General features: G+C 49.0%; 2 protein-coding genes across 3 annotated transcripts in view; both read right to left on the bottom strand.

The window, feature by feature from the left end:
• Window positions 1-679, bottom strand: part of LOC142466357 (1-phosphatidylinositol 4,5-bisphosphate phosphodiesterase gamma-1-like) — a 65,914-nt gene extending 65,235 nt beyond the window's left edge. Inside the window, 1 exon segment of the mRNA XM_075571208.1 lies at window positions 158-679. Coding sequence (XP_075427323.1) covers window positions 158-385 — 228 coding nt within the window. The 5' untranslated portion in view covers window positions 386-679.
• Window positions 680-25,686: 25,007 nt separating this feature from the next.
• On the bottom strand, window positions 25,687-66,516 carry TOP1 (DNA topoisomerase I). 2 transcript variants are annotated; one of them, XM_075571888.1, is made up of 21 exons: window positions 66,369-66,516; window positions 65,599-65,623; window positions 45,151-45,238; window positions 43,979-44,369; window positions 43,779-43,831; window positions 41,871-41,966; window positions 41,356-41,428; window positions 40,926-41,023; window positions 40,592-40,707; window positions 40,345-40,466; window positions 40,035-40,157; window positions 39,489-39,697; window positions 38,289-38,433; window positions 37,840-37,983; window positions 37,284-37,469; window positions 32,167-32,235; window positions 31,208-31,322; window positions 30,199-30,326; window positions 29,836-29,930; window positions 28,615-28,764; window positions 25,687-27,727 (listed from the first exon to the last, which is right to left on the bottom strand). In XM_075571888.1, the coding sequence occupies exons 1-21, from the start codon at window positions 66,399-66,401 to the stop codon at window positions 27,625-27,627; spliced, it is 2,562 nt and encodes an 853-aa protein (XP_075428003.1). In that variant the 5' UTR covers window positions 66,402-66,516; the 3' UTR covers window positions 25,687-27,624. The 2 variants fall into 2 exon arrangements, with proteins under 2 accessions (XP_075428003.1, XP_075428004.1); XM_075571889.1 differs by having other exon boundaries at window positions 39,510-39,697; window positions 66,369-66,515.
• Between the last annotated feature and the right edge of the window lie 804 nt (window positions 66,517-67,320).

Raw genomic sequence — 67,320 nt, 5'->3', positions numbered from 1 at the left:
CATATACCCCCATAACAAATGCACCCCCTATAATAACACATATACCCCCATAACAAATGCACCACCTATAATAACACATATACCCCCATACCAAATGCACCCCCCATAACAAATATACCACCTATAATAAACACACACAACATCAATAATAAAATACACGAAAGACATTACCTGCTCCTTCTACCTTGTCCGCCCCCCGGCTCCAGGTGACCTGCCTGGTCTCCAGCTTCACCTGGAAGGTCCTCCTCTCCGGCTTCTGGGACTTCTTGGTGTAGAACAGGGTCATCACTGTGCCCACTTCCAGGCTCCGGCACAGATGGGTGAGCTCGGGCTCGCTCTGCCCAGGGGGCGCAAAGCCATTGAGTAGGCCTCCTGTGTCCACCATCCTGTCCGGATCCAAGTGTGGTCTTCCAAAGGAGGGTCTGGGATCCCTCACCCCAAAGCCCTAAACCAGACAGGAGGGTCAGTCTACCATGCCATCCCAAACTCCAGCGGCTGCCCCCACCATTGGCTCCAACCCAAGCAGGAGTGCTCCAGCACCACTGGACTGGTTCTGAGTGCAGCCACCAAGCAAATGTGATCCAGAGAACTGCTGGGAAGAGGGGGGGGGGGGGTTTGCTCAAAGATTTCCAGCCCCCTCTATTGTTGCATACTGAGGCTGGGATATGAGATCCCTCCACTCCTCCTCCACCACCTCCACTCCTCCTCCACCACCTCCACTCCTCCTCCACCTTCACTCCTCCTCCTGTACAGATCACAGTGAGATAATCTGCATAGAACATGCTCAGGAAGTCTGCAAACCCTACCGCTCATCTGCAAACTTCCAGTCTGCTGCAGAAGACTGCATATTATATATATATAATATATATTTGTATTTATATATACACAGAGAGAGGTGCATGTATAATAGGATCTGTAGGGTGCAATAAAGATATACCCACCTTGTTGCCAACTCCTCTTACCCTGACTCCATAGAGGAAACCCTATGGATTTTAGTGGGATTACAAGCAGAGAGCAATGCATGGCTTTATTCAGCAGCACCCCCCCCCCCCTCCCCCTGTGTGTGGGCTGGGACTGCCCTTTAAAGCGACACCAGGCTGCAGTCCTAGCTGGCTGCACAGGAGGAGCTGCAGGGATATATCCTGGGCTTGTGCAAAGCTGGGTCTGCTGCAAGCCTCTGCACCCAAGGGTGCTGGGCTCAGGACGCAGCAGAGACCTGTAGATAGGTGGACTGAGCAGGATGTCGGTCTGCTGACTCCTGCAATGGTGCCCAGACACTCCACCACAGAGGTGGCTGCATGCAAGACTCTGCTATTGCACGGGGGTTGGGATATGTAGATACCGTGTGGATGTGTAGTAGTGTGTGGGTGCTCGTACTCTGAAATGAATTTGATGTGGTCGACGAGACTTGAAATATTTCTCTTGGTGTGATGGCAGGGAGATCACGCCGTTTCGGGGGTCGCGGTGGTGGCTGCATCCTGCCGGAGAACGAGCCGCCAGTACTTCCTGGCATTTAAATTCCCTGCATCCGCTTACGAGGGGGTTGGAGGGAGTGGGGGATCTAAACTGCCATTTTGTTTCCCCGGGAGGGGATGCTGCCTGGTATGTATCTCAGGAACCCGGCGCAAAGGTGGGCAACTCCAGTCCTCAAGGGTCACCAGGATCAGGTTTTCAGGATATCCCTGCTTCAGCACAGGTGGCTTAGTCCTTGGCCAACTCCAGGCCTCAAGGCTCCACCAACAAGCCATGGATTAGGGTTATGCGAGCTACTGATTGAGCCACCTGTGCTGAAGCGGGATATCCTGAAAACCTGATCTGTTGGGTGGACCTTGACAACTGCAGTTAGCCAATGACTGAGTCACCTGTGCTGAAGCAGGGATATCCCTAATAACTAGCCTGTTGGTGGCCCTTGGGGACTGGAGTTGTCCGCCCCTGGGCTAGTGGTTAGATTGTTGCTGGTGGCACGTTGGGAAACCACATCTAGAAGGTTCCCCAACACCATGGAACCATCAACACACGCAATGGTCCTTCTAGTCTTGGGACACTCCGTAAAACGTCGTCTCTTAGAAATCTGTGGGGGTTAAAGGTGCGACGTCCACATAGTCGGACAGTTGAATTTCTTGGGGTGGCCTCAGAATGGGGGGGGGCGTGTTTGTCAATCAAGTGTTTTCTTTCCCCTTATCCCCCCCATCCCCCCGTCCTTATCAGGGAGCCAATGAAGGGGAGGTGGAGACTCTGGCAGTACAAGCGCTCGACTGATCGCACAGTGACATCACCACACAGTGACATCACACATCGGGGTTACTCTGACCGACGGTGTGGGGCGCCTTTGCCCCTGTCCCCATCGCGTCGTACGCTTCGCCTGGTAATCCTCATACGGCGATAACCCAGGGGGAGGCGCAGTTCTACGCCTGGCTTCTTCAGTCGGAGCCGTGCGGCCCCCTCCCCCCCCCCCCGTTTGCGTCTCCCAATAAGATGTTGCTAGGATCCGCTATTGGACGCTCAGTCGCCGGCCACTTCGCCAAGGTAGGTTAATTTAGCGGTTAGGGGGTTAAGGATCGGTCTAGGACTTTTGGCCGTGACCAAACCGCCACCAAGCATGTCGCCATCGAGACACCTCGCTGCCGCTCCGATGTCCCGCACCCATCCCTTCCATCTTTAAATGCCCCCGCACACCCAGCCCTTCCATCTTTAAATGCCCCCGCACACCCAGCCCTTCCATCTTTAAATGCCCCCGCACACCCAGCCCTTCCATCTTTAAATGCCCCCGCACACCCAGCCCTTCCATCTTTACATGCCCCCGCACACCCAGCCCTTCCATCTTTAAATGCCCCCGCACACCCAGCCCTTCCATCTTTAAATGCCCCCGCACATCCAGCCCTTCCATCTTTAAATGCCCCCGCACCCATGTCCCGCACACCCAGCCATTCCATCTTTAAATGCCCCCGCACACCCAGCCCTTCCATCTTTAAATGCCCCCGCACACCCAGCCCTTCCATCTTTAAATGCCCCCACACACCCAGCCCTTCCATCTTTAAATGCCCCTGCACGCCCAGCCCTTCCATCTTTAAATGCCCCTGCACACCCAGCCCTTCGATCTTTAAATGGCCCCCGCACACCCAGCCCTTCCATCTTTAAATGCCCCCACTCCCATGCCTGGCTGAGGCCCGCCGAGGCTTCTTCCGCTGACACCGCTTCTTCCGTCGCCGCAGCCTTTAGTTAGGCATGGGAGGCGGGGCGGGGGGTTATTTGATGACTGAGGGAGATGATGAAGGGTGCTGAGGGAGATGATGAAGGGTGCTGAGGGAGATGATGAAGGGTGCTGGGGGAGATGAAGGGTGCTGAGGGAGATGATGAAGGGTGCTGGGGGAGATGATGAAGGGTGCTGGGGGAGATGATGAAGGGTGCTGGGGGAGATGATGAAGGGTGCTGGGGGAGATGATGAAGGGTGCTGGGGGAGATGATGAAGGGTGCTGGGGGAGATATGTTGTTTTGTGCATTTTTTTGAATGTCTGCGGTCTCACCAAATAAACCCCATTTTATTCAACAACTAGCTTTTGTACCCGGCTTCGCCCGGGGAATGTAATATTGAATACATGTCCCCGCCCCCCCCACCTCCCCAACACTGGCGGCACATCTCTCCCCCCCCCCCCCCCCTGCTGCTGGATGTAGTGCGCGGTGAGATTTGTCTCTGTCTGTCTGTCTCCCCCTGCTGCCGGAACATGTCCCTGTCCCCCCTCCCCCCCTACTGGCGGCACATCTCCCCTCGCTGCTGTGGCATGTCCCCTCACTGCCATTGCCTAGTATATTGACCCAAGAAGGTGTTAAAAGTGCTGGCTTTCAAAAAAAGAAATGTATCATTTTCTACATAATTCTGTTTGAAATTAGACCATTGCGAAAATATTAATTATTATTATCATGTCCGACTGTTTCCTATTTCCTATTCCAAACAATAACTACAATGTAATTCTGTTTCAAGTAAACATGGTAAATAAATGTATAATTGTGAATAATAAATGCTGTTTTACCCGTGCGGCCCGAATCTGTTTTCCTTGGAGCATTTCGTCCCGCCTCACTTTACAAGTCGTGCCGCCCTGAATTAGAGGAGCATAGCTCCGTATCGGTGCTCAGAAGTGCGCGTACAGCATCATAAAGCATCATAAAGCATATCACGTCTCCAAGTCCACGCTGATAACAGGCGCCTTGCAAATAAGGTCTTGCTTGTAACTCTAATCATATAATGCTCCGATTAGGGGGGAGGACCTGGGCAGAAGGCGATCAGGGGGGGCTGTCCTAGCTGCACAAAGTGAGTGGACCGCTGGACCTCAGCATACAGACTTTGTGTGTAAGGCCCGTAATGTAGTGGGCGCGCTTGCTGCGACGTGCGCGCGCTCGGCGCTTATAGTTGGCTGCGGTTAGCCAGACGTCCTATACTAGGGCCGCGCGCGCGCACGGCAGTGAGCGGGGAGCCGGGCGATCGGGGGGGGGGGGGGGGGGGGGGAAGAGTGTGAAAAGTACGTTTTCGTGCCGCTACCGCTCAGCCTGCAATGTGTGTGTAAGTGTGTGTATATATGTGTGTGTAAGTGTGTGTATATATGTGTGTGTAAGTGTGTGTATATATGTGTGTATATGCGTGTGTGTATATATGTGTATGTGTAAGTGTGTGTATATATGTGTGTGTGTGTGTATATATATGTGAGTGTGTATGCGTGTGTGTGTGTATATGTGCGTGCGTATGTGTATGCGTGTGTGTGTATGTGTGTGTGTGTATATGTGTGTATGTGTATATATGTGAGTGTGTATGCGTGTGTGTGTGTGTGTGTATGTGTATGTGTTTGCGTGTGTGTGTATGTGTGTGTGTATATGTGTGTGTGTGTGTGTGTGTGTGTGTGTGTGTGTGTGTGTGTGTGTGTGTGTGTATGCGTAAGTGTGTGTATGTGTATGTATGTGTGTGTGTGTGTGTATGTGTGTGTGTGTGTAAGTGTGTGTATATATGTGTGTGTGTGTATATATGTGAGTGTGTATGCGTGTGTGTGTATATGTGTGTGTGTGTGTGTGTATGAGTGTGTGTGTATGTGTGAGTGTGTATGCGTGTGTGTGTGTGTATATATGTGAGTGTGTATGTGTATATGTGTGTGTGTGTGTGTGTGTGTATGTGTGTGTGTGTGTGTGTATATATGTGTGTGTGTGTGTGTGTGTGTGTATGTGTGTGTGTGTGTGTGTATATATTTATCAAAGTTGCACAGTATTAATAAATAATTTATTCTCACGTCTTTTTTTTTAATTTTTTTAATATATAATACACACACACACACACACACACACACACACACACACACACACACACACACACACACACACACACACACACACACACACACACACACACACACACACACACACACCTTCCCCAGTGACACACAAACCACTTCAGTGACACACAGTTACCCAGTGACAGACACACACACACACACACACACACACACACACACACAGTGACTGCTTCCCAGTGACAAACACAGAGAGACAACTACCCAGCGACACACACACACACACACACACACACACTCAGTACTTTCCAAGCCTGTCGCTCATAGCAGCACGGACCGTACACACAAAAAGTGTGCGTCACGTGCACGCGCGCCCACCACATTACGGGATCACTCCCCTGGGGCTGGGCTCGGTGCGCTGCAGAGCACTGGAGATAAACCATCCAACATCTGAGAGTGCTCCCCCTTGTCGGAGTGCTCCCCCTTGTCGGAGTGTCCCTGTGGCCTGCGCGCTCCCTGTGGTCTGCGCGCTCCCTGTGCTCTGCGCGCTCCCTGTGCTCTGCGCGCTCCCTGTGCTCTGCGCGCTTCCTGTGGCCTGCGCGCTCCCAGTGCTCTGCGCGCTCCCTGTGCTCTGCGCGCTCCCTGTGCTCTGCGCGCTTCCTGTGCTCTGCGCGCTTCCTGTGCTCTGCGCGCTCCCTGTGCTCTGCGCGCTTCCTGTGCTCTGCGCGCTCCCTGTGGCCTGCGCGCTCCCTGTGCTCTGCGCGCTCCCTGTGGCCTGCGTGCTCCCAGTGCTCTGCGCGCTCCCTGTGCTCTGCGCGCTTCCTGTGCTCTGCGCGCTCCCTGTGCTCTGCGCGCTCCCTGTGGCCTGCGCGCTCCCTGTGCTCTGCGTGCTTCCTGTGGCCTGCGCGCTCCCTGTGCTCTGCGCGCTCCCTGTGGCCTGCGCGCTCCCTGTGCTCTGCGCGCTTCCTGTGGCCTGCGCGCTCCCTGTGCTCTGCGCGCTCCCTGTGGCCTGCGCGCTCCCTGTGCTCTGCGCGCTCCCTGTGGCCTGCGCGCTCCCTGTGCTCTGCGCGCTCCCTGTGCTCTGCGCGCTCCCTGTGGCCTGCGCGCTCCCTGTGCTCTGCGCGCTCCCTGTGGTCTGCACGCTCCCTGTGCTCTGCGCGCTTCCTGTGCTCTGCGCGCTCCCTGTGCACTGCGCGCTCCCTGTGCTCTGCGCGCTCCCTGTGCTCTGCGCGCTCCCTGTGGCCTGCGCGCTCCCTGTGCTCTGCGCGCTTCCTGTGGCCTGCGCGCTTCCTGTGGCCTGCGCGCTCCCTGTGCTCTGCGCGCTTCCTGTGGCCTGCGCGCTCCCTGTGCTCTGCGCGCTCCCTGTGCTCTGCGCGCTCCCTTATCCCTGCGCGCTCCCTGTGCTCTGCGCGCTTCCTGTGGCCTGCGCGCTTCCTGTGCTCTGCGCGCTCCCTGTGGCCTGCGCGCTCCCTGTGCTCTGCGCGCTCCCTGTGCTCTGCGCGCTCCCTGTGGCGTGCGCGCTTCCTGTGGCCTGCGCGCTCCCTGTGCTCTGCGCGCTTCCTGTGGCCTGCGCGCTCCCTGTGCTCTGCGCGCTTCCTGTGGCCTGCGCGCTCCCTGTGCTCTGCGCGCTCCCTGTGCTCTGCGTGCTCCCTGTGGCCTGCGCGCTCCCTGTGCTCTGCGCGCTCCCTGTGCTCTGCGCGCTCCCTGTGGCGTGCGCGCTCCCTGTGGCCTGCGCGCTCCCTGTGGCCTGCGCGCTCCGTGCTCTGCGCGCTCCCTGCGGCCTGCGTGCTCCCTGCGGCCTGCGCGCTGCTGCAGCGTAGAGTCTGAGAAGCAGTGTCCTGGGCGGAGACGCGCCGGCCGCGCACAGCTCGTGGAGCCGAGGGAAAAGGACGCGGCCGGACCAAGATCTCAATACAAATACATTTCTGTTATTGGGTCTTCCAATCAACTCGCTCACATAGGACTGCGAGAGGAACGCTGACGCGTTTTCGGCTTCCTGTCCTTTGTCAAAGAGGACATTGTACCCCTGCTTCAGCACAGGTGACTGAGCCTCCGATTGAGCCACCTGTGCTGAAGCAGAGACTGATTGAGCCACCTGTGCTGAAGCAGAGACTGATTGAGCCACCTGTGCTGAAGCACAGACTGATTGAGCCACCTGTGCTGAAGCTGGGACTGATTGACAGCTACCTCTGCTGAAGCAGGGACTGATTGAGCCACGTGTGCTGAAGCAGGAGTATTATGTAACCCTGACCTGTTGAGGGGGAGGGATCTTGGGGACGGGTGCACGTGGCGCTCGTGCACACACGCGATCGGCGCTTAGGTAAACAAAAAACTATACTTACCGTGCGCTCAACTACCCGCAACGCTCTCCAAGCATGACCGCGCTCAGCGCCAGCGGGGCTCAGCCTAAGGCCGTGCCTATAGTGCCGCCGATGACGACGGCGACATGACGGGTGACGTCACCTGTCGCCGTCGGCCCCGGCGAAAGTTATGTTTCGCCGGGCGGTGGCATCGCGGGATTCCGGTAATTTGATTTGTTCAACGGCCGCCACGTGACGCGACAGCGCTTGAAAAATTGAATTTTGCCGGCTTACAGTTTTCGCGACGGCGGCAATGTATGTTTTCGGGCGACGTTGCGTCGCCGGCACTACAAGCGCAGCCTACCTCAGAGACACAGACACACACACACTAACTCAGAGACACAGACACACACACTAACTCAGAGACACAGACACACACACACTAACTCAGAGACACAGACACACACACTAACTCAGAGACACAGACACACACACACTAACTCAGAGACACAGACACACACACACTAACTCAGAGACACAGACACACACACACTAACTCAGAGACACAGACACACACACTAACTCAGAGACACAGAAACACACACACTAACTCAGAGACACAGACACACACACTAACTCAGAGACACAGAAACACACACACTAACTCAGAGACACAGACACACACACACACACTAACTCAGAGACACAGAAACACACACACTAACTCAGAGACACAGACACACACACACTAACTCAGAGACACAGAAACACACACACTAACTCAGAGACACAGACACACACACACTAACTCAGAGACACAGACACACACACACACACACACACTAACTCAGAGACACAGACACACACACTAACTCAGAGACACAGACACACACTAACTCAGAGACACAGAAACACACACACTAACTCAGAGACACAGAAACACACACACTAACTCAGAGACACAGAAACACACACACTAACTCAGAGACACAGAAACACACACACTAACTCAGAGACACAGAAACACACACACTAACTCAGAGACACAGAAACACACACACACTAACTCAGAGACACAGAAACACACACACTAACTCAGAGACACAGAAACACACACACTAACTCAGAGACACAGAAACACACACACTAACTCAGAGACACAGAAACACACACACACACACACACACACACACACACACACTAACTCAGAGACACAGAAACACACACACTAACTCAGAGACACAGAAACACACACACTAACTCAGAGACACAGAAACACACACACTAACTCAGAGACACAGAAACACACACACTAACTCAGAGACACAGACACACACTAACTCAGAGACACAGAAACACACACTAACTCAGAGACACAGAAACACACACACACACACACACTAACTCAGACACAGAAACACACACACTAACTCAGAGACACAGAAACACACACACTAACTCAGACACAGAAACACACACACTAACTCAGAGACACAGAAACACACACTAACTCAGAGACACAGACACACACACACACACTAACTCAGAGACACAGAAACACACACACTAACTCAGAGACACAGAAACACACACACTAACTCAGAGACACAGACACACACACACTAACTCAGAGACACAGAAACACACACACTAACTGAGGGGACACAGAAACACACACACTAACTCAGAGACACAGAAACACACACACACACACACTAACTCAGAGACACAGAAACACACACACTAACTCAGAGACACAGAAACACACACTAACTCAGAGACACAGAAACACACACACTAACTCAGAGACACAGAAACACACACTAACTCAGAGACACAGAAACACACACTAACTCAGAGACACAGACACACACACACTAACTCAGAGACACAGAAACACACACTAACTCAGAGACACAAACACACACACACACTAACTCAGAGACACAGAAACACACACACTAACTCAGAGACACAGAAACACACACACTAACTCAGAGACACAGAAACACACACACTAACTCAGAGACACAGAAACACACACACTAACTCAGAGACACAGAAACACACACACACTAACTCAGAGACACAGAAACACACACACTAACTCAGAGACACAGAAACACACACACTAACTCAGAGACACAGAAACACACACACTAACTCAGAGACACAGAAACACACACACACACACACACACACACACACACTAACTCAGAGACACAGAAACACACACACTAACTCAGAGACACAGAAACACACACACTAACTCAGAGACACAGAAACACACACACTAACTCAGAGACACAGAAACACACACACTAACTCAGAGACACAGACACACACTAACTCAGAGACACAGAAACACACACTAACTCAGAGACACAGAAACACACACACACACACACACTAACTCAGACACAGAAACACACACACTAACTCAGAGACACAGAAACACACACACTAACTCAGACACAGAAACACACACACTAACTCAGAGACACAGAAACACACACTAACTCAGAGACACAGACACACACACACACACTAACTCAGAGACACAGAAACACACACACTAACTCAGAGACACAGAAACACACACACTAACTCAGAGACACAGACACACACACACTAACTCAGAGACACAGAAACACACACACTAACTGAGGGGACACAGAAACACACACACTAACTCAGAGACACAGAAACACACACACACACACACACTAACTCAGAGACACAGAAACACACACACTAACTCAGAGACACAGAAACACACACTAACTCAGAGACACAGAAACACACACACTAACTCAGAGACACAGAAACACACACTAACTCAGAGACACAGAAACACACACTAACTCAGAGACACAGACACACACACACACTAACTCAGAGACACAGAAACACACACACTAACTGAGGGGACACAGAAACACACACACTAACTCAGAGACACAGAAACACACACACTAACTCAGAGACACAGAAACACACACACACACACTAACTCAGAGACACAGAAACACACACACTAACTCAGAGACACAGAAACACACACTAACTCAGAGACACAGAAACACACACTAACTCAGAGACACAGACACACACACACTAACTCAGAGACACAGAAACACACACTAACTGAGGGGACACAGAAACACACACACTAACACACACTAACTCAGAGACACAGACACACAGCAGACTAACTAGGACACACACATCTCAGATACACACAAACCTAACTCAAATACATACACAAACATAACACTGACACATGCACAACCAGACTGACTGAGAAAGACACACCCCTGACTCAGATACACACAGAACACAACACTGACACACAGACAGCAGACTGACTCACACAGCATGGAACACACACCAGACTAACCAACACTGACACACACACACACACAACTGACTCCAATACATACACGGCACACAGAACACAACACGACTTAGGCCTCGGCCATGTTCCCTGCTTGCTGGCGGAGGCGCGCTCCCGCTCAGCACTGAGCCCCTACAGCCGCAATTAGAGCGGCTTTAGTAGGGGCTCACCTGCGCTTCCCGCAAACGCTTGCGGAAGCGCAGGTCTTAGGGGAATTTAAAATTCCCCCGCTTGCCGGAGCGCAGGGCCGGTTACGTGAGCGGTTCGCCCAATGAGGGCGAACCAGCTCCGTGACGTCACTGGCCCACCCCCGGCCAGTGACGCGCCCGCCCCCGGCCAGTGACGCGCCCGCCCCCGGCCAGTGACGCGCCCGCCCCCGGCCCGCCCCCTGAAGGTCTGTCCCCCCTTCTGCCCCGATCCATGTCTCGTGTGTGTGTGTATGTGTATGCATGTGTGTGTGTGTATGCATGTGTGTGTGTGTGTGTATGCATGTGTGTGTGTTTATGCATGTGTGTGTGTGTGTGTGTGTGTTTATGCATGTGTGTATGCGTGTGTGTGTTTATGCATGTGTGTATGCGTGTGTGTGTATGCGTGTGTGTGTATGCATGTGTGTGTGTGTGTGTGTGTGTGTGTGTGTGTGTGTTTATGCATGTGTGTATGCGTGTGTGTGTATGCATGTGTGTGTGTGTGTGTGTGTGTGTGTGTGTGTGTGTATGCATGTGTGTGTGTGTGTATGCATGTGTGTGTGTTTATGCATGTGTGTGTGTGTGTGTGTGTGTATGCATGTGTGTGTGTGTGTGTGTGTTTATGCATGTGTGTATGCGTGTGTGTGTATGCATGTGTGTGTGTGTGTGTGTATGTGTATGCATGTGTGTGTGTGTGTGTATGTATATATGTGTGTGTGCATGTGTGTGTGCATGTGTGTGTGCCTTTGTGTGTGTGTGTATGTATGTGTGCGTGCGTGAATATATTTATCAAAGTTGCACAATGTTAATAAATAATTTATACACACACACACACTGACAGCTACCAAGTGACACACACACACAGTGATACCCGCCTCCCAAGCGCTTGCTGTCTCCTCTGTAAGGACAGCAAAAAGCTCCTGGTAGAGCGAGCGGCAGCAAGCGCCAAACATGGCCAAGGCCTAACTCAGACACACACACAGAACACAACACTGTGGTCTCTGCTCACTGCACGGGATGCTGCATGGACCGGAGCAGTCTCGGAGCTCCCTCCTGTGGCCAGCGCTAGTTATTACATCCAGCACATGGAGGTGCGGAGCAAAGAACTCCACTTCACGAGGTTCCTGCAGCGCGAGGTTCCTGCAGCGCGAGGTTCCTGCAGCACGAGGTTCCTGCAGCACGAGGTTCCTGCAGCACGAGGTTCCTGCAGCACGAGGTTCCTGCAGCACGAGGTTCCTGCAGCACGAGGTTCCTGCAGCACGAGGTTCCTGCAGCACGAGGTTCCTGCAGCACACGGCTTCTGCAGCAAGAGGCTTCTGCAGCACGAGGCTCCTGTTATAGGCAGGGTTGTCACCACTCCGGGTTTGACCCGGAGACTACGGCTTTTGGGCACACACCTCCGGGCTTAGCCTGTTAATCTCCGGGTGGCGGCGGGGTCTCCGGCATCTCCCCCTGCAACTCCTGGGAACATAGCTGCGTTACGCTATGTGATATCGCAGCGTGAAGCCCGTTGCCATGACATGAACCCCTCAAGGATCAACTGGCTGCTCAGGAAAGACCTACTAATTTAGAGGATCTCATTGCGGTATGTATCCGTGTCGACTAGCGTCTCCAGGAGAGGAAGGTCGAACGCTCTTACTCTCTGCCTCTTCCGGCCAGACCCTCTACCCCCAATCTTGTTCCTATAGCTCCTTCTATTTCTGACAATCCTGAACCTATGCAACTGGGAAGCTATTCTGAAAGCCAGGGGTCATGTGTAAGATGATTTAGCCCAGATAGTGTCAACTCGGCCCTCTTTTCCAAGCACAACAAGTTCTGTTTCTTTTCTTTACTTTATTTGGGGAAAGTAGCATAAAATACAGTCACTTGTGAAGAGATGTTGATGTATGAATAGTGTCTCTCTGTGGGTGCCTTGGTAGTTAAGAGCAGGTGAAAAGATAATCCTACCATACAGGAGTATACAGCAGTGCTCACTCGTCCAGAGGTAATGGTGAAAAGGGAAGTGAGGGGCAAGGGTCACACTAAAATGGAGTGAGACTGCACTACTGTCAGCAAAAAGACAGGGGAGAAAATGGGAAAGTCCATTAACTGGAGGACTGGAGATGTTGCCAGAGCAACCAGGGGTATGACAGACTGGAAGGAAAAAGAGATACATAATGTATCCATTCCATCTGTACTGAGAGAGAACTGCAAGGAAAGTGACATCCTAGTGCAGCTAGCAGGGGGAACTGCCAAGGGAAGGGGGGCTGAAACAGAAAAGGCAGACAGGGGTATTTCTGTTCCATGACACTCCCCGTCTGGTATCTGGAGATACCACTATTTAAGGTATATGTGGAACATATGTGCAATATAACATAACATAGCAACTTCATGTCCACATAACGATGGGATACCGGCCGGTACCACCAGCTTGACGTCCTTTGCCATCTCGGTAAGGTAGGTGGATGCACAGCTCTAGGTCAGCTTGATGCACCACAATGTCTCTCGGAGTCCATAGAACTGGTACTCAGGTCTTGCCTATCATAGTCCGATTTGGGCATTAGGAGGATAGTCTCTTGTTTGTCTTTCAACAGAACCACATCTCCTACTTGGATATCTGGTTTAATCGTTTGCCATTTAAGGCGTTCTTGGAGAGTCACCATATACTCGCGTCTCCAGCGATCCCAAAATGTGTTGGCCAAGCGCTGCACCCGTCTCCACTGTTGTTTGTACATATCCTTAAGAGTGGAAGCCTTCGACTGGGGTGGGGATGTTCCCTACTTTCTGGGTTAGCAGCATTGCTGGTGTCAAAATACTTGGCGATTCTGGATCTGTTGACACTGGAATCAAAGGCCTAGCATTGATTATCGCTGATATTTCAGCCATGAATGTGGTTAACACTTCGTGAGTGAGTCGAGTTAAATCAGTTTTCAGCATTATAGAGTCCAAGATACGCCGGACTACCCCGATCATGCTCCGCCCATGTGAGAGGAGTGAGGAGGGTTGCACGTCCACGTACACTCTTGGTCACGCAGGTATCTCTGGATACTGTTGTCTCTATTATCTTTAGTGTTTATTTGTAATTCCTTACATGCTCCAACGAAATTGGTGCCACAATCGGAGCGTATTTGTTTAACTGGTCCCTTGCACTGTTTTCCTTCAACTTTGTGAGAAAACAGTCCCTTTGACAGAGTGCATCGCCTCGTGGGAGTGCCAGTTGTGGTAGTTAGTCATCCTATCACCTGGTGTTTGGCTGAAGGAGATGGTCTTTGGCTCCTTGCGGAGGCGGATCAACACCCCTGGAAGATTGGTTGTCAGATCTAGTCCAGTGAGTAGTGCCCCGTTTGGAGAAGCTTCCTGGTGCTGAGCATTGGAGTTGAACGTTATCCAGACCTGGCTGGGTTTCTGACGGTGGTGGACACCAGATGATGGGAGGTGCCGGCATTTTTTACCTTCCCTCAGTGAAGGCGCTGGTTCTGCGTGTCCGCTAAGGAATCTCTTCCGCGTGAAGACCACAATTGGATTCTTGGTCTCCGGCTCCCTTTGTGGATTGCGGCGGAGCGAAGTGAGCCTAGGGATGGCAGGTTCTCTATTGTTCGGGAGGCGTCCTTTTGGTGAATGGAATGGTAGCGGAGTCACCCAACTGCTTAGTCCGTCTTTAGAGAGCTCCTTGACTGTTAACTTCGGGAATCCTCTATCTTCCCTTGATGGTGTTTGCTTGTCATCGTTCCTTGTTGTCTGGAACGCTGTGCACCGTAGGTCATTGGTGCATTCCCTCTTGCACGAGAACATCTCCCCGTAGTTTGGTGAAACGCTTTTGTGTCTCTTTGTTAACTGCCATCAGGAGGTTGTTCTCTCCCTGGACGTAACGAAGAACAGTCTCTTTTGCCCTAGTAAGTCCCTTTATGAAATGTCTCTGTGGCTGTCTCTTTTTAGACGTGTGAGAGGACAGTCTTTTTGACACTGTGGCTTCACCTGTAGGGCGCAATCTTTTGCGGCTGTGCCAGCGGTGACAGCTGGCTGCTTTATCGCTGGGTACTCTGTGGAGAGGAACGACTGTACGTCCTAGCCGTGCCATTGCTCGCGAGAGGATCGTCCGATTGTTTATTGTCTTTTGGATGACCCCTTTGTCGGTCACCTTTGGGAGGTTACTTTCTTCCTTCAGTGGAGTCGACTCGTCATCCTTGGTTATCTGAACCGCTAAGCATCCTAGGCCATTGTCACATCCCCCCGATGTGAGGATGTTTTTGTTGACCTCAGGGCTATGACCTTGTCTTTTCTCTTCACTTGGTCCTTCGGTCGCTTGGAGATGGCCAAGACATGGTTCAGGGAGAGATGTGTGTCCACATTCTGTTACTACCGTTCTGCGGGCGTCAACATAGTCTTGCCCGTGTTCTTTGTCGGTGCACGCGTTGCCCACTATCACCCATCCTAGGTCAAGTCTTTGGGCGTATGGCGCGTTGTGGGGTCCGTTATGCTGTTTACGGACTTTATGTACCCTCATGATGTCCCTGCCGAGCAGCAGGAAGATCTTGGTGCCTTGCTCTACCGGCAGGATGTAGTTGGCTATTCCCTTGAGGTGCGGGTAATGGCGTGCCATGTCTGGTGTGGGAATCTCGTCCCTGTTTGTGGCCATGTGGCTGCACTCGATGAGTGTGGGAAGGGGCATATTCACTTTGCCGTCTATCGAGCATATGGTGTAGCCATTCACTCTTCTCCCTGTGGTCTCCATTCGCCCTGCACACGTTCTGAGAGTGTAAGGAGAAGCACCGTCTTGTATGTTAAACATGTCGAAGAACTCTGACCTGACCAGTGATCGGTAGCTCTGGTCGTCGAGGATTGCGTACATCCGAATAGCCTTCTCAGGTTGTCCCTGGGGGTGTACTGCGACAAGGCATATTTTGGAGCAGGATATTTTGTCACCTTCTTTTCTGCAAACCTCAGTGCGCTGAGATGTGACGGATGTTGACTCTCCTTCTTCTTTCTCCCCGCCATGCTCCGCTACGGAGGATGGGTTCTTGAGTTGGTGGAGTGTCAGCGCCTCTGGGTGTAACGATGTCACGTGCTTGTCACTTTCGCACACTGTGCATTTGATCTCTTCTTTACAGTCCCTGGCTAGGTGAGTCGTCGAACCGCAGCACCTGAAGCAAACTCTGAATTCTCCAAGTAACCTCTTGCGTTCCTCTAGGGACTTCATCCTGAACCCAAAGCACTTGTTGAGTGGGTGTGGCTTCTTGTGTATGGGACATTCCCTGTTTGGGTCCCTTGGTTCCTTACCTCCGGTGACCGACTGATCAGGAGTAGTTTGGGTCGTGGGAGGCACGTCCGTCCTGCGGACCGAGATGGGTGTTTGGGTGTTACCATATCTCGTCACTGGTCTCTCGTTCCTCAGGCTGCTTGCACTGTATGTGGTTTGCGCACCTAAGATGAAACTGGGATCGTTCCTTGTCCTTGCCGCTTCGCGGATGAAGCTCAAGAAGAATGAGAATGGGGGGTAGACGACTTGCTTCTCCCTCTTGTATTTGGAACCTTGTGAAATCCACCTTTCTTGGAGGTTGAAGGGTAGCTTCTCCAGGATGGGTCTCACTCCACGAGCTGAGTCTAGGACGTTGAGACCTATTAAGGAATGGTCTTTCCTTGTGAACTCCAGTTCTTGCAGCAGGTCCCCGAGCTCTCGTAACTTCGAGTAGTCTTTGGTTGTGATCTTGGGGAAGCTGTCGACTCTTTTGAAGAGCGAATCCTCGATTGCTTCGGGGCTGCCGTAGCACTCTTTTAACCTTTCCCACACTAGTTCAAGACCTACTTGGGGTTGGTGCGCGTTTGCCGCCCGCAGTCTATTCGCGTGCTCTCTGGATTCGTTCCCCAGGAACTTGAATAGCAGGTTGAGCTCTTCTCTTGCTGAGAAGTCCAAGCTGTTGATTGCATCTTTGAACGTGAACTTCCACGTCCGGTAGTTCTCAGGGCGGTCGTCGAAGCTGGTGAGTCCTGCTTGCACCAGGTCACGCCGGATCATGTACTTGACTATGTCTGTCAGGCCTGAGGCATCGGCGTGTTTGTCCCGTTCTGAGGTAGTTGCTGGGAGGGTCTGTGCGGTCGCCTCTTCCTTGGCGTGGACGCGTGACGACTGCTGATCGGTGTGAGGGGCTGTGTTTTCCCGTGTGGGTTGCGAGCCCGTTGTAGTGCATCCGTGTGCGTGCTGGCGTGTGGATCACTGTTGCGGCTGTGGCTATCCCAGGCAGCATGTACCATTGAAGGAACAGCGTCTTCTCCACGTGGACCTAGCAAGTCTTCGGTGTCTGTGGTATCGCTCACGTCGTGTTGAGATGGTGCGCTGGTGTTTACACTGAAGAGGCTCCTTACGTAATCTTCAGTGCGTTGGACTGGATCCTCTGAGGCAATCCGTCTGTACGGTTGCTCCCCGCCATCCTGTTGCGCGGCTGCTTCTAGGACTTCAGCTTGGGCTATGGCGGCGGCGGCTTCCTTCTCTTGATTTAGGGCCTCTAGGTTGACGTCCACCTCTGCCCTTTTTAGTTTCATGACTGCCTCTTTCTGAGCGTATGCGGCCCTGGCGCGTGCGGCCTCTGCGGTGGCTCGCGCCTTGGTGGTGTTTGCACTTGCGCTAGACACGTGAGATTGCGCTGATCTTGCTGACCTTGATGAGTGTCTGGATGTGCTTGAGCGCTGTGACGCGGTCTCCAGGAGGAGCCCTTTTCTCTCGCTTTGGGCGTCTGCGATGGCAGTTCGCACGCGGCTGTCAAGTGCCAAGTCAACATTGTGCTGCAAGTCCCTTTCTTGCAGGCTTTCGCTGGTATTAGCCCTGGCCAGGTAAGTGACGTATGCCTCTGACAGCTCTTGGTGGCATAAGTGGTCTATCTTTAATTGAGTTATTGCCTGCTCGAGCTGTTGTACGGAATTGCCAGCGGCGGCGACATTGCGTATCCCAAGTGTGGTAGTGTTCCAGGCCAACTCTAATTTAGCGCGGTGCGCTTCAATGTCAGTCTTGTATTTTTCACGGGCCTTTTGTGTCAGTGTGACTGTCCGTTTGGGCCTTGTGCCTGCCTGCGCCTGTTGCAGTTGCGCAGCGGTCTCTGTGTCTGAGAGATCGCTTTCCTGCGTGATGTCTGGTGAGGCTCTGAGTTCTGCCATGCTGTAGGTGTGTGTAGGCCTTTAGCCAGTGCATGTGGCGTGCGGTCTGTTACCTGTGTCAACGATGGGCGACTGTCTCAGATGATGCCGAGCGGTGTCCTGCAGCGTTCAGCGTTGGGGTAGCTGTACTCACAGGTGTCCGATGGCTCTGACCCGTGTCCTGGCGGGTGTCCGGTAGCGTGGCCCTTGATGGCGCTAGCCGTGGGGACGTGCGCAGGGGTAGGTGAGATGGTGGCTCCTCACTATGTAGCTGTGCAGAGGGTGAACTCAGACAGAGAAAGGCAATTAGGTTTTGTGTAAGAAGCACTGTTTGTTCGCAAAGCTGCTGTGCAGTGTAAGCTGCTGCTTGTCTGTTAAGGCTGCAGGCTGTGTGCAGTTTGAGCTACTTGGTGCTTCTTTGTCTGCAGAGACTGCTCTGTTTTATCATGGAGTCTGGAGTATTCCATTCCATCTGCACTGAGAGAGAGCTGCAAGGAAAGTGACATCCTAGTGCAGCTAGCAGGGGGAACTGCCAAAGGAAGGGGGGCTGAAACAGAAAAGGCAGACAGGGGTATTTCTGTTCCATGACAGAAGCCACGACTATCTTTCACTGAGAAACAGCGCCGGCGGGACAGCGGTCTGTGTCACTATTGCGGTCATCCTGGCCATCAACTATCTCGCTGCCCACTCACACCGGGAAACGCCAAAGCTCAATGAGGTATAAGGGGATCACATCGGGCACCATCTCTCCTTGCCCCTTCTTCCCAGGAAACTCTGCCGAGCCGGATCCTGATCCCCGTTCTCCTCAACGGTGACAAGTTCCAGGTGTCTACATCCGCCTTCGTTGACTCCGGGTTCAGGAGGTAATTTTATTGACTAAGACTTTGCTTTAAGGAACAGGATTCCGCGTCTCCATAAATCTGTGCCTGTCGGGTTGGAAGCCATCGACGGACGTCCCCTCGAGCCAGCCTTCATCTCTCTGAAGACTTGCGAACTTTCCCTCATCGCTAAAGACGGCCATAAGGAGGAGATCGTTCTGGACGTAATTCATACACCATCTGTTGAGGTAATCCGAGGCCTTCCCTGGCTTCAACGACACAACCCACAGCTGGATTGGACCAACAAAGGACCCATACAGTGGAGCCCTCAATGTCCAAGTCAACAAATCTGTGGTCTAAAGGTCCCTAAAGAAGACAAACCTACTCTTCCTGAAGTTTATGCTGAGTTCAAAGAGGTCTTCGACAAGGTACGCTCCGAGGTTCTTCCCCCACATCGGCCTTTTGATTGCCCGATTGATCTTTTGCCAGGCTCTGTTCTTCCCAAAGCCAGATCTTACCCTCTTTCTCTTCCTGAGACCAAAGCTATGTCTGAATATATTCAAGAGAACCTGAAGAGGGGATTTTATTCGGAATTCTTCGTCCCCAGCTGGGGCTGGCTTTTTGCCAAAAAGAAAGACGGGTTTCTCCGCCCTTGTATTGACTACAGGGGGCTCAATAAGATCACTGTGAAGAACCGCTAGCCCCTACCGCTCATCTCTGAGATTTTTGATCACTTACAAGGGTCCACTATCTTTTCCAAATTGGATCTTCGAGGAGCATATCATCTTGTCCGTATACGCCAAGGCGATGAATGGAAGACGGCCTTCAACACTGGTGATGGGCATTACGAATATTTAGTCGTGCCCTTTGGTCTTTGTAATGCTCGTGCAGTATTCCAAGAATTTGTAAATGAGATTTTTCGAGATCTTCTCAATCTTTTTGTCGTAGTCTATCTTGACGACATTCTCATCTTCTCTAAATCTTTCCCAGAACGCATCCATCACACTATGCTGGTCCTGTCTCGCCTTCGGGAGAATCTCCTACAAGCAACTCGCAGACAAAAAGTTCAAGCGGACCGTAATCGGCGCCAGGTGCCCAACTTCAAACCAGGAGACAGGGTGTGGCTCTCTTCCAAAAATATCAGGCTGAAGACACCGACTCCCAAATTGGCTCCCAGGTTCCTGGGCCCTTTTTTCATTTTGGAGCAAATCCGGTCGTGTACCGTTTACAACCGCCTCCTTCTATGAAAATACCTTCTGTCTTTCATGTCTCTCTTCTTAAGCCTGTGTTTCTAAGTTCGCAATTTCCTAACACTTCTACTCCTAAGCCGGTGATCGTACAAGTTCAAGAGGAGTACGAGATACAGTCCATTATCGACTCTAGAAGATCAAGGGGATCAGTCCAGCACTTGGTCCACTGGAAAGGGGTTGGACCTGAAGGGAGGTCCTGGTTACCTCACCACCAAGAACATGCTCCCAGTTTGGTGAGGCGCTTCCACGCCAGGTACCCCCGCAAGCCATATTGGAGTCGACCTGGGGCCGCTCCTCAAGGGGGGAGGGGTGGTACTGTAAGGAATCGGGGAACACGTCCCCTGCGACGTGTTCCCTCCTTACCTCTTGCTGCACAGCATCCCGTTGCAAGTGATCCGGGAGCACGTCCCCTTTGGCGTGCTTCCTCCTTGCCCCCTGCTGTAAAGTCTCAGATCTTACATGAAGCGTTTCAATATCCTGGACTCTTGGCGACTGTCCCACACCCACAGATCACTGCTACCAACCACCGTAGCCAAGCACTGCCATCTACTGCACCTACCCACCATCAAGGCCAAGCACTGCCATCTACTGCACCTACCCACCATCCAGGCCAGGCATTGCTATGCACTGCGCTTACACACCATGAAGGTCAGTCACTGCCATCTACTGCCCCTACCCACAATCAAGGCCAGGCACTACCATCTACTGCACGCATCCACCTGCCAGGCACTGCCATCTACTGCACCTACCCACCATCAAGGCCAGGCACTGTCATCTACTACCCGTACCCACTGTCAAGGCGAGGCACTGCCATCTACTGAACTTACCAACCATCAAGGCCAGGCACTGCCATCTACTACACTTACCCACCATCAAGGCCTGCTACTGCCATCTACTGCATTTACTCACCATCAAGACCAGGCACTGCCACCTACTACCCGTACCCACTGTCAAGGCCAGGCACTGCCATTTACTGCACTTACCCACCATCAAGACCAGGCACTGCCATCTACTACACTTACCCACCATCAAGACCAGGCGGCACTGCCATCTACTACACTTACCATCAAGGCCATGCACTGCCATCTACTGCACTTACCCACCAAGGCCAGACACTGCCATCTTCTGCACTTACCCACCATCAAGGCCAGACACTGCCATCTACTGCACTTACCCACCATCAAGGCCAGACACTGCCATCTACTACCCGTACCCACTGTCAAGGCGAGGCACTGCCATCTACTGAACTTACCAACCATCAAGGCCAGACACTGCCATCTACTGAACTTACCAACCATCAAGGCCAGACACTGCCATCTACTGAACTTACCAACCATCAAGGCCAGACACTGCCATCTACTGAACTTACCAACCATCAAGGCCAGGCACTCCCATCTACTACCCGTACCCACCATCAAGACCAGGCACTGACATATACTGTACCTACCCACCATCAAGACCAGACACCGCCATCTACTGCACTTACCCACCATCAAGGCCAGGCTTTACCATCTACTGCACTTACCCACCGTCAAGGCCAGGCACTGCCATCTACTGTATTTATTCCCTCACCTGCTGGCTCTGTAAATCTCCTAACATACCACTTAGATCATAAGCTCTGCGGGGCAGGGATTTCCTATAACCCGGTTGAGTGGTTTTTTTTTTGGGGGGGGGGGCTCTTAGTATTCTAATTCCCTGTAGAGCACCGAGTACCCAGTGGGTGCTATCTAAATACGGACCAGACGACTTCCACCGACGCTCGGAGACGTAGCTGGCGGCAACACGAAGGCACACAGGACGGCGGTCCTAAAGCGTCTTGTCTCTAATTTACGAGGAGAGGCTAGCTAAATTATATTTATTTACATTAGAAAAGAGGCATCTAAGAGGGGATATGATAGATAACTATATCCAAATACATTTGGGGACAGTACAAGCTTTCAAATTACTATTCATCTCAAGGGCAGTACAAAGGACTCGGGGGCATCCCTTAAGGTTGGAGGAAAGGAGATTTCACCAGCAACAAAGGAAAGGGTCCTTTTACAGTAAGGGCAGTTACAGTGTGTGATTCATTACCCATGGAGACTGTGATGGCAGATACAATAGATCTGTTCAAAAAAAGGTTGGACATCTTTATAGAAAGGAAAGTTATACAGGGATATACCAAATAAGTAAACATGGGAAGGATGTTGATCCAGGGAGTAATCTGATTGCCAATTCTTGGGGTCCGGAAGGAATTTATTTTCCCCTTATGAGATATCATTAGATAATGTGTCACTGGGGTTTGTGTTTGCTTCCTCTGGATCAGTATACTGTAATTACAAATATAGGATAAAGTATCTGTCGTCTAAATATAGCATAGGGTGAACTTGATGGACGCATGTCTTTTTTCAACCTCATCTACTATGTCACCATGTAACTGGTGCCAGTTGAAAATTGAAATTAAACACACAATCCCAGCAGGCTCTTATAACCCCAATCACTTGCTAGTATCCCCACCAGATATTGCAGCAAATAGAGCATCAGCCGTAAATTCAGATCAGTTAAAAGGCAGTAGGGAGCCCGTGCTGTGCGCACCCACTATGGAGCCAAAGTCACGTGTGAGTGACGTCAGACGCACCCAACGTACATGTCACCAATCGGCTTCATCGGGGGGGATGGTCTAGAAGTCATTGGCGACATTGGTCGCCATGTAACAATGGATGGAAACCTTGTGAATGAAATCAACAGGAGAATGGAGCATTTGGAAGAAACAAGACAATATTTCAAGGGAACCTTCCACTATGCGCCTCAATAGGAAAATGGTTGACCAGTGTGTGCGTCATCTTCAGCCCTGGTCTCCCCACTGCTGGATGAAGCTACCCCAATGATCTCCTAGGTACTGCGGTTAGACTCTTCTCAACATCGCCCAAAACACATTTTCTCATCCCATCTTACTTTTGGTTGTCTTGGCTTTTTAGTCTCTTTTGGAATTCAGTTGAGTTCCATCTTTGTCCAACAATGGTCGTTTCTTCTTGTGAGGTGTCCATCCTACCGACATTTTAATTTCTTCACCCTTGTGTTGATGTCACACTTTGGTTTCTAACCCATTCATTCTTTTTCCTCTCTCTTCGGGTAATAACCCTGCATGCATCTCTCCATACTTTATGAAGGAAAAAGGGGGAAAGTTTGCGCCAAAAAAAAGAAATTTTCCCTACTGTTCAATATGTGGTTCCAGTCCTTTCCACAGAGTGATTTCGCTGCCTGAGTCTTTACAGAGGTTATTCACCAACCTCTGTGTGGATTTGAATAGAATATCGGGTGGAATGTCCTCGGGCGCGTCACTCTGCTTGCGGCTCCACGGCGTGTATTTTATGTAGGGCAAAGGAGAGAGAGAGAGGGGCCACAGTGAAAAAAGACAGCTCAAAGTATTGCACACTTTTTCAACAGGGTGGAGGGAAGGGGGGGGGGGGGGTTTGGGAGGGGTGAGAGATGAAGACAAGGGAGCTGTTATTGATTCAAGCTTTTTGACTGTGGACACACTCACATTAAAAGCTCTCAAAACTTGAATTGATGTCTCCTCCTCTTCTTGTGCTTGGTGTCTTCAACAGATGTCTTCTCTTCTATATGCAGGTGGATGGATTGAGGCCGAGGAGATGCCTCCTGAGATCTTCCTTAGTAAAAAATAAAGGGAAAAAATAGTGCAATACAGTTTATTAACGAATAAAAACTTGAGATTTAAAACTTACAAGCGACCGATCAATTTGAGCATAGGAAGGAGATGCCGCCAGGCTCCACAACTTGTCCCTTTCTGGGCAGTGGTGTCCTGTCTCTGCTGGTTCCCGCTTGGCAGATGTATACTGTCTGTGGCTTGGGTTGCAGGTGGCCGCAGTGCGGATGTCCAGAGCCCGTGCACAGGCTGTGTCCTCCCCCTCCGGCCGCCTATCTTCCCCGTGCAGACAATTCCAGGCTTCCTTACTCCGCTGTGACGTTTTTTGGTCTCTACAAGCCACCATAGTGAGGAGGTCTGATTTCCCTGGCCCAGCGTCTCGCCGTCTGCGCATGCGCATGCACAGCGGAGTAAGGAAGCCTGGAATTGTCTGCACGGGGAAGATAGGCGGCCGGAGGGGGAGGACACAGCCTGTGCACGGGCTCTGGACATCCGCACTGCGGCCACCTGCAACCCAAGCCACAGACAGTATACATCTGCCAAGCGGGAACCAGCAGAGACAGGACACCACTGCCCAGAAAGGGACAAGTTGTGGAGCCTGGCGGCATCTCCTTCCTATGCTCAAATTGATCGGTCGCTTGTAAGTTTTAAATCTCAAGTTTTTATTCGTTAATAAACTATATTGCACTATTTTTTCCCTTTATTTTTTACTAAGGAAGATCTCAGGAGGCATCTCCTCGGCCTCAATCCATCCACCTGCATATAGAAGAGAAGACATCTGTTTAAGACACCAAGCACAAGAAGAGGAGACATCAATTCAAGTTTTGAGAGCTTTTAATGTGTGTGTCCACAGTCAAAAAGCTTGAATCAATAACAGCTCCCTTGTCTTCATCTCTCACCCCTCCCAAACCCCCCCCCCTTCCCTCCACCCTGTTGAAAAAGTGTGCAATACTTTGAGCTGTCTTTTTTCACTGTGGCCCCTCTCTCTCTCCTTTGCCCTACATAAAATACACGCCGTGGAGCCGCAAGCAGAGTGACGCGCCCGAGGACATTCCACCCGATATTCTCTCCATACTTTATGCCTTAAGCATCTGAATTATCTTTAAGGTCCAAGAGTCACATCCATACATGAGCGCGGAGGGTGTATAAATGGAGCTCACCTGTTGTGCTTTGTTTTCCCATGATTTTTATCTCATGCTCTTTGTGAAGAAATTAAAATGGCGGTGGACTAGACATATAAAATCGCAAGAAGGAATGACCATCGGTAGACAAAGATGGAACTCGTAACGGGATTCCAAAAGATGAAAAGACCAAGACGACGACCAACAGCAAGAAGGGAGGATGGGATCAGGGAATGTTTTGGGAGTGACGTTGAGAAGAGAAGCTGTAACCGCAGGACCTGGGAGATCATTGGGGAGACTTCATCCAGCAGTGGGTCAATGTGATTATTATGTAGAGTCCCCCCTCCCCCTCAGTGGAGTTTCGTGTCAGATAGCAAATGTACGTTCTTCCTGTGAAATCATTTCTGGATCCACAGGGCACAAAACAACCAAACCAACATAGGCCGAAATCCGCCAAGTCACACTGCCGAGTATTGCCCGCAATCCTCGTGTTAACTCCCCTTTAACTTAACAGCGAAGCCGGACCGGTGTAATAACCTGGCATGGCAGAATCCCAGCCTTACCAAAAAAACAAAAACACACACCTAGGCAGACGGCAAGTTGTAGGAATTTATTTTAAACAACCTACAAATCAGTTAATGGCAAATTCATGATAAAAATAGAAGATAAAAGGGAGAAAATAATGTCTGAGGAGAAAGGGAGACTGGTCTGAGTCTGACCACTCGCTAATATAACCCAGAATTGGAAACCTAATGATTCCAGGCAGAACATTCACATTAAAATTCTGTTTATAGGTATTTCTTCCCATTTTGTTTTTAATACAATTACCAATTAAAAAAAAAAAAAACACAACTAAAATCTTTCCGTCCAATTTCTTATGATGGCTTGTGCCCTTTAACTTCTAAAAATTTGGGTGTACCTGGTTAACTGGGACATTTGTTTTACGTATGTCTACTAATCCCCTCTGTAGCCAAAATGGCCCCTAGGGCTTCAAAGGGTTTACTGGTAATATTAAAATGGTTTTAAGTCGTTTTCTTAAAATGTTAGAAGCCCCTGAATAACTGTTTTTGTGCAGTTCAACTTAAGTTACCTAAGGAACACTGATGGTGTCAGTAGTGGGATAACCAATTGTCATAAAAAGGAACAGAGAAGTCTCTGCTCTGAAAATAACTGGAGTCAGTTTGGTCTCCTTGTGCACTTACAGAATATTCCCTCCCACATCTTAACGAAAAAGAAAACAAAATTTTTTTTTTTAAAAATCAGTTAATTTTTAAAGCACATCCACATGAAAGTTAAATTCTTTATACTATTAAAATGCTTTTCTGTTTTTTTTTTTTTTTTTTTAAAAGTCACCCAAGATCTTAACCAAAAAAAAAAAAAAAAAAAAGTTTTAAATAGTTAAAATATATATATAAAAAAAAAAAAACCCAGGCATAAAAATTCACATTGATAAACAAAAAAAAAAAAAAAGTGTGAGCTTCTCCCCATTTCAGCTCCCTCTGGAAATCATAGAAAAATCACATTTTTAACATCCCCCTCCTTTTAAGTGTCGAAACCATAATACAGCGATTGGGCGGGCGGAATCTTTGCGTTACGGCTTTCTGCTGTTTAACTGGGGGAGGGAGGGGGGGGGGGGGGTCAAGTTGTTTAACTCCATGTGTGCCAGACAGGCTTCCACGCACCTCTGACAACCAACAGGACAACGTATCAACCTACGCGGAAGGTGCCGTCGGACGCACCGCTCCGTGTTTTTGGGAGATGGGGCAGTGAAAAATTACCATTTTTTTTCACCCAAAATTGCCTTGATACTTCGATTCCTCCCAAAAAAAAAAAAAAAAAAAGTAATAATATTTTCTTTAACAGGGTAAGGGGATATGTTCAGATTTAAGGGGACAGGTAACATTTATTTTTGCTTTTTTTTTCCTATTAAAATATATAGACGTTATTGCAAAAAAAAATCCTTAACTGTAAAAACACACGCGGGTCTTCCGACTCTCTACAGATATGCTTTTTTTTTTTCTGGTTGTAAAAAGCGGATTTTTTTTTTGTCGTTTTTCGCCTGGTGGATAACCTCCCATAAAATGTGGCTCCGATTTCGGATTTTTCGCCCTTTTCTCCCCTTGTTTTTTTTTTGTTTTTTTTACATATGTATATAAAATCACTGTCCATGGGACAATATCGAAGACAGCCGGGGGGGGACACGGCCTTAAAAATGTCACCTTGTTTCCACGCGTGGAACGCAGCTTTCGCAATTTCTTCTTTTTTTACATATATTCCTCCGGCCTTCTCAAGTCCCCGCCCCCTTTATAATTCTGCGCCATATCCCCCTCCCCGTCTCAAAAAGCAAAACAAGAAATAAAAGACAGTTGATAAAAAGATAAGGCTCACAGCTCTCCAGAAAGTCCATTCCCCCCCCCCCCCCCCGCCGCGGTGAGAACCAGGAATTTTTTTTCTTCTTTTTGTTTAAAAAAAAAAACACTGGGGGGGGGGGGGGGAAATGTAAAAATTAAAACCCGCGTTTGCGCCTCGCACGTTAAAATTCATAGTCATCTTCTGCCATATCGATGGCCCAGGCAAACTTCTCTCGCTGAGTTTTGTTGTAGATCTTCTCAATGGGAATTCCGTACTTTTTACACCTGGAAAGAAATAAGGGGGAGGGGGGGGGGGGGAGGGGAGATTTTTTTTTAAAACCATTTTATTTGGGATTTCCGACGTGAATAGGAGCAATTCATGTCGTGTTTAATGTTTTCATTCATTTCAGGTCCGGGGGACCCCCCTGCTTCCGGAGATACTTATCTCCCGTAGGGGGCGCCGGAAGCAGCTCCGAATGGGGTTTAAAAGTTTAATGCGCCTGCGTCACGCGGGCCGGTAGGAAGTCGAACCCGATGACGTCACGGCTTGCTATTGGCCGCAGCAGCATGGAAACGCAGCCATTAAGTGAACCCAGCTACCGGCAACCCCTACGGAGGTCAGGATCTCCGGAAGCAGGGGGTCCCCAGTGCTGAAATGAATGAGTCTCAGCTCCGGAGCCCCCAGGCTTCAATGTGAGGTGGAGCCATGTGGACACTTCACTGCAGGTTTTGGGATTGGTTGTTTTTATTCGTCTAAATGAAAACCGCTGGGGGAAAATAGAGAACAAGGCCCCGGGCCGCGCTGAGCCGTGCTCCTGCTCTGCCTCGCCTGCGCAATCCGACTCTTTTTTGTGTCCTGGCAGGCGAGGCAGTGAGCGCGCTTTGGGGGCGGAGGCGGGGCTAGTCCCTCGCTCCCATTGGATGTTTGCAGTCACGTGACCGCTCCTCCGCTCCCCTCAGCGCGAAAAGTTAAACCTGCCTGTCTGCTGAAATTCTGCAGGGGGTACGTGCATCTGCTCAGGGCGGCCTGCTTTACCATGTCCCAGGCCTTAAGGTTGGTGAATCGGAGTATCATTTGTAGCGGTCAAAGCACACTACAAAGAGTTCCTTATTTCCTGTGATCTGGAGCAATATCCATCACAATGGAGGCTCAGCTTTGAGGGGTGCCTCACCAGGCAACGGAGATTCTGGGGTCCAGGTAGTTGAGTTTGGAGGTTCCGAGGGCGATCTGCTTGTTTTCCTCCCTGTCCGTCGCCTGTACTTCAAGCTTCATCAGCTGCTCCTCGATCCTCTCCACCGCTTTCTTCTTGCTTTCCACCAGTCTGCAGGGAACAAGATAACAGGAAAGGGGTCAGTCTCGCCTGGGGCCACAGTGTACTAATGGCAGTGACATGGTTAAGGGGTCAGTACCTCCTAGGGCCACAGTGTACTAATGGCAGTGACATGGTTAAGGGGTCAGTCTCGCCTAGGGCCACAGTGTACTAATGGCAGTGACATGGTTAAGGGGTCAGTACCTCCTAGGGCCACAGTGTACTAATGGCAGTGACATGGTTAAGGGGTCAGTCCCTCCTAGGGTCACAGTGTACTAATGGCAGTGACATGGTTAAGGGGTCAGTACCTCCTAGGGCCACAGTGTACTAATGGCAGTGACATGGTTAACCCTTTGAGAGCCAGAGTGCCATGGTCCCTGCATCACGCGCGTGCACGTGGCGCGCGCTTTTAGTTTAGATATTGCAGGCGGTGACGCGGGCGGCTAGGGGGCGTGACAGAGTTAGGGTGTGCTCTGATTGGCCTGCGGCTCGGCAGCAGAGCGAAAATATAATTTGTTATATTTTCTCCTGTCTGCCGCGTCACCGCTCACGGCCGTGCGCGCGCGTCCCATCTATACAAACGGATGCCAAACACAGCCAACTATAGCTGCCGCGCGCGCACGGCGCAGCAAGCTCACGCAGTATAGAACAGCCCTAAGAACGCTCTGGCCATGGACGTTACCAACGCGCTAAACCAGGAGTGGCAAACTCCAGTCCTCGTGGGCCACCAACATGTCAAGCTTTCAGGACATACCTGCTTCAGCACAGGAGACTCAATTAGTGGTTCAGTCAAAGACTGAGGCCCCCCGGGGCTGAAGCAGGGACTGATTGAGCTACCTGGGCTGAAGCAGGACTGGCCCTTGAGGAGAGAAGTCTGCCACCCCTTCACTAGAGGAAGAAACCAACCGGTAATTTAACACCTCAAGATCGGTTAATTGCAGCCTTTGGTGGGACGGACCCTTCAATTCAATAACCAACATTTAGCTGCAAATGATCAAGGACAAGAGATTTTTTTTGGGGTGCTGGACCCTTCCCTGCCCAGACCATCCAGCCGCCATTGGGTCAACCCCCATCCCCTCTTACTTTCTAGTCCTCTCGTCCCGTCTGACCTTGGCGTCCGCCTTGGAGCTTTTCAACTCCCGCCGGGCGTCGCCAAGCTGATCTTTCTTGGCGTCGATCTAAAAGGACCCGAGAAAAGGGGGTGGTAACCGGGAGGCTTGGGATGGTAACCGGGAGGGTTGAGGTGGGCTATGCTAAGAGGGTAAGGGCAATAAACCCAACCTTCTGCGAGAAGGTCTACAAATTGCAGGGACAGTCTCAAGGACGGCCATCTTTCAAAGCCCCAACAGGTAATATTTCTCCCCGCCAGAAGACTCGCGGGAGAACAAGCACCATGGGGGGGGGGGGGGGGGGGGGTTGGGACCAGGCAGGAGACCCCTTACTCACTTTGGTCTGCAGGTTCATCATGGATTTCTCGAAGGTTTTGGGGGGCGCCCGCTGATGGTTACACAGGATGGCGACCGCTCGGTTAGCGCGGTTATAAGACAGGATCTTGGCGGGCACATTGTCATCAGCTGGAAGGAAGCGTTCTACATCAGTACTAAGCGCCAACAGCCAACTTATTTAAAGGACAGCGCTTGTTGAACTAATAAATTAGATTTGACACACACACACAGCGAGTACACACACAAGCACACACAGAGGACGAACACACACACAGAGAGCGAGTGTACACACACACACACGGAGAGAGCACACACACACACACACAGCGAGAGAGTACACACACGGAGAGAGCGAGTACACACACACGGAGAGAGCGAGCACACACACACACACACACACACACGGAGAGAGCGAGCACACACACACACACGGAGAGAGTGAGAGCACACACACGGAGTGAGAGCGCGCACACACACACACACGGAGAGAGCGAGTACACACACACGGAGAGAGCGAGAGCACACACACACACACACACACACACACACGGAGAGAGCGAGTACACACACACACACGGAGAGAGCGAGAGCACACACACACACACACACACACACACACGTGTATAAAATTATATTTACATTTTTTTTTTATCTTGGCCAAATCTTTCTATAAATATATTTGCCTGTTAATATAAAATGGCACACATATGGATGTATATATAAAATGGCACACATATGGATGTATATATATGCCTGTTAATATAAAATGACACACATATGGATGTGTATATATGTACATATGTATAAACACCTCTACTAAAATGCATTCTATTTAAACAGGGCTTTTATTTTACAGGGGCAGAACGACAACCGCGTGAGCCAACCAGAGCGCCCGATTTCGGAAAGTTCTGTGAGCTTTGCAGTACAGAGCACCCGGATTGGTGGGTATTGCTCCCCGATTTATAGTGGACGTCCCAGACCCCTCCCTGACCCCGGGGCCCCTGCCTTACAGCTTGTGAGCTCCTTCAGCTGCTGCTGCAGCGTGATGGAGGCGTTGTAGGTACGGAACACTTTGGCCGTTAGTCCTTCCATCAAATCCTGGAGGTGCTTGTTCAAGATGCTCGTCTGTGAGAGAGAGGGATCGGGGGAGAGAAGAGCGCTTAACCCCCATCCTCTGCAGGAGTTACATTACCCCCCACGCCTGACTATTTCCCTGCCGGGCAGGGAAGCCTCGGACACCATTATTTCTCTGGCCTCACCCTCCCCCCCCCCCCCCACACAGCAGCTTTTAACTTTCTTAACTGCATTACCCTCCCCCACCTCCCCTGGGAGGCTGTTCCATTACCCCACTCCCCCTTTCAGTGAAGGATGCCCCCAGTTGCCCGGAGCACCCACCCAGCAGGAACCACATTTGGAATCGGAACTTGGAGGGGCCGACAAAGCCAAAAAGCATGATTATTTCCGAGGTAGCCAACGCCTTTTACCGGCCACTGTTTCGGGTCTCTTGGGAAATAAATAGGGCTGCCATCCAAGCCCAACTCCGCCAGGCCAACCAAGTCCCAAAGTCAGAGCATGGCGGCTTCGTACTGGACGCGCCAGGCAGCCAACTTGGATTCTAGTCCCCCACCCCCCTTCCCGTTTGCTTTATTTTTGACGTGCCAGAAAATTAAACGTCTCTCGCAAACCGGGTCACCCCCTGGGCCCTAGAAATAGCACAACTCCGCTTGGGGGGGGGGGGGGGGGGGGAGGGGTTCCCAGGTTCCGATTCAGTAAAACGATGCTACCCTAACCACTGTAACGCCCTGTGTCGATAGCCAGTACGCCATTGGTCCTTATGATGTCCCTGCACATGCTATAGCGCTAGATCGCAGAGTACGAGCTGCGCAGAAAGGGGTGGGGAGGAAACCCCCCGGAGCCGGCAACAACACAACCCTGCGCCATATCACCCGCCCCCGTTATTGGGACATACGTTGAGTCGGTCAAAAAGGTCATCCTCTGGCTGCTTGTTCTCCATGAAGAGCTGCAGGTTCTTGAAGACCTGCGGGACAGAGAGGAGGGAAGGGTCAAAGGTCAGGAGATTTAAAACCAAGTCCCTGCTGGAAAGGAACGAACGCAGAACTACACAGAATACCTTGAATAAGAAGCTCCCTTTTTTTAACAGGTCACAGTCCTCACAAAACAACTGGACCCAATAGGCTTCCTTAAAACTAACCTATCTGGCTAAATTTGCCACTTTGGAAATCCATTACAAGTTCATAGGGTCCTCTCATTGGGGGTGATACGGGGGTGGGGGGGGGTGGGGAGTTTGGTGATCAATCAAGTATTTTATTTGCCCATATCCCAATAGCGAAGTGGAGAGCGTGGGATGGAGGCTTGGCCTGCGCAAACTTGTTGAAACCGCAGAGATATCAGACAAAAGGGAGCAGTATGATATCATAGGCGTTACTGAAGCATGGTGGGATGAAGCTCATGGCTGGGCAGTTCATTTAGAGGGTTATTCTCTTTTTCGGAAGGATCGAGCAAATAGAAGAGGAGGTGGAGTATGTTTATATGTTAAACCAGATCTAAAACCTATTATAAGGGATGATGTCTATGAAGGGAATGATGAAAATGTAGAGACCTTGTGGATAGAAATTAGCAGTGGAGGTAAAAGTATAAAGAAAATGTTTGTGGGAATATGCTATAAACCACCAAATATCTGTGAGATTGAGGAAGCTAAAATACATTTGCAAATGGAGAAGGCATCAAATCTAGGTCATGTTTGTATAATGGAGGATTTTAATTATCCAGACAGACTGGGGCAATGAGATTAGCATTACTACAAAAGGAAACAGGTTTTGGGGGTGCTTAAAGATAATTACATGGCCCAAATTATTGAGGAACCAACCAGGAGAGGGGCAGTTCTGGATTTGGTAATAACAAACAATGTAGAAGTAATAATAACAAATATTCAAATCCTGGAACATTTGGGTAACAGTGATCATAACATGGTCTCATTTGAAATAAATGATCAAAAAACAGATTACTTGGGTTCAATGAAGACTTTACATTTTAGAAAGGCAGATTTTAATAAACTGAGGTCTAATCTAGTAGTAATACAATGGGATGATGTTTTTGCAGGGAAAATGTAGAAGATAAATGGGCAGTCTTTAAAACATTGTTAGAAAAGCGCACTTATCAGTGTATACCCTTGGGTAATAAGTATTAAAGAAATAAGTAAAACCAATGTGGCTAAATAAACAGGTAGGGGAGGAAATGGACAAGAAGAGGAAGGCGTTTAGATTCTTTAAGTCAGAAGGGACAGAGACATCGTATCAGAATGATAAGGAATGTAACAAAAATTGCATAAGGGCAATCAAATTAGCAAAAATGGATAATGAAAAAAGGATTGCAATAGAAAGTAAGGTCAACCCTAAAAAGTTCTTTAAGTACCTTAACAAAAAAATGAGAAAAGAAAATATTGGACCCTTTCAGTGTGAGATGGGCAGGCAGATTATTGGAGATAAGGAAAAAGCAGAGGTATTAAACACATTCTTTGCCTCTGTGTTTACCAGGGAAGAATCAAGTTCAATAGTAGTGCCGCAGGAGGAAGCCACTACCTCCATATTAACGAACAATTGGTTAAATGAGGAAGAAGTTCATAGGCGGCTTGATAAAATGAAAGTAAATAAGGCACCTGGCCCCGATGGCATACATCCAAGAGTTCTCAAGGAGTAAGCTCAGCAATAGCCAAACCATTACATTTAATATTCAAGGACTCCATTTCCACAGGCTCAGTACCACAAGATTGGCGTAAAGCAGATGTGGTGCCTATATTTAAAAAGGGAGCTAGATCACAACCGGGAATTACAGACCTGTAAGCCTGACTTCAATAGTGGGGAAACTACTTGAAGGTTTAATACGGGATAATATTCAGGAATACCTAATGGAAAACAAAATTATTAGTAATAGTCAGCATGGATTTATAAAGGTGGTGGAAAAATAAGTGTGAATAGCGCTAGTGTAAACAATATACAATATACAATATTAATTGAACCTGTGATACAGAGTTGGTAAGGTAGTCCTTGAGCAGCCTGAGAGGTTGATCTGGTATCTCCCAACCAGATATAAAGTCTGTGTGGATGAAACCTCCTATGGCGCTGAGGGAAGAATGGACGTTGATTCTCTTGCAACAGATCTTTTCTTTGAGCTGAAAAAACCTCAGAAAAGGAAGACAAAAGGCAAAAAACACTGCAATAGTGTATTACCCAGGGATCCCTGACGAAGAGACCCATCAATAGGAGTTTCGAAACGCGTAGGAGAGGTTTTTGGCAACTCAGGGACACCGTAGCTTTGGAATCCAGGCGGTAACGTCATCGGAGGAGACGATCGGGCGAACTCAGGCAGCAAGTGATCAACGAGCCCACGAGTATTGAAGCCGGTCCCCCCACATTAATAGACGGACGCACCCCACAGCGAGCGGTGTCTTCTGGAGGATAAGACCCTAAACCCTTGCACATGTCCTACTCATGTCCGGTGAGTAGGATTTCAATTTTACCACGGCGGAGCAGCACATCTTCCTTAGCACAAGCGCTTGGAAGTTTTATATCTTATCTGATTAATCTATTAATTGTTTGAATGTCATATATGTCCTAATTGTCATGTTTTAATAAATGCTCTTGATTTGTACACACTAGCATATCCCTGGGTAATACACTATTGCAGTGTTTTTTGCCTTTTTTGTCTTCCTTTTCTGAGGTTTTTTCAGCTCAAAGAAAAGATCTGTTGCAAGAGAATCAACGTCCATTCTTCCCTCAGCGCCATAGGAGGTTTCATCCACATGGATTTATAAAGGATAGATCTTGCCAAACTAACCTTACTTGTTTCTTTGAGGAGGTAAGTAGGAATTTAGACCAGGGTAATGCAGTTGATGTGGTCTACTTAGATTTTGCAAAGGCTTTTGATACGGTTCCACACAAGAGGTTAGTTTACAAAATAAAGCAAATTGAACTAGGTAAAAATATTTGCACCTGGATTGAAAACTGGTTAAAGGACAGACAGCAGAGGGTTGTGATAAATGGAACTTTTTCAGGTTGGGCTAAGGTTGTGAGTGGAGTACCTCAGGGATCGGTACTGGGACCTCTGCTTTTTAACTTGTTTATTAATGACCTTGAGGTTGGCATAGAGAGCAAAGTCTCCATCTTTGCTGATGATACTAAATTGTGTAAGGTAATAGAATCAGAGCAGGATGTAATTTCTCTCCAGAAGGACTTGGGGAGACTGGAAACGTGGGCAGGTAAATGGCAGATGAGGTTTGATACAGATTAATGTAAGGTTATGCATTTGGGAAACAAGAATAAACAGGCGACTTACAAATTAAATGGGGATAAATTGGGGGAATCCTTGATGGAGAAGGATTTAGGAGTGCTTGTAGACAGCAGGCTTAGCAATAGTGCTCAAAGTCATGCAGTAGCTGCAAAGGCAAACAAGATCTTATCTTGCATTAAACGGACAATGGATGGAAGGGAAGTAAACATAATTATGCCCCTTTATAAAGCATTAGTAAGACCACACCTTGAATATTGAGTACAATTTTTGGCACCAATCCTTAGAAAATACCTTTTGGAACTAGAGAGAGTGCAGAGAAGAGCCACCAAATTAATAAAGGGGATGGACAATCTAATTTATGAGGAGAGGCTTGCTAAATTTGATTTATTTACATTAGAAAAGAGGCGTTTAAGAGGGGATATGATAACTATATACAAATATATCCGGGGACAGTACAAGGAGCTTTCAAAAGAACTATTCATCCCACGGGCAGTACAAAGGCCTCGGGCCATCCCTTAAGGTTGGAGGAAAGGAGATTTCACCAGCAACAAAGGAAAGGGTTCTTTACAGTAAGGGCAGTTACAGTGTGTGATTAATTACCCATGGAGACTGTGATGGCAGATACAATAGATCTGTTCAAAAAAGGTTGGACATCTTTATAGAAACGAAGGTATACAGGGATATACCAAATAAGTATACATGGGAAGGATGTTGATCCAGGGATTAATCCGATTGCCAATTCTTGGGAGTCAGGAAGGAATGTATTTTTCCACTGGGGTTTGTGTTTGCTTCCTCTGGATCAATATACTGTAAGTACGGATATAGGATAAAGTATCTGTCATCTAAATTTAGCACAGTTTGAACTTGATGGACGCATGTCTTTTTTTCAAACTCATCTACTATGCAACTATGTAGCATCAAACCCCCTCTCAAGTCTCAGCTCAACATGTGTGCATCAATCACCCAGATGTGACCCTTTAACCATGTCACTGCCATTAGTACACTGTGGCCCTAGGAGAGACTGACCCCTTAACCATGTCACTGCCATTAGTACACTGTGGCCCTAGGAGGGACTGCCCCCTTAACCATGTCACTGCCATTAGTACACTGTGGCCCTAGGAGAGACTGACCCCTTAACCATGTCACTGCCATTAGTACACTGTGGCCCTAGGAGGGACTGATCCCTTAACCATGTCACTGCCATTAGTACACTGTGGCCCTAGGAGGGACTGAAATCTTAACCATGCCACTGCCATTAGTACACTGTGGCCCTAGGAGGGACTGACCCCTTAACCATGTCACTGCCATTATTACACTGTGACCCTAGGAGGGACTGAACCCTTAACCATGCCACTGCCATTATTACACTGTGACCCTAGGAGGGACTGACCCCTTAACCATGTCACTGCCATTAGTACACTGTGACCCTAGGAGGGACTGACCCCTTAACCATGTCACTGCCATTAGCACACCGTGACCCTAGGAGGGACTGACCCCTTAACCATGTCACTGCCATTAGTACACTGTGGTCCTAGGAGGGACTGACCCTTTAACCATGTCACTGCCATTAGTACACTGTGGCCCTAGGAGGGACAGACCCCTTAACTATGTCACTGCCATTAGTACACTGTGGCCTTAGGAGGGACTGACCCCTTAACCATGTCACTGCCATTAGCACACTGTGACCCTAGGAAGGACTGAACCCTTTTTGCAGAGAGATGATCCAATAGGAAACAGGCGCTAGTGGTACGAGGTGACCCCCGGGCCCAAGACTCTTACCCTCTTCTCCACCGGGACCTTGTTGTAGTAGCGAATGGAATCTTTACCCAGGAAGTCGAACTCCACCACGAATTCCAGGCCGTCCATCTCCGGGTGCAGCTTGATGTGTTCCACACGCAAGGAACAGCAGCCCACCGTGTCCGCCGTCTCGCCCTCCTCCTTCTCGTTGCCGGCTCTCAGAGCGAGCTGCGAGGGCACAACAGTCATTTCTCATTAACATTACACTAACCTCCAATAATAATAATAATAATAATAGCATGTTAGCGCTGCTAGTTTTACGTAGCGCTTTACAGAGACATTTTGCAGGCACACGGGGGGCGCGGAGCTTACAATCTATGTTTTTGGTGCCTGAGGCACAGGGAGATAAAGTGACTTGCCCAAGGTCACAAGGAGCCGACACCGGGAACTGAACCGGGTTCGATGAATATGCGCGATTTTCCCTTTCCAATATGCGACGTTCTCTCGCAGGCGCGTCACAAAAGCGACCGTTCCACCCAGGAGGTGGCTGCCTGTCGGACGGGTCACTGCGCAGGTTAGGTTTCCGACGAGGACTCACCTTATCTATAAAATACAGCGCCACCGATCTCTGCCGGGCCTTCATCTCCTTCGACTTCCAGTCTTCCCGGTAATTATTCCGGATCTTGTCGACGCATTTCTTCAACCGCCTCGCTATTTCGTATTTCTGCCAGTCCTTCTCTCCCTGGGGGCGGAGGGGAGAAAAAACGCCGGCAGTCAGTTCCTGGAGCGCAATGCGGTCAGGAAGAGGACTAGTCTTCTCTAGCCAGGGGGAAATTAGGGGGTGGGGGGGGGGGCGCGGTGGGCGGAGTCATGCAAGGAGCACGCAAAAACTATCTGTATCCTGCCACGGATGTACAAGTTTTCAGGAAATCCCTGCTTCAGCCCAGGTGGCGCAGTCCTTGACGGAGCCTCCCGTGCTGAAGCAGGGGTATCTCCAATTCCTGGCCTGCTGGTGGCTCGAGGGCGGCGGGGTCCTGGCATGGTTACCTTGATCCGGGAGCTGGGGTTCAGCATGATGTATTTGATGGAGCCCTGGATGTTCTCAGTCCACGATACCAGCCACGTGACCTTGTTATCGTGCCGGACCTCCTTCCACTTGTGGCCGGCGGGCGCGGTGGGGACCTTAGAGTCTCTGCAGGGGAAGGGGGCGAGAAGGCCAACCGGTTCAGTCTGGAATCACTTGCAAGCACCCCCCTGGCACGTTCTCACACACACACACCATTATTTTCCTTATCCCCGACAACTCTAACTCCACCATCTAACTCCACCATCTAACTCCACCATCTAACTCCACCATCTAACTCCACCATCTAACTCCACCATCTAACTCCACCATCTAACTCCACCATCTAACTCCACCATCTAACTCCACCATCTAACCCCACCATCTAACCCCACCATCTAACCCCACCATCTAACCCCACCATCTAACCCCACCATCTAACCCCACCATCTAACCCCACCATCTAACCCCACCATCTAACCCCACCATCTAACTCCACCATCTAACTCCACCATCTAACTCCACCATCTAACTCCACCATCTAACTCCACCATCTAACTCCACCATCTAACTCCACCATCACGGTGGGATATTTTGGGATATCACCACCATTCAATCCTATGGAAACTCTAATATTCCGTGTTATACCGCCATAGTCTGCAAGTAAAATAGACGCACGATCGGTAAAAACAGGTGTTTGACTTTGAAATCACACTCTACCAGAAGCGAACAACACAAAACCCTGGAGATATTTGAAGCCAAAACTCCCAAAAGATTCACAACCAAAACCGGACCACCAGACCAAGTGCTTCTTGCCATAATCTCCCTCCCACCATTATTCTCCATTCTAGAACTTTAGTTACCCCAATTGGTTTTAGACTTATTTTAAGCATTGGTCTGGTTATTTCCAGTTTCCATTATTAGCTAAAAATAGAGTTGTAGGCAAATCCAACACACAACATTTTTTTTAGACCCAAACACCCGAGAGAACCAACGCCCACCGCTAATATTTACCAAGCGGTGTTATTCCAGAAGACCCTTCCAGTCCAGCTCCATCTGGCCTATTCACTCAAAATGAATCTGCCAAGTGTTTTCTGGTCAGGAAGGGGTCTTCTGGAATAGCACCGTCTTGTACATCCAGCCCTGATACAAGGCTGTGAGGACGCCGGTGCCCATCAATATACCGCTCTGGGAGAAGTCCGTACTTGCTGCAGTTGATGATGATGTTTTCCGGCATGATCCGCCGCTTTAGCTTGCCCATCTTGGGGTGGTTCCCTCTGCCCCGGAAGAGGCCGGGGGGCTCTATGCGGAAGTTGGCGATGCGCTCCTTGTGGTTGTCCATCACGCAGAAACCGTAGACCTGGAGTAACCGCTCGTTCTCCTCTTTGATTTTCTGGGAAGGGGGGGTGGGAGACTGTTAGCGGTGAGGAAGGTGAGGCCACCAAGGGCCAAAAATGGACAATTTATACCTCCAGTAATAAAAAGGCCCAAAAGCCTGCAAGCAGAGTGTCCACATGACAACCTTGGCCAACTTGCTCCACCCCAGCAGGCACCAACGAGCCGTGTTCCATTCAGACTTCAGAGAGACTCACCAGAGAAGCCATCTTACACCGAGCTCCTCTGATAAGCCTCTTGGAAGTCCAGTGATGAGGTCACAAAGTGGTCGGGTTAACATCCCGTTTTTGGGCTCATGTGACAGAACGGAAGGGTGAAAGCCGCAGGGGACATACCAGCTTATCCTGTTTAGTCATTTGCTTTCGGGCCTCGGACTGGGCTTTGAAGTACTGTCCCAGCTCGTTGAAGTCGCACTTGCCCAGGTTGGTCATAAAACCCCTCTCTTCCGCCGACATCTCCTGCACAGATGGGGTACGGGGGGGCAGGAGTTAGAGGTCATCGAGTTGCGTGCCAAGGTGGGGGATTGCAGAGGAGCCGTCAGCCTGAGCTCAAGGGATGCTGGGATTTGTAGTCCCATCCCCTTCCCCCGTATTAGTGGACCACAATTCCCAGCATCCCATGGGGCTGGCTGAATAAAACACGTACCTTCTTCCAGTCCTTGAAGAAGTTTTTCCTGAAAATGTCTTTTGTAGTGTACTCGTGGTCCAACATTTTTGCAAAGAACGTGGCCACTTCTTCTGCTTTAGGGCTGAGTTTGACAACTTTACCTGTAATGAAGAAGTTGACATAGTCACGTGAAGATGAGACCTGGGAGGTTGGGAAAGATCTGAACACGTGAAGAGACCTGGGAGAGTTGGAAAGCTCTGTAACCTGGCCCACTGCCCACTCTTACCATCATAATAAAACTTCACATTGTCTGGGAGAGGCTCGTACGGCGGGGCGAACACAGGGCCTTTGTGCTCCAGGAACTTCCACTTCACGCCATCGGCGTGACGCTCCTCCTCCCACCTGGGGACAACAAACAGAAGCCGATTGGATGAGCGGTGGAGCAGAGAATGCAGCGACGGATGGAATCCGGGGGACCAAGACAGACGGACACAGGACAAGAAGGGCAGCGAGACTGCGCATAAGAAGCACGTGCTTGGGGACACGGAAAGAGAATAGGGACAGCCCAACCCCCCCCAGGAAGGTCTCACCCTCACACATATTAGTCCTCGCCGAATTACCATTTCCACTTCTCCTCCTCTTCCTTTTTGCCCTTCTTTTTCTTCACGTCTCCCTCGTGTCCTCGGTTTCTGCTCTTGGATTTTTTGGGCTTCACGTCCTGGAGAAGGAGACGGAACGGGCAGCGTTACAAGAACCGCCTTGCGGGTCCCTGGGACTCTAGAGGGAGGGGGGGGGGGGTGTAGGGTTAGGACTCCTGCCCAACATTTCCAATCAGTGCCACAGGTCCCTGGCACATTGCGGTCACTGGACCGCTCCCCGAAGCGACCATTGGCAGGATCGGAAAGTGAGTCCTCTTCCCTTGAAAAACGAGAGGGGAAAAGCCCATGGCGTAACGAGCGCCAGACCCCATGACGTGGCGGTTACGTTATTGGGCTACCCAAAGGGTTCATGGGAGTCGTGTTTCCAGAGATCACTCCGGGTCATTCTTACCTCCTCCTCCTGCTTCCTCTTTTTTGTCTTCTTCACATCTTCGGTTTTGATCTTCTTGGGCTTGAATTCAGAACTGACGTGGAGAGAGAAAAAAAAATATATACAATGCAGCCTGGTTGTAAAAGAAGGAAACGTAACCCCATTGGGGCCTCTCCCAACACCGAAGGCTTGTGCCAAGACATCCTACAGCCCATCCTCTTCAAAGCCTACCACATTCTTGTCTTCCATTCACATTTAGTACCCCCCTCATGGGTAGCCCATGGATTTTAATTACCTTGTTGTATTAGCATCCCCACACCCTCACTGCTGGGAGGCAGCGCCATGGACCCACTATCCTTTCAGTAAAAGACCTCCTCGCCGAGCCTCCCACCCCAAAGCATCAGAGCATGACCTCTTGTTCTAGCATTCCTCCTATGGAAAATGCTTCCAACCTACACCCCGTTGATGGGGAAAAATCAAGCAAACCTACGGCTCTTGCCCCCCCTAGAGGTAACCCCTCCTTCATGCTCACGTACTCTTCTTCAACTCTGGACCTCTTCAGGGTCTTCGCGTGCTCCTTGGGCAAGATATTGCAGCTGTTGTCTTCCGGCTCGTCTTTGATACGCAGAGCACTAGGAAAGACCAGAGAAGCCCCGCAGGTCAGTGGGACGCAGAGACCCTGGACACACACACACACACACACACGTTTTCCTGAGTACAAAGTAATACGAGGACAACATTAGGCGTTCCAGTGACAAACAGGTTTCATTTACTGTTTTTTTTTTTTTTAATTACAGGATTGAAGCAGGGGGTCTCCAGAGCTGAACACCGTTAATTTCAGCTCCGAGAACCCCCTGCTTCCAGAGATATTTACCTCCCTAGGTGCTGCCGGTACCCCTGTGCCGTGTAACAGTCCTGGTCACGTGGCCCAATAGGAAGCCGTACCGGATGACGTCACACGGCTTCCTATTGGCCGGCGTGACACGGACATTTAAATGCAGCCATTTTGTTAGGCCCCACAAGTTGCCTGGCTGCAGATAATTAACTCCATAGCGGTGCCGGGATCTCTAAAGGCAGGGGGTCTCGGGAGCTGAAACGAACGCAGTTCCGCTCGGAAGACCTCCTGCTTCAATCCTGTAATACAACAAACAAACAACAAATGAAACCCGTATTGCTGCTTTAAAGTCGGAAACAGCTGAAGTCTTGGTGTAAGATCTTAGCCAGGAGGCGGATTTGAGGGACGCCTGTAAACGGTCCCAGTCGTGCGGGAGGGGGGTTGGGGGGAGGTCAGGACAAGATGGAGGAGCGACTGCATTCTTTATTGAACCAATGGCCTATAAGCAGGTTTCTGGAGGCGGATCTCAGGATATAAGCACTGGGTACACTAGGGGCGAGAAGCCTGCTCAGATAATTGGGCAACTTGTCCATATAGTACTGGAAGACAAGACAAGACAGGGAAGATGTACATGCCGCCTGGACTCGAGGGCTAGCCAGCCTGGCCCAATTAACATATCACATAGTAGAGGAAATTGGAGGGGGAAAAAAAACGACATGTGCCCATCGAGTTCAACCTATGCTAAATGTAGACGTCAGATACTTTATCCTATATCCGTACTTACAGTATATTGATCCAGAGGAAGCAAACACAAACCCCAGTGACACATTATCCAATGATATCTCATAAAGGGGAAAATAAATTCCTTCCTGACTGCCAATTCTTGAAATCAGATTACTCCCTGGATCAACATCCTTCCTGTGTTTACTTATTTGGTATATCCCAGAAAATCTTTCCTTTCTAACAAGATGTCCAACCTTTTAAGTATATCTCCTGTATCTGCCATCACAGCATATCACAATGGTGGGTGTTGTAGTTGCACAAGACAAAAATGGCACAAGGAATTGTGTGTGTGAAGTTTGCCAATGTGAATTTCGGGGTCTGTACGATACTATTAGGGGACCATTCCATAGAGCCGGCCGGCATAGCTCAGGGGTAACAGCACCGCCATAGTGCATGGAACTGGTTTTAATCCCTGTGTTTGCTTATGACCTGTCTCCCCCAACACTAGATTGTAAGCTTTGCAGGGCGGGCAGGCAGGCACCCACCCCCCCCCAGCAACTGCAAAATGGATACGTCCAGCCCTTTATTGAAATTAATATAAATTAACCACGCAAAGCCCCAGCCAAATCTTGGGGCCCACCAGATCCTGCACACGCTACGTCTTCTGTGGCTGCATTTGACCTTGCCCGACCTTGACAAGGTCGACAGGTGTGCAAGTGCTTTCACGTGACTGCAATAGTTGCCGGAAATAGGGTCTTCATCCATTCATATTAAGCCAAAAGGATTCCTTTCCATTTGACCGCGGAATCCAGAGCATTGTGAAACTCATTGAAAACGCCTTTGCCCATCTCGTGTACAACCCCAAAAGACCAGCGGCTGCCCTTACCCAGAGAAGCCATTTTCCTTTTTTACTTTCACGCTGCCGCCCAAGGATTTGTTCTGCAAGAAGAAAAATGCCATCATTACATCGATGCACGCACAATTCAGGGGGGGGCTTTACATTGTTAAACTAACGTAACTGTGCCAAAAGCAAAAATTGTGCTGCATTTGTTTTGAGATACTGACAGAATCAAGTCTATAACGTACCTTTTCTTCCTTCCGCTTCTCTCTGTGTTTGTCTTTATGCTTCTCCCCGTGTTTCTCCTTCTCTCCATGCTTCTCCCCGTGTTTCTCCTTTTCCGCCTGCTTCTCTCCCTGCTTCTCCTTCTCTGCCTGCTTCTCCCCGTGCTTCTCCTTCTCTGCCTGCTTCTCCCCGTGCTTCTCTTTCTCTCCCGGCTTCTCCTTCTCTCCGTGTTTCTCCTTTTCTGCCGGCTTCTCCCCGTGCTTCTCCTTCTCTACGTGCTTCTCCTTTTCTGCCGGCTTCTCTCCCAGCTTCTCCTTCTCTCCGTGCTTCTCCTTCTCGCCATCCCGCCGCTTCTCAGACTCTTTGTGTTTGTCCTTCTCCCTGTGTTTCTTTTCCGAAGAGTCTTTGTGTTCGCTGGAAGAGGAGCAAAAAAAAATAAAGGGGGAAGAGTCACGTCCATTTGCATTGTTCTGGTGCCTTCAGCACAGGTGGCTCCGTCAAAGACAGCCACCTGTGCTGAAGCAGGGATATACTGCAAACCTTGATCTCTTTGTGGCCCTTGGGGACCGGAGTTGGCCGCCCTGGGCTGAATCATTTGTCCTTTTCTGGAATACTAAGGCCACAGTATAACATTGGTAGTGTAGGACCTGCTGGGGGGGGGGGGGGGGGGGATTACCGTGACCTTGTTGCAGCTGAACAGCTGTTGGACGAAAGCTTGAACTAAGTGCCCCATACTTATTACAAAAAATATATATAGAAATGAATCAAATAATGTCATATTGGATGGGGCTTCCGTCGTTTATGGTTGTAGACTTATATCAATTCAAAAGCTTCAGACAATGCAAAGAAGTATGGAGAGATGCATGCTGGGTATTACCCAAAGAGACAGGAAAAAATAAAAATTAAATGAATGGGTCCAAAACCAAACCCAAAAAAAGTCTGTGACATCACAATGGGGCAGAAAGTATAATGGCGATGGGAGGGACATACCACAAGAAGGAATGACCATCGTTGGACAAAGATGGAACTCAACTGGATTCCAAGAGACTTAAAGACCAACATGAGGGTGAGGAAATGTGTTGGGGCGACATTAAGAGAGGCTGTAACCGCAGTACCTGGAAGATTATTCGGGAGGCTTCATCCAGCAGTGGGGAGACACGGGTTGAAGACACACACGGTGTATAATGGAGCTCACCTGTTGTTGTGCTTTGTTTTCTCACGGTCTTTATCTTTCTTATGCTCTTTGTGACGATGCTCTTTGTCCTTCTTGTGTTTGTGAGAGTCTGACAGATACGAGAGAAATACAAAACCGAGTCCATTACCAGGCTGGCCGGAAATCACCTACCCCCAACCCCCAATCCATTAGGATGCACAGGCCCCATTTGCACATCGCTGCTAAACCCTGGGGGGCAGAGAAGGGGGAACGGGCAGAGGAGGGGGACACGCCTCAAGCAGAGAGCACCCTCCCAACAGATGCTAGTGTGTGACTCTCCGGCAGGCTACACGCACGCCTAGTTCTCCGCATCCCACCGGGAGAATGGAGATCCCCATCAAACACCTTTTATCGTCTGTGCTGATCACCGATTATTTTTTAACCTTATAGAACAAAAGACAACACCTCAGTGCTACATCCAACGTGACATATATCCTTAAATACGTATCCGTTTATCTCCTCATAAACAAGGGTCATTTAGTGCAATTCTTTGGCCAACGTACATTAACACTACAACCACGTCACGGGTATGGCCCATCTGTAGGTCCAAACACTGCTGCCCCTGCAGAAAGTTCTCAGAACCTCCCTACATGGACCACACCGGGACGTGGCTTAAAATAGTTTGGACAAAGAATTGACCTAAATGACCCTTGCTAACGAGAAGGAGAACTACGTCATGCTGGATGTAGCACGCGGCCTTTTTGTCTTTTGTTCAGGGTAGATGGGATAGGATAGGGCTTCTGAGCATACTTATGTTCTTTAACCTTACCTCAAATCAGGGGATCCCCAGAAGCCGATCCCTAAACGGCCCCCCAACCCCACGGACCCCCTGGTTTCCAACCAACAAGCAGTATTTTTCAAAATGGCCACGGGGTCGGGGGTCGCTGCGATAGGATCTTGCAATTTTCTATATGACCCGGGGGGGGGGGAGGAGAAAGGACAGAACAGCGCAAGAGAGAAAAGGAAAGAGAGCGGGAGAGAGATATAGATATATCCGTGAAAAAGAAACCAAGGATCGTCTCCACCTATGGATGGGAAAGTGCAAGGATTGTATCCCTACTGCCACTAATCCAAAAATGGGATCAGATCTCCCCAATACGTACAAGCTAGTATTTTAGCCAACACTGCCATGTGTACGACAAGACTCATTTTTACATTGACACTTTGTGCTTTTCATGTAAGCAGGCTACATACACGTCACCAGATCAAGTGTTCCTGTTCTTCTTTTGAATCTTAGACCATCAATGTTATTTTAACGCAGAACAGGAAGTCCCTGTGTCATCAGTGTGATGTCACAGAACATTCAGCCCCCCCCAGGAGACAGGGAGATACAATGACCCAGCAGCAGACACTTCTAACACTGGGGACACATCGCTGCTAAAGAAACTCCCTGACATGGGACCTCCATTTTAAAATCCCGCTCTGCAAACAACCCCCTCCTGCTGTCAGCCAGCGGTCCCTGTCACTGGCAGAGCCAGGAGTGACCTCACCGGGAGGTGACAGCCGGACCGCAGAGACGCAGGACGCTGAACATGGCGGCACACTGAGGCCGCGACGTCCATCGCTGTAGCCGGATTATTTTGTGGATATTTACACTTTTCGGCATATATCGCCATTGCGTACGTAAATGTAACTAACGACATTCTTGGCGTAGCGAGGGGAAAAAAGGCGATTACATGTTCTTTGTCACAGGACAAATGTGGTGTTTAAAGGAAAGTATTTTGATATGATAAATTCTGCAGATTCGGCATCTTTAATGAGATTTTTCCATAGAAATAAAGAAATTCCAAGTCGGGAAGCGCCGATATTAAAACTCCCAAAGTTATTACCCGACATGAAACCATCCACATTCAAATGTCTTCAACAGGCCGCGCGTATAGTGCCCGCGACGGGACGGGTGCCGTCACCCATCGCCGTCGCCCCTAGCGAAAGGTATATTTTGCTTTGCGGCGGCGCGGGCTTTCTGGCATGTGATTGGCTCAGGGGCTGTCACATGAGGCGACAGCCCTTGAAAAATCAAATATTGCCAGCTTCCAAATTTGGCGACGCCGCTCCGTCGCATTGTCGCCATCGCGCATACTATAAGCGCACGGGGCGGCGGCAATGTATTTGTTTTTGGGCGACGTCGCGGGCACTACACGCGCGGCCTTAGGCTGCAGCCAGAAGAGTCCGCACAACATTTTAAAGGCGTATACACAGCGCTTACTGACCTCCGGTCAGCCCACACGCAACTTAAAAGATCAATCGGATCTCAGACAGCAAGACGCACCACGCCCGGCATCTATAAACAGAGGGCGGAACGTGGCAACGTTAAAGCAGTTTCAGGGTGGTCTGCCCAAGCCACAGCTGCAAAACGGAGGCCGCCATGGGGCCCCTATAAACAGCACGTAAATCCCTTTGTTTGTCCCTACAGTGGCGTGTGGTGTGGAAGCGGTTAAAGTCCTCCGACTTGTACAGGTGACACGCCGCCGACACGTGTGGAATGTGCTCTGTGTCTAGCTCTCTTAGTGTCGGAAGTACGGAGAGCCAGAGGCTAGGGGAATTTATACAGATGGCTGACAGCAGCGAGGCCGACAAAGGGAACCCTTCCCACCTCCCCCGGGGCTACATTATTATAGCGCCCCCCTCCCCACAATAAAATGCTTCTCTTTGGCGGGTGGCAGTCCCTGCCCCCGGCCACGTCCCTTCGTCACCCTAACTCTCCCAGGCCGGCGAGGAGAGCGGAGATTTGAACCCGGGAGGGGGCGTCTCTCCCACTTCGAAGGCCAGTCTCGTTATTCGGTGACGTCTCTATAAAAGCCGGGCCCGTCGCAAGCAAAAGCCACGGCGCCTGCAAAATGACGGTGCTTTGCGGGCGTACAAAACGGGGCGTAGACTGACACGGGAGGTCGGTCTCGTGGATCTTTAAAATCTCTGACCACTGCTATTAGCCCCCCCCCCCCCCAACAGGTCAGGTTTTCAGAATATCCCAAGTCCAGCACAGTTGGCTCAATCAGAGGCTCAGTCAAATATTGGGCCACCTGTTCTGAAGCAGAGCTATCCTGCCCCCCCCCCATGTAATATTAAATTAAATCCCTGACTGTACAATCCCTGATGAAGGTCCACCGAGGCGTTGGATGCGGTTATGACCTTTTAGCCAGTAAATGCCACTTTTTGATTGCTCTCTCTTTTCGGTGTGCGTGACTACTTTTTTTTTTTTCACCCCAGGGGTTACGCAATGGCCAACGGTGACATCACACCCTGCAATCCCACAGAGCGCCGGACGCAATCTGCACGGAAGGGAAACGGAAGGCGGCCCTTCAGCTTGCGGGTCACATGACCGCGTTCTGCTGGAGGGACCGGGGGCATCCCCTCTAGCACTCAGAGGGTTAATGGAGGGGGGGGGGGGGGGGAAAGACTGGACATTCCCCTCCATTGGCAAAGTGGAGGTTTAACAACCCCCCCCCCTCCCCAGCGTCACACGGGCCAGCAGGAGGCCGCAACTTCCTCTGGCGCGGTTTCCCACTGGCCCACGTCATGTGGTCGTTAATTAAACCTCCAAAAAAAAAAAAGTGCCGGTGGCACCTCTGGAGGTAAGTAACCCGGGAAACAGGGGGTCCCCCAGACATTAAATGAACGCAGCGAGACTCGCGCACTGACCAGGCGGCGAGAGGACCATTGACCAGCTGCGGTCACATGATCGTTTTTATTTTAAACCGTAGGGGGTGGGGGGGGATGTACAGGGATTTTGGGGTCAAAAATTGTGAGAAACTGTTTTTTTGGAGCAATGTCTAAATTCCGGCCTTCTGTGGAAATCTGGTCACGTGCCGCCCGGGCGAGATCACCCCTACGCCACGTTCTAGACGAGATGTGTATTGGCCATTAATCTCACCATGTTTTTTTTATTCACCAACACGTATTCCAACAAGCGCAGAATAGGTTAGCGTCCCAGCGTCAGTAAGCTGCCACACTCCGAGCGAGCCCGGCAAGCTCTGCGGGACAGGCCCGCCAGGTACCAATGTTTAGGCCCGGAAGTGATTATTGCCATTATGTCTCCTATTATGTCCCGTGAATTACTACGGTCACACGCCATGTACATGGGATGGTCACGCACACCTCAATAGGAATCTGAAACTTCTACAATACGCCGCTTAACAAGTGAACGATGGATAGTGACGTGTTCCTTGGGTTAACCAAGGGGCGGCCAACTCCAGTTTAAGGGCCACCAACAGGTGAGGTTTTTGGGATATCCCTGCTTCAGCACAGGTGGCTCAGACATTGACCAAGTCATCTGAACAAGCTCCTCACCCTACCACATGCAGCACTTATCACCTGAGATCTGACTCCAAAAGACTGTTCATGGTCCCAAGGCTCAACAAAGTATTCGGCCGTTCCTCCTTTAACCGTGCACCCCAAAACTGGAACAGTCTACCGGAGACTCTCACCAGTCTAAGCTCTTTCAAAACTAAGGCTGTCTCACATTTTAACTTGGTCTGTAACTGTTACATTCGCCTATAACATATATTATCTTTAACAGTGCATGCAATGTCTTGTATATAATGTATAACCCTGTTCACTTATGTAACTGTGTATTTGTAACCATGTATTATTCGTCATCATATCTCTGTGCCCAGGACATACTTGGAAACGAGAGGTAACTCTCAATGTATTACTTCCTGGTAAAACATGTTATCAATAAATCTGTGCTGAAGCAGGGATATCCTTAAAATCTGACTTATTGGGGGCCCTTGAGAACCGGAAGTTGCCCACCCCTGGGTTAACACCTCATAGCACCCCCCTTTCCCCGCAAAATGGTTACTAGAGACCATACATAAATATACACTTTTTAAATAAAAGCCTGGTTGTTTTTTGGCGATGGGAACCAGCAGCCCCGGGTAAAACGGCGCGCTTTCATGTGCCAACTAAATGAAACAAGGCCGTCGTTAGCCAGACAAACAGAATTGTGTTCTACTTGAATTCAGTGTTCCCAGAGAAAAGCAAAGATAGAATGATATAGTTATTTATTTTTCCACTCGCAACGTGGGACGGAACCATTAAACTGCACCGACTCCCAGTCCTGAAAATCCCCCAGAATTCCTGGGGGCACGCATTGAGTCGCCGTGAGAACGTGGAGCCAGCTGATGCTGCTGGCCGGTCTTCTAAATCTCCTGGATACTGCCACACAAGTAAATCAGAAGTGGCGAGAAGTGTCAGACTTCTCCATCGGATGTTACAAGGAGTTATTGGCGCCTGAGTTTAGAAGCTGAAATCCTTTCTGCCCCCAAATGTACACCCGAGTGTAAGCTCTTCAGGGTAGGGAGTCTCCTCACCCGGTGTTACATTAGGACCCTGATGCCCTAATCCAGGGGTGTTCAACATGAGGATATCCCAGCTTCAGGACAACTGGCTCAATCAGTGTTACCCCACAGTGTGTTGTGCACCATTGTGTTACCCCACAGTGTGTTGTGCACCATTGTGTTACCCCACAGTGTGTTGTGCACCATTGTGTTACCCCACAGTGTGTTGTGCACCATTGTGTTACCCCACAGTGTGTTGTGCACCATTGTGTTACCCCACAGTGTGTTGTGCACCATTGTGTTACCCCACAGTGTGTTGTGCACCATTGTGTTATCCCACAGTGTGTGCACCATTGTGTTACCCCACAGTGTGTGCACCATTGTGTTATCCCACAGTGTGTGCACCATTGTGTTACCCCACAGTGTGTGCACCATTGTGTTACCCCACAGTGTGTGCACCATTGTGTTACCCCACAGTGTGTGCACCATTGTGTTACCCCACAGTGTGTGCACCATTGTGTTACCCCACAGTGTGTGCACCATTGTGTTATCCCACAGTGTGCAACAGCTGATGCTCTGTAGGTAACAGCGCAGCATGGTTGCTATGAAACCGTTCCCCCCGCAGTGACCAGGCCCGGGATCATGCCGGAGCAGGCACTCATCACCACGGGCCTCCGGCCCGGTGCTGCAGGGTCTGCGAGGAGAGTGTGTGCGGTGGCCTAGGGCCGGGACTTCGGGCCTACTCCCAACTCACACCCGGCCCGGAGGCCCCGGGCACAGGCAGCGGCACTGCCCTCCCCGGGGAGAGCCGGGCACAGGCAGCGGCACTGCCCTCCCCGGGGAAAGCCGGGCACAGGCAGCGGCACTGCGCTCCCCGGGGAGAGCCGGGCACAGGCAGCGGCACTGCGCTCCCCGGGGAGAGCCGGGCACAGGCAGCGGCACAGCGCTCCACGGGGAGAGCCGGGCACAGGCAGCGGCACTGCGCTCCCCGGGGAGAGCCGGGCACAGGCAGCGGCACTGCCCTCCCCGGGGAAAGCCGGGCACAGGCAGCGGCACTGCGCTCCCCGGGGAGAGCCGGGCACAGGCAGCGGCACTGCGCTCCCCGGGGAGAGCCGGGCACAGGCAGCGGCACTGCGCTCCCTGGGGAGAGCCGGGCACAGGCACTGCGCATCCCGGGGAGAGCCGGGCACAGGCAGCGGCACTGCGCACCCCGGGGAGAGCCGGGCACAGGCAGCGGCACTGCGCTCCCCGGGGAGAGCCGGGCACAGGCACTGCGCTCCCCGGGGAGAGCCGGGCACAGGCACTGCGCTCCCCGGGGAGAGCCGGGCACAGGCAACGGCACTGCGCTCCCCGGGCAGAGCCGGGCACAGGCAGCGGCACTGCGCTCCCCGGGCAGAGCCGGGCACAGGCAGCGGCACTGCGCTCCCCGGGGAGAGCCGGGCACAGGCAATGGCACTGCACTCCCCGGGGAGAGCCGGGCACAGGCAGCGGCACTGCGCTCCCCGGGCAGAGCCGGGCACAGGCAGCGGCACTGCGCACCCCAGGGAGAGCCGGGCACAGGCAGCGGCACTGCACACCCCGGGGAGAGCCGGGCACAGGCAGCGGCACTGCGCTCCCCGGGGAGAGCCGGGCACAGGCAGCAGCACTGCGCTCCCCGGGGAGAGCCGGGCACAGGCAGCGGCACTGCGCTCCCCGGGGAGAGCCGGGCACAGGCACTGCGCTCCCCGGGAAGAGCCGGGCACAGGCACTGCGCTCCCCGGGGAGAGCCGGGCACAGGCACTGCGCACCCCGGGGAGAGTCGGGCACAGGCAGCGGCACTGCGCACCCCGGGGAGAGCCGGGCACAGGCAGCGGCACTGCACACCCCGGGGAGAGCCGGGCACAGGCACTGCGCACCCCGGGGAGAGCCGGGCACAGGCAGCGGCACTGCGCTCCCCGGGGAGAGCCGGGCACAGGCACTGCGCTCCCCGGGGAGAGCCGGGCACAGGCAGCGGCACTGCGCTCCCCGGGGAGAGCCGGGCACAGGCAGCGGCACAGCGCTCCCCGGGGAGAGCCGGGCACAGGCAGCGGCACCAATATAAGAATACATTGTAGCTGCCGAGTTAGGATAGATTGAAACTGAAAGACGGCCATTTAGTGAACCCTGGGAAACTGAATCTTTGCTGATCGATTACAGGAGAACTAATCAATTGGCAATTTAGGTAATCAGCTTTCAATAAAAGCTAATCCAAGGCTGCATAAACTTTCCCATACATATAAAACACACATATTTGAAGCAAACGAGCGTGCACATGTGTTACAGCTTTCTCCCTCTCTAAGAACTGGATACTATTTTCCTAGAAGGAGAAAATGTCTCTTTTTCAATCTCAGGAAACAGAAAGGTGACACTTTGTGACAGATGTCATGCAAATGTCATAATAAGCGATACGTGTGCAGTGCGCTCTCTAATGCAGAGACACCCTGCATGGCAAGTGCAAACCAGGGCAGAGACTGGCAAGTCTTACACAAAATGTACTATTTTACCAGATTTGGGTAAACTGAGGTTTTTAACCTGTTAGCTACCGGCTGCGACACGCGGGAACCGGCGGACTGATGTAACCGCTGGTTAAGTAGCGTGCGTGCCTCCCTAACCCTTTCAGAAAAAACATGTATCTGCATTTATTTCGATTTTTTTTTTAAATCAGCTGGAGCCTCAGGCACGGATTCAACTAATAACGGGCAACATTAAAACCCGCTCTGAGGGATAAAGGACATCAACTTTATTAATAAAAATAGAAAGCAAAGAGGCCAGACAGGTCCGAAGGAGGGGGGATAAGCAGCCTGTCACACACAGCAGAGTAACTATAGTAAGACATAGATATATCTCTGTATCAGCCTCCCGCAGCCATGTCTCACACACACTATGTATGTATAGTATGTATGCCGCAGCCATGTCACGGAGACCCAGGCCTCATGCACACACAGCTCATGTATGTTTGTATAGTATGCCGCAGGCATGTCACGGAGACCCAGGCCTCGCGCACACACAGTGCATGTATGTATATATGTCGCAGCCATGTCACGGAGACCCAGGCCTCCCGCGCACACAGTGCATGTATGTATATATGCCGCAGCCATGTCACGGAGACCCAGGGCTCGCGCACACACAGTGCATGTATGTATATATGCCGCAGCCATGTCACGTAGACCCAGGCCTCGCGCACACAGTGCATATATGTATCCTGCAGCCATGTCACGGAGGCTGAGGCCTCGCGCAGAGTGCATGTATGTGTATATATGCCACAGCCATGTCACGGAGGCCCAGGCCTCGCGCACACAGTGTATGTATATGTCGCAGCCATGTCACGGAGGCCCAGGCCTCGCGCACACAGTGTATGTATATGTCGCAGCCATGTCATGAAAGAGAAGAAAAAGTCCGTCTCCCACAGCAGAGAAAGCTACACTGGCATAAGAGTAATAAAGTGTGTGTGTGTGTGTATATACGCACACCTACACACGGCGTAATATAGAAAATTAAACTTGAAGTGTCTCAGTAAAGAGGAACAGTTACACTGAATCAGTGCCACAAGCGATATGAAAGTAACCCTGCAAATGATGGAGAAAAGCCAATATGGTGAAGCACTGTAAGATTGTATTGTAACACGCAATGGTGAAAAGCTACTCGCAATGTAGCAGAAGTTAACAGCATTTCGGATACAATCCCAGCCACAATGGAGACCGCGGGAGGCGGCGTCTCTGCCTCCACGCTGGGACGCCACGAATCAGCTGACCGAGTCCAAGAATCAAATCTTTGCGCCGTTTCTCCCCCGCTCGCCACCTGACGACGACGACGACGATGGGATGCAGGAGATTGCTGTGGTTGTCCTACAGTCAGTATACACTTCTTGCTGCGCTCCGTCAGTCTCGATTGCACTGTAGTATTAGGTGGTCGGACTGTTATTCAGCAAGTTATATGAGCATTAAGGCAAAAAGCAGCGCACAGCCAAGGGAGTAGGGTCCAAAACAAGAAAAGTTTGTTGAGAAATAGATTAAAAAAAAAAAAAAAAAAAAAAGCTACACGGCTCCCCTACGCGTTTCGTACACGGCTCTCCTACGCGTTTCGTACACTTCTGTACTTCATCTACTACAGCGGCTGGCACGCCGCAGAGAAATCTCCTGATGTGGATATTCAAGTCAAAGTACTACAGATGTGAGTACTTTCCTGAATGAGGACTTTTGTTATAGACACCCCCAATGAGGTTTTGGGTGAGTGTGGAGTACCTCACCTTCTTTAAACCTGCAGGGGATATATGTCATATTGCTAAAAAAGGTCTGATCTCTTCAGGATTGGATATATATGCATTTATTTTTCAAACAAATACAAAAATGGAGTTAGTTGTTGTGTATATGTATGTATGTATGTATGTATGTATGTATATATGTATATATGTGTACACACACACACACACACACACACACGGTATTTTCGACACTTTTTTACTATAAGAGCATTAACCCTACGTGTTTCCTCTCAGTCGAGACTACCACAGGGTTATCAGCAAGAAGTGTATACTGACTGTAGGACTACCATATTGACGTCATCATCAGGTGGCGAGCGGGGGGGGGGGGGGGGCGGGGGGAAATGGCGCGAAGATTTGATTCTTGGACTCGGTCAACATATTCGTGGAGGCAGACACGCCGCCACCCGCGGTCTCCATTGTGGCTGGGATTGTATAAGAAATGCTGTTAACTTCTGCTACATTGCGAGTAGCTTTTCACCATTGCGTGTTACAATACAATCTTACAGTGCTTCACTATATTGTCTTTTCTCCATCATTTGCAGGGTTACTTTCATATCGCGTGTCGCACCGATTCAGTGCAACTGTTCCTCTTTACTGAGACACTTCAAGTTTCTATATTGTGCCTTATGTTTATTTTAAATTTGTATCTTAATGTTGGTTATTGTGTAGAACAATACTATGAGCTTACTATTTATAGGAAAATCACAAATCTCCTCAGTGAATTCGTAAAGATTGGACATGCGAATCAGCTGTTTTGGTGCGAATTTTGTACTTTTGATTCTCCTATAAATAGTAAGCTCATTCCCTCAAACTCCACTCCCAGAGGAAGACGGTTTGTCGAAACGCGTGGGAGTGTTTGGAGGGGGAACCCCCTAACTTCTCACCATCAAGGGACTCTGCTTCTTACGGAGGGCATTTTGGTGACGTATTATGAGCTATGCTCTATGCTGCCACATGTTCTCTCTCTGGACTGATTTCCATGGTGTCTTAATTCTCAGTATGGCACAGCACGTTATGGATGGAGTTAGATTTGTTACATCTCTATCCCTGACTTCCAGTATTCAGTTTCTGCAGCACTGTGTGTACTGTGTGTGTGCAGCTGTTTGCCAATCTGGTATTACACTTTATTATCTGTATTATACCAATATTTGGTTGCCATTTTCTACTTATTAGGTAGTCCAGCACACCATTTACTATGTTGCAATACCAGTTACCCATTAGAGCTTTTTTGAGATCATATCTGTGATTAGTTCATCCATGTTTCCGTCTCCCTGGTGACCAGATGAGTTTGTTTGGATTACCCACTCCTTTTTTTAACATTTCTCCCCCTGTTTTTATTCATATCAATAAATTGTTTACATCTTTTCGGTATACCCGTGTGCTCGTGGTTGGATACTTTTTAGTGGTTACATATTATTAATTATCCTTTTGAGCACCACTGTCTATTGCTACACTAGCATATGTTTATGACAGTCTTTGGGTAACACTTTACACAGGCGTGCATGCGGTATAATAAATATATATCAGAATAAATTAGTTCTTCAGTATTCGGTGATACTTTTTATTGGACTAACAATTTATGTCATAGGACAAGCTTTTGAGAGTTCTCCTCTCTTCTTCAGGTCAGGCAATACTGATATACAAAGGATTCAATGGCTAAAACAGTGTAGAGAGGGAAAAAAAAACATCTACAGTAAATATCTGGTTTTTTTTCCTCTCTCTACACTGTTTTAGCCATTGAATCCTTTGTATAACAGTATTGCTTGACCTGAAGAAGAGAGGAGAACTCTCGAAAGCTTGTCCTATGACATAAATTGTTAGTCCAATAAAAAAAGGTATCACCGAATACTGAAGAACTAATTTATTCTGCACTATCGCAACTGGATTAACACGGCTATTTTCTGAGATATATATATATATATATATATATATATGTTCGACAAACCTATACATTTGCACGCCCCAGGCGAGTAGATTTAACATCGTGGCGAGCTCCTATTGGCCAAAGCAGCACACGTGTGGTACTAGGTTGTGAGTAGATTTTTTTTTGACACACACACACACACGTGAAAAAGAAAGTACACCCTCTTTCAATTCTATTGTTTTACATATCAGGACATAATCATCTGTTCCTTAGCAGGTCTTAAAATTAGGTAAATACAACCTGAGATGAACAACAACACAGGACATATTACACCGTGTCATGATTTATTTAACAAAAATAAAGCCAAAATAGAGAAGCCATGTGTGAAAAACTAAGTATACCTTATGATTCAATAGCTTGTAGAACCACCTTTAGCAGCAATAACTTGAAGTAATCGTTTTCTGTATGACTTTATCAGTCTCTCACATTGTTGTGGAGGAATTTTGTCCCACTCTTCTTTACAACGTTGCTTCAGTTCATTGAGTTTTGTGGGCATTTGTTTATGCACAGCTCGCTTAAGGTCCCGCCACAGCATTTCAATCGGGTTGAGGTCTGGACTTTGACTGGGCCATTGCAACACCGTGATTCTTTTCTTTTTCAGCCATTCTGTTGTAGATTTGCTGGTGTGCTTGGGATCATTGTCCTGTTGCATGACCCAATTTCGGCCAAGCATTAGCTGTCGGACAGATGGCCTCACATTTGACTCTAGAATACTTTGGTATACAGAGGAGTACATGGTCAACTCAGAGACTGCAAGGTTCCCAGGTCCTGTGGCTGCAAAACAAGCCCAAATCATCACCCCATCACCACCGTGCTTGACGGTTGGTATGAGGTGTTTGGTTTTCGCCAAACGTGGCGCTGTGCCATCGTTGTGCCAAACATCTCCACTTTGGTCTCGTCTGTCCAAAGGACATTGTTCCAGAAGTTGTGGTTTGTTCAGATGCAACTTTGCAAACCTAAGCCGTGCTGCCATGTTCTTTTTAGAGAGAAGAGGCTTTCTCCTGGCAACCCTTCCAAACAAACCATACTTGTTCAGTCTTTTTCTAATTGTACTGTCATTAACTTTAACATTTAACATGCTAACTGAGGCCTGTAGAGTCTTGAGATGTAACTCTTGGGTTTTTTGCAATTTCTCTGAGCATTGCACGGTCTGACCTTGGGGTGAATTTGCTGGGACGTCCACTTCTGGGAAGATTGGCAACTGTCTTGAATGTTTTCCACTTTTGAATAATCTTTCTCACTGTAGAATGATGGACTTTAAATTGTTTGGAAATAGCCTTATAACCCTTCCCAGATTGATGGGCAGAAACAATTGCTTCTCTAAGATTATTGCTGATGTCTTTCCTCCTTGGCATTGTGTTAACACACTCCTGAATGCTCCAGACCAGCAAACTGTTAAAACTTCGGCTTTTATAGGTGGTCACACTTGCTGATGATCAATTAATCAAAGGCATGTGATTAGCAGCACCTGCCTGCTACTTAGCATCTTAATTCCTATGGAAGCAGTAAGGGTGTACTGAGTTTTTCACATATGGCTTCTCCATTTTGGCTTTATTTTTGTTAAATAAACCATGACAGTGTAATATGTCATGTGCTGTTGTTCATCTGAGGTTGTATTTACCCAATTTTAAGACCTGCTTAAGCTATGTCAGGCCTCGGTGTGTCTGTGGATCCCACAGCCATGTCACTGTGGTGTGTGTGTGTATCTCTGGCTCCCATAGCTATGTCATGCCTCGGTGTGTCTGTGGATCCCACAGCCATGTCACTGTGGTGTGTGTGTGTGTGTGTGTGTGTGTGTGTGTATCTCTGGCTCCCACAGCTATGTCAGGCCTCGGTGTGTCTGTGGATCCCACAGCCATGTCACTGTGGCTCATGTGAGTGACGGTCACCTTTGCGAGTGGAAATACACATTTTTTATTTGTAATTGTTTTAATAAACGTCACTATGCCATGGGATTTCTTATGTCTTTTGATTAAGATGCAGCCCAGTAGTATCTAACTTGGTAAAGGACTTGGAAGACCAGTCCACCTGCAGTTGACATTTAGATACCATATCTATGCAAGTGCTTTTCATAGATCTATGTAGCCAATTTATATCCATGTACGGAGTTACAGCAGATAGATATCATCGTATTTATCCGGTCCACGCGCCAGAGGACGTCCATCTTTTGTGCTTTCCAGTTTCTTGGAGGGACGTGGAGATCCCACCTTTTAGGTCTCCGGTAGTGGGACTGAACATTGTTCTCCTGGGACTATTTAGAACCGGAGTTTTTCCGCCCCGACCATCTCCAGGGACTATAAACCTATCTCTGTTATATTTTTATTTCTTCACTTTTTTTTAAACTTATAACCACCACATTTTTTTTAATAGATATTATTTAGTGCTAACGCTTCCATTTTCGGTTTAGGATTGCACGTGTGTGTACGTGTGTGTGTGTATCCCTGCGTATGTATGCATGCATGCATCTCTGGCTCCCCGCAGCCATGACGGGCCTGTGTGTGTGTGAGAATATATATATCCTTGTATGTGTATCTCAGGCTCCCGCAGCCATGACAGGCCTGTCTCTCTCTGTATATACGTATACACACATACACAGGTGTGTATCCCTGTGTGTGTGATGTGTGTATATATGTGCATCTCCGTGTGGGTATATCCCTGGGTGTGCACACACCTGTATCCCTGGGTAAGTGTGTGATAGTGTGTAATACACACACATCTCCCTGTATATCCGAGTGTGTATGTGTGTCTCCCTGTATATCTGTGTGTGTATCCATGTGTGTATGTGTGTATCCGTGTGTGTGTCCCTATATTTATTAAATGTGTTACCAGGAAGTAATACATTGAGAGTTACCTCTCGTTATCATGTATGTCCTAGGCACAGAGTTAAGATGACAAATAATACATGGATACAAATACAGTACATAGTTACAAAAGTGAACAAGGTATACATTATATACACAAGACATAGATAGCATGCACAGTTGGAGATAATATATATTATAGATGTATGTAGCAGTTACAGTGTGTGTGTGTGTGTGTGTGTGTGTGTGTGTGTGTGTGTGTGTGTGTGTGTGTGTGTGTGTGTATATATATATATATATACACACATACACACACATATACATACATATACACACACACCTCCCTGTATTTGTATATATGTGTGTGTGTATTTGTATATCTCCCTGTGTGTGTGCGCGCGCGCATATATGTGTGTGTGTGGGTGTTTGTATACACACACATCCCTGTATTTGTATATGTATGTGTGTGTGTATTTGTATATCTCCCTGTGTGTGTGTGTGTGTGTGTGTGTATATATGTGTGTGTCTCCCTGACTGTGTGTAAATATCTATTTATATGTGTGTGTCTCTATATATGTGTGTATGTCTCCTAGTATATCCCTGTGTGTATATGTGTGTGTGTATAGATGTATGTGTGTGTGTGTATAGATGTATGTGTGTGTGTGTATAGATGTATGTGTGTGTGTGTATAGATGTATGTGTGTGTGTGTATAGATGTATGTGTGTGTGTATAGATGTATGTGTGTGTGTATAGATGTATGTGTGTGTGTATAGATGTATGTGTGTGTGTATAGATGTATGTGTGTGTGTATAGATGTATGTGTGTGTGTATAGATGTATGTGTGTGTGTATAGATGTATGTGTGTGTGTATAGATGTATGTGTGTGTGTATAGATGTATGTGTGTGTGTGTGTGTGTCTATATCTCTGCGTGTGTGTATGTATATGTGTGTGTCTCCCTGTGTGTGTATATATCTCCGTGTGTGTGTCTCCCTGAGTGTGTGTAAATATCTATTTATGTGTGTGTGTGTCTCTATATATGTGTGTATGTGTGTATGTCTCCTAGTATATCCCTGTGTGTATGTGTGTGTGTATAGATGTATGTGTGTGTGTGTGTGTATAGATGTATGTGTGTGTGTGTGTGTGTGTGTGTATAGATGTGTGTGTGTGTGTGTGTGTGTGTGTGTGTGTGTGTGTGTATAGATGTATGTGTGTGTGTGTGTGTGTATATAGATGTGTGTGTGTGTGTGTGTGTATAGATGTATGTGTATGTGTGTGTGTGTGTGTGTATAGATGTGTGTGTGTGTATAGATGTGTGTGTGTGTGTGTGTGTGTGTATAGATGTATGTGTGTGTGTGTGTGCGTATAGATGTATGTGTGTGTGTGTGTGCGTATAGATGTATGTGTGTGTGTGTATAGATGTATGTGTGTGTGTGTATATAGATGTATGTGTGTGTGTGTGTGTGTGTGTGTGTGTGTGTGTGTATATAGATGTATGTGTGTGTGTATATATATAGATGTGTATGTGTGTGTGTGTGTGTGTGTGTATATAGATGTATGTGTGTGTGTGTGTGTGTATAGATGTATGTGTGTGTGTGTGTGTGTGTGTGTGTGTGTATAGATGTATGTGTGTGTGTGTGTGTGTGTATATAGATGTATGTGTGTGTGTGTATAGATGTATGTGTGTGTGTGTATAGATGTGTGTGTGTGTGTGTGTGTGTGTATAGATGTATGTGTGTGTGTGTGTATAGATGTATGTGTGTGTGTGTGTGTGTGTGTAGATGTATGTGTGTGTATAGATGTGTGTGTGTGTGTATATAGATGTGTGTGTGTGTGTGTGTGTATATAGATGTGTGTGTGTGTGTGTGTGTGTATATAGATGTATGTATGTGTGTGTGTGTATAGATGTATGTGTGTGTGTATAGATGTATGTGTGTATAGATGTATGTGTGTGTGTGTATAGATGTATGTGTGTGTGTATAGATGTATGTGTGTGTGTGTATAGATGTATGTGTGTGTGTGTATAGATGTATGTGTGTGTGTGTATAGATGTATGTGTGTGTGTGTGTGTGTGTGTGTGTGTGTGTGTGTGTGTGTGTGTGTGTGTGTGTGTGTGTGTGTGTGTGTGTGTGTATAGATGTGTGTGTGTGTGTGTGTGTGTGTGTGTATATAGATGTATGTGTGTGTGTGTGTGTGTGTGTGTATATAGATGTATGTGTGTGTGTGTGTGTGTGTGTGTGTGTGTGTGTATATAGATGTATGTGTGTGTGTGTGTGTGTGTGTGTGTGTGTGTGTATATAGATGTATGTGTGTGTGTGTGTGTGTATATAGATGTATGTGTGTGTGTGTGTGTGTATATAGATGTATGTGTGTGTGTGTGTGTGTATATAGATGTATGTGTGTGTGTGTGTGTGTGTGTGTGTGTGTGTGTGTGTGTGTGTGTGTGTGTGTGTGTGTATATAGATGTATGTGTGTGTGTGTATATAGATGTATGTATGTGTGTGTGTATAGATGTATGTGTGTGTGTATAGATGTATGTGTGTATAGATGTATGTGTGTGTGTGTGTGTGTATAGATGTATGTGTGTGTGTATAGATGTATGTGTGTATAGATGTATGTGTGTATAGATGTATGTGTGTGTGTGTGTATAGATGTATGTGTGTGTGTGTGTGTGTGTGTGTGTGTGTGTGTATAGATGTGTGTGTGTGTATAGATGTATGTGTGTGTGTGTGTGTGTATATAGATGTATGTATGTGTGTGTGTATAGATGTATGTGTGTGTGTGTATAGATGTATGTGTGTGTGTGTGTGTGTGTGTGTGTGTGTGTGTGTGTGTGTGTGTGTATATAGATGTATGTGTGTGTGTGTGTGTGTGTGTGTGTGTGTATATATAGATGTATGTGTGTGTGTGTGTGTGTGTATATAGATGTATGTGTGTGTGTGTGTGTGTGTATATAGATGTATGTGTGTGTGTGTGTGTGTATATAGATGTATGTGTGTGTGTGTGTGTGTGTGTGTGTGTGTGTGTGTGTGTGTGTGTGTGTGTGTGTGTGTGTATATAGATGTATGTGTGTGTGTGTATATAGATGTATGTATGTGTGTGTGTATAGATGTATGTGTGTGTGTATAGATGTATGTGTGTATAGATGTATGTGTGTGTGTGTGTGTGTGTGTATAGATGTATGTGTGTGTGTATAGATGTATGTGTGTGTGTATAGATGTATGTGTGTGTGTATAGATGTATGTGTGTATAGATGTATGTATAGATGTGTGTATAGATGTATGTGTGTGTGTGTGTGTGTGTGTGTGTGTGTGTGTGTGTGTGTGTGTGTGTGTGTGTGTATAGATGTGTGTGTGTGTATAGATGTATGTGTGTGTGTGTGTGTGTATATAGATGTATGTATGTGTGTGTGTATAGATGTATGTGTGTGTGTGTATAGATGTATGTGTGTATAGATGTATGTGTGTGTGTGTATAGATGTATGTGTGTGGTGTGTGTGTGTGTGTGTGTGTGTGTGTGTGTGTGTGTGTGTGTGTGTGTGTGTGTATATAGATGTATGTGTGTGTGTGTATATAGATGTATGTATGTGTGTGTGTATAGATGTATGTGTGTGTGTATAGATGTATGTGTGTATAGATGTATGTGTGTGTGTGTGTGTGTATAGATGTATGTGTGTGTGTATAGATGTATGTGTGTATAGATGTATGTGTGTATAGATGTATGTGTGTGTGTGTGTGTGTGTATAGATGTATGTGTGTGTGTGTGTGTGTGTGTGTGTGTGTGTGTATAGATGTGTGTGTGTGTATAGATGTATGTGTGTGTGTGTGTGTGAATATAGATGTATGTATGTGTGTGTGTATAGATGTATGTGTGTGTGTGTATAGATGTATGTGTGTGTGTGTATAGATGTATGTGTGTGTGTATAGATGTATGTGTATGTGTGTGTGGTGTGTGTGGTGTGTGTGTGTGTGTGTGTGTGTGTGTGTGTGTGTGTGTGTGTGTGTGTGTGTGTGTGTGTGTGTGTGTGTGTGTGTGTGTGTGTGTATAGATGTGTGTGTGTGTATAGATGTATGTGTGTGTGTGTGTGTGTGTGTGTGTGTGTGTGTATATAGATGTATGTGTGTGTGTGTGTATGTGTGTATATGTATGTGTATGTGTGTATATGTATGTGTATGTGTGTATATGTATGTGTATGTCTATATCTCTGCGTGTGTGTATGTATATGTGTGTCTCCCTGTGTGTATATATCTCCGTGTGTGTGTCTCCCTGCGTGTGTGTAAATATCTATTTATATGTGTGTGTGTGTCTCTATATATGTGTGTATGTGTGTATGTGTGTATGTCTCCTGGTATATCCCTGTGTGTATATGTGCGTGTGTATATAGATGTGTGTATATAGATGTGTGTGTGTGTGTATATAGATGTGTGTGTGTGTATATAAATGTGTGTGTGTGTATATAAATGTGTGTGTGTGTGTGTATATAAATGTGTGTGTGTGTGTGTGTGTGTGTGTATATAAATGTGTGTGTGTGTATATATAAATGTGTGTGTGTGTGTGTGTGAGTGTGTATATAAATGTGTGTGTGTGTGTGTGTGTGTGTGTATATAGATGTGTGTGTGTGTGTGTGTGTGTATAGATGTGTGTGTGTGTGTGTGTGTGTGTGTGTATAGATGTGTGTGTGTGTGTGTGTGTGTGTGTGTGTGTGTGTGTGTATATAGATGTGTGTGTGTGTGTGTGTGTATATATGTGTGTGTGTGTGTGTGTGTGTGTATATATAGATGTGTGTGTGTGTGTGTGTGTGTATATAGATGTGTGTGTGTGTGTGTGTGTGTGTGTGTGTGTATGTATATAGATGTGTGTGTGTGTGTGTGTGTGTGTGTGTATAGATGTGTGTGTGTGTGTGTGTGTGTGTATATAGATGTGTGTGTGTGTGTGTGTGTGTATATATAGATGTGTGTGTGTGTATATAGATGTGTGTGTGTGTATATAGATGTGTGTGTGTGTGTGTGTGTGTGTGTGTGTGTGTGTGTGTGTATATAGATGTGTGTGTGTATATATAGATGTGTGTGTGTGTGTGTGTATATAGATGTGTGTGTGTGTGTATATATCGATGTGTGTGTGTGTGTGTGTGTGTGTGTGTGTGTGTGTGTGTGTGTGTGTGTGTGTGTGTGTATATAGATGTGTGTCTCCCTGCGTGTGTATATGTGTATTTGTATGTGTATGTATATGTATATATCTCCCTGTATGTGTATGTCTCCGTGTGTATATATATATATATATATATATATATATATCTATATATATCTCCCTGTATGTGTATATATATGTGTGTATGTCTCCCTGTACTGTATCTCCCTGTGTGTGTGTATATGTATACGTCTCCCTGTGTGTGTATATGTATACGTCTCCCTGTGTGTATCTCGGGCTCCCGCAGCCATGTCGGGCCTCTCTCTGCCTCTCACTGTCTCTCTGACAAAATGGCGCAGAGACTAAGTCCGCATCGAGCCTCCCCGCACTTTCTCCCGGGGAATCCGGGGTCACCCCGGCGGGTGACGGACCCGGGGAAGCAGGGGAGGGGATCCCCGGAGCGGCCTGAGGAGGGGGGAGGGATCCGGGGAGAGCTGAGAGGCCGGGAAGGGGGAGATATCCGGGGCTGGAGGTGAACAAAGGGGCCGGTGAGGAAGGAGACGGGACTTAGTCTCTGGGACGCCATGTCTGCGCTTTATAAGGAGGGGGGAGTCACAGGGCCTCACACCCCAATACATCCTCTCTATAGCAGCCAAATGCACCCCCTTCTCCCACCTAACACCAACACATACACCCCACTAAATATCCTATATACCACCCCACTAAATATCCTATATACCACCCCACTAAATCCCCTATATACCACCCCAATACACCCCCCACTAAATCCCCTATATACCACCCCAATACACCCCCCACTAAATCCCCTATATACCACCCCAATATAAGCCCCACTAAATCCCCTATATACCACCCAATAAATCCCCTATATGCCATCCCAATACACCCCCACTAAACCCCATATATGCCACCCCAATACACCCCACTATATACCACCCCACTACACCACCCCAATACATACTCCCACCCAACACCCCAAAGGAGGGGAAAAAACCAAACTCACCGTTTACCCGAAAATCCGCTTCAATCTGCAAAAAAAGGGGGGGCGGGGGGAGAGGGTGAGACCCTATATGTGAAGAGGAGGTGGTTCCTACCCCCACGCCCCCAAAACAAATGTACCCCCCCCATATATGTGATGATGTTGGGGTTATGAGAAGGTCAGATGTTAGGGGGATACATGAAGTGCGTTGTGGGGGTGTCAGATGATCACCCCCCCATTAGATGCCATATAAAGTCATTAATAGGGTGCAGATATCCTGTAGTGGGGTGGGGGTGCTGGGGGTTGTCACTACCTCATCATTTGGGGTGAGAGAGCTTACAAGCAGTCACTTTGTTTCATTAGGGACATTGCTGCTTCTGTCACAGTATTTAGGGTCAAAAGGGGGATTCTGAAGGGAGTTGGGGGCGGGGGGGGGCTGCTTTGGGGTGTGTGGATTTATAATGGGGGTGAGTAGGATCTGAAGGATTTACAAAAGGGCTTTTCTGGGAACAGAGAGGAAGCTGGAGTGGATCAGAGTATTTAAAAGGGAAATAGTAGGTATTTGTATGGTGTTAGGGTCTGGAAGGGGGGGGTGGTGGGGGGTAACAGGTATGGGACTAGCTGCTGGGTGTCAGCATGGATTTGGGATTTGCCTATGGCTTTCCAAAGGGGGGGGGGGGAGGGGGTAAAGCTGCATTTTAAACGGGCCCTGCTTAGGATTTATGGGATCCAGGCAGTGCAGATCTGGGCTGCCATGTGGGATATAGGGTGGGGGGGGGGATCTGGGGCCTTACCTGGGAGTCGTTATGAAGCTGATCCCCACTCATCCTCAGGGGGAATATATGGGGGGGTGGGGTATGAATGAGGAGGGGGGTGTCTGCTCTCCGGGTATGGTGTGAGTGCGGCTGGGGGAGCAGTCCACAGCAGAATGAGACACTCAGTCGATTGTGCAACTGACTAAGTCCCGATTTCGGCTTACTGCGCATGCGCGGACGCATTTAAATGGACAAGCCGGGCGGATTTACATACGAAGCCACGCCCGTGGTCCCCGCCCCCTTTACCTCTTGCCCCCGCCCCCCCTCTTGCCGTCAGCTGCTAGGCTAGGCCGACTCTTAAAGCGACAGGGCGTCTCAGTGACGTCACACGTAGTGTGGCCAGACTTAAGAGCTACAGCCTGTCCCAAGGTGAAGGTTAATACTACTACTAATAATAATTTAATACTAATATAACATAAAAGGCGATAGGACAGGTGTAATACAGTAAAATAGAATGGCAGAAGGCGAAAAAGTAACACGCGCCCCCCCCCCCCCAAACAACCCCCCCCCCCCAAACAAATGGTGACCGTGCAGATTCAATGAAGTCCGTAGCAGGAGAAGACAGACGCGTCACATGATCAGTGGAGCCATACTGCCGGTTAGGGCCTAACAGTAAATGTATAACCGCGACCACAGAACGCAATGTTTCGGCTACTTACGTCCGGTGTGTGTGTCACAGGTGTGGCGTACGGCGCACCTGTGTGCACACCTGTATCTGGGCAAGGGTTAATACACACCGACTGCAGCTGATCCAATCTTCACCTGGCAAAGGTCCCTTAAATGAATATTACCTCCACTCAATCCGTCCCAACCAACCATTTGTCACACTTGCGCGAACGTGACTTATATGTGATCAGGGTTAATACACGCGGCTGAACTAGCCGACTCGCCTTTCTCCTACGCACAGGTCACACGAAGTCTTAATGTCCAC

The sequence above is a fragment of the Ascaphus truei genome, chromosome 15 (assembly GCF_040206685.1).
Source record: "Ascaphus truei isolate aAscTru1 chromosome 15, aAscTru1.hap1, whole genome shotgun sequence".
NCBI lineage: Eukaryota > Metazoa > Chordata > Amphibia > Anura > Ascaphidae > Ascaphus > Ascaphus truei.
The sequence above is the reverse complement of the archived record's forward strand: the minus strand, read 5'-3'. Positions and strand labels throughout refer to the sequence as shown.

Bases quoted from the DNA above. Each gene is read 5' to 3' on its own strand.
- TOP1 (XM_075571888.1), bottom strand. From the start codon at position 66,401: ATGAGTGGGGATCAGCTTCATAACGACTCCCAG. The intron at 44,370-45,150 runs GTGAGCTCCATT...CTCCTCTTCCAG, and splicing joins AAAACAAAGCACAACAACAG to CGAACACAAAGACTCTTCGG. The intron at 28,765-29,835 runs GTAAGAGGGGAT...TGTTCCCTGCAG, and splicing joins CGGGACGAGAGGACTAGAAA to ACTGGTGGAAAGCAAGAAGA.